We start from the raw sequence: 72,089 nt of genomic DNA, 5'->3' as shown, positions 1-72,089 counted from the left end.
CATTTTCATGGAGCATTACGCCATTGAAAAATTCAAACATACGCATGTAAGCATAAAACATTCTCAGTATCCCAAGTGATAAGCCAGAAGTTGTTTCCAGTACTCATACTGAAGATTATTCATGACTTACCTTTGTTATCCCCAGCAAGTGTCATTGGCCCATGCGCCGCCTCTATTATCGTTCCCTATTTCTGCAGATGCTAACAGGCATGAAGTTTCCGGTATTCAGACCGAAGTGACGTTCAGGCCAGTTTTCCGATGTTCAGATCGAAGAAGTTTCCGACATTCAGGTCGATGCAACTTGTGGCGTTCAGGCCAGTTTTCCGATGTTCAGATCGAAGAAGTTTCCGACGTTCAGGTCGATGCAACTTGTGGCGTTCAGGCCAGTTTTCCGATGTTCAGATCGAAGAAGTTTCCGACGTTCAGGTCGATGCAACTTGTGGCGTTCAGGCCAGTTTTCCGATGTTCAGATCGAAGAAGTTCCCGACGTTCAGGTCGATGCAACTTGTGGCGTTCAGGCCAGTTTTCCGATGTTCAGATCGAAGAAGTTTCCAACATTCAGGTCGATGCAACTTATGGCATTCAGGCCAGTTTTCCGATGTTCAGATCGAAGAAGTTTCCGACATTCAGGTCGATGCAACTTGTGGCGTTCATGCCAGTTTTCCGATGTTCAGATCGAAGAAGTTTCCGACGTTCAGGTCGACGCAACTTGTGGCATTCAGGCCAGCCTCTCGGTGTTCAGACCGATATTAATAATCTCATATCTCCCGATGTTCAGATCGAAGTCATTTCCAGTATTCAGACTGATGAGCGGCATTCAGGCCATGGTTATTTCTGTGTTACCATTTATTTTGGTATCCATGTTTACATTCTTTTTCGGTATTCAGACTGACTCTCATCGTACCAAACGAATTCTTCTTTCAAGACCACCTCTTTGCCGATTCTGACAGGCATTGTTACTTCACTTCACTTCAGTTGCAAATTTTCGGCCTTTTATTGTATTCAATCCCTTGATACCTCGAAAGCACGAAAGCCGCTGCTATCTTCTTTCCAGGTCTCCAGTTGATTGAATAGGGGCAGCTGTAATACCCCAAAATTTACCCTTCATTTTTCCTGGAAGCATACGCTTTACACCTCGTGCATGCATTCATTTTTAGGTCATTTAGCATTTGCATTTCATCATGGCAATCAGAATCAGATCCAAGAAACTTTATTTAAAAAAAACGGAAAAAAAATATAAAAAAAAACGAAAAAAAATAAAAAATAAAAATAAATAAATAAAAAAAATTAATTAAATAAATAAATAAATAAAATATAATAGAAAAATCTTGGACTTGGACCTCTCTCAAAAGCCCACTAAGCTACCAAAAATCAGGTTATAAATTCAGAGTTTTAGTGAAACAAAATCCATTCTATTCCTATTACCCTGTCTGGGAAAAAGATAGTGAGAGAAGAACCCTGGGAAAAAGATAGTGAGAGAAGAGCTAACAGAGTTCAGAGCAACCTTCAGGCAACTCTGAAAGGTTCATTCTGACTCACACACTTTCAGCTCAAGCAAACCCTAACATTGGTTTGCAAATCCAGCCGTGCCATTTGATTTCAACCGATCTCTCCAATCAGGTTTGCCCTATATCCATCATCTTTATGCCTTTAATTTGAATGCTCTAAATGTATGAGGTATTATGGGTGAATTTGATACCCTTTTGATGCATGTGTTTGACAAGAGGTTTAGGCCTCCTACCCTTGGTTGCTTTTTGTGAGCTTTTTGGCATGACTCATGTGGTTACATTTTGATTTGGGGGCAACTCTTGGTTACCCTATTTTGTTTCTCTAACCTGTTTGTTGAGTTTTGTTTTGTGAGGGCTCATATGACTCTTGCAGAGATGGTTTGCCTGGTATTCCACTTTATTTGTGGGATACCCCTTGGAGGTTCATTCTGATTACCTGTACTGACCCACTTTCTTTGATGATGTTAGCTTGGAAGGATCTCAGGGTTTATCGTTCTTTTAATTGTTGTTACCTCGGATCTTCATCCGCGTGGTACTTTTATATTTTTCCCGCATTTTACTGCTTTCCTAGCTGGAAGACCTCGATAGGAGGCAATGTTTTTGTGTGATTATTTTTTTTTACAGGTTCCTTCGCCAAGGACTGCCTTTTTGCATGAGCATCCCAAACCCTAACCCTTCATTGATTTTTCTTCTCCTAAACACACATTTACTCCTTCTACTACAGGTGAGTAAGTCTCCAAAGGTCGAGCATCCTGTAGATTGCGTAGTAACGTCGTTCGTCCAAAACCCAATCCATAACCCCGTAGTTAGCCGAACTACGACTTGCTCTGATTCTCATTCCAGATGAGATACGTAGGCATAAGACGCGATGTCTTAGCGAGCACACATCCCCCCAACCCATAGGTTAGCCGAGCTACGAAGACTCTGATTCTCATATTCAAATGAGATACGTATGCAGTGGATGCGACATCCGCGCGAGTCATTTTCATTTAACCCCCTTTTTTAGTAAACAACACAAGATAAACTCACACCCTTTAGACAAGAACTACAAAAGTGGATCCCGTAGAGTACTACGGATGCGTAGGGGTGCTAATACCTTCCCTTCGCATAACCGACTCCCGAACCCAAGATTTGGTTGCGAGACCTTGTCTTTTCCTTTCCTCTTTTCAGGTTTACTTCGAGCGTTTCCTTTCCCTCCTTTGGGATAAATAATGCACGGTGGCGACTCTTCTGTCATTTTCTTTCGCCGGTTGTTTTTTTGCACACTGTATTTTTTCAGGTTGCGACAATTGGGAATGGGTGTCTGACTATCATATCATGCATCATCCATCATCAAATACTTCATGTGATCATGGGAATCATCCAATTAATCTACATGCCTACATGGTTGAAACTTCATCTGACTCAAGACCTTATTGAGGAATCCATACATGTGCATTCTATTTGGCCATTCCTAATCCATTGGTTCTAGGCCCATGGTGCTTTCAAATTCAGAGGTCCATTGTCATTGATTCATGGTTCATGGTTGCATTGGTTCTTGATCTTTTGGTCCATTATGCTTCATTATCCTAGTATGACGCATTGTGCATTGCAGGACATTAACCCTTGGTCCATCCCTTTGTTCTAGTCCATTTAGTCCTTGATTTATCATGCATGATTCAAATGTTCTCAAGGGACATGTGTCATACCCCAATTTTGTCCGGGCATATTTAAATTTTTGTAAAATCGATTTCATTTTTAATTTGCATCATATGCACAACATGACATGCATTCCATCATGAATAATAACTGAAATATTAGTCAGAATAAATTTATTGAAAATACAGACAAATCGGTTGAATCTTTTCTCAAGAACGTGCAAGAATCAACGGGTAAAAAATTTCAAATTTAAAATTGCAGACGCCAGTATTATTAACCTACGGTTCATGTAGTTTAAACTGGTGTGCCCGTTATATTTTTCAGCGACTGTTTCGGTTGCATTTTGACCCGCCTGAGCCTGTTAACCGGTGAAAATTTATTTCAAAATTAAAAGAAACATTGTATTTTTTCAATAAGTATATTTCGCACTGATCATTTTAATGCATCCGATTTAATTTTTCGAGCAAATTTTTGCCCGACTTTTATTCATTTTTAGTCGTTTTAATTTTATTCTTTCGCCAAAATATTCGGATTAAATAAATAGAATTGTCCATGTTTTATTTTTATCATACTCATTTTAGAAATTGGAATTTTTATTTGATTCAATTGATTTAAATTATTTTAATACGATTAAATCATATAAAAAGGGCATTATAGGCATTTTGATTTATTTAATAATGTGTGCTTCTTTGAATTAATCTTGATTGTTAGATCAAGATTAATCAATGATCCTCATTTTCTATCCATGTCAACTCTATCCAACTAATCAAAATTAATAAAAATAATTGAAGAAAATAAGTGTACTCCCTCCACTCATGCGCTAGCTGGCATGAAAATAAAAAAAAAAGTCTCTCATCTCTTTGCACAGAAAAAGAAAATCACCCACACACGTTTTCTTCACCTTTTACTCTCTCTCCAATGTGTCATTAAATCCTCAGTACCACACTCACGTTTTGGGGATTCTTCTAACACGTTACCTCACCTACACACGCCTACCATCTTCTTCTCTCTCTCCACTCACAAAAGAAAACCTCACTCTCACATACTCTCTCTGCTAAAAAATTGTAATAAAAAAGGAAAACGAAAAAGAAAGGATCCTTCTTCTTTCCCAGAAGGCCAACAACTCTCACCACCACAAATCACCGGCGAACCAACCACCAACAACCCCTTTCCGTTCACATCACAAACTCTCCGCTTCCACCTCCACAAAACCACCATCGCTCGCCTCCTCCGCTTTCGGCATCGTGTTCCGAACCCCCTACATCACCGCGCCGCCGCCGACAACGCTTCTCCACGCGAACCACATCGCCGTCCTTACTCCAACTCCCTTCAACCTCCGTCCGTCACCAACCTCCATCGCGAACCTCCAACAAATCGGTTTATCACAAAAAAAAATTCGGTCTTATCTTCCATCGCCTTCTCGTTTGTTTCACTCGTCAGTCGTTTTCCGATCTTTCTCCATTTGCAGCTACACGCCTCAATCTGTACATTGTTTTTGTTGAGGAGAGTATGTATTTCGATGAAGATGCAACTAGCTAGCTTTGGTTTGTTTTGGAAGTTCTGTTCTTGTTGCTGAAAAGTTTTTTCTAGATGAATGCAGTTTAGGTATTTTAAACTGAAATATTAATGTTCATAGCATTCCTTAATTTTGAACAAACATGATTAAATTTACAGCATTTGGTTATAGTTACATATGCATGTCGGTTGACATAACAAGTTTTATATAGAAATCTATATTGAATGAAAAATGTTTTAATGTTAATATTGGTCTGGTTATCAAGTTTTAATACTGGTAGAAATTTCACACCGGGGTGATATTATATTTTCCACAACATTGTGTAAATTGAATTCAAATGTTATTATGTTTTATTAATATATTGGATTTGGGTTGATACAATTTTGTAAATGTTGCTGAGACTGTTTCGATTAATTTCTTGGCGTTGCATAAGTTGGATTTAAAGTGAGTTTTTAATGTGTTGAAATCTTAAAGATAAAAATCATTTTCTTGTATCTTTCCAAGGTTCAGAGTTTAATTGGGTTATGTTCTTGTTTAGTAGCCTATGATTAATATTAAATATAATATTGTGCTTACATTATAATTAATTATTAGTATTATAATTATATTGATAATTGATTGCTAAAAGTTTGGAATTATATTGTTAATTGGTTGATTGAAACATTACAGTATATATAGATTTTGACCCGATTATGCCGTGACATTGTTGACTTTTGGCAATTCATTACGAACTTTGTAAATATAATTTGTTTCTATTACATTGGGTTAAATCGAGATTTCAATTTGTGGATTCGGGAATTTCATGCCGATATGCCACCAAAGATATAATACATCAATATGATATTTTCGCCGCGTTTCGGTCCCTACTTACAACACTTCGATTACGTTGTCGCTAGGTATAAATGGCTATGAGCACATTGTGGTTAATTTGCATCAATTATTATGTCTCAATTTTTGTCGCTTATTCCATTTTAATTTTAATTGAATTAATTAATTAATCGAGCTTTTTTTAACTTAGTTAATTTTAATAATTAATTCTAATTATCTTGAATATTTGATTTAAATCAAACAATTTTGGTAATTATTTTTGGTCATGTTGAATAAGTGATTTAATTGAATTTTAATTATTTAATTTTGTTAATAAAAAAAACGTGATTGATTTCCTTCACCTTTGTAGCAATAATCATTTCCAAACCAAAACTATTCAATAAATTCATAATCACTTTCGATTCTATTTCAAACCGTTTCATCATCAAATCACTAAACCATTAAAAAAAACGTATTTCTCGATTTAATATCGAGCCCATTTTCATACACCTTTGTAAGTCGATCACTTTTAAAGCATCGTCATCAACCTCACATAGCTTACTCTTGGGCTTTCTTACAATGAGACCTATTCGGTTATTAATTAATCGAGTAGATGGTTGATACACCAAAGTAATCCAATTTATTCGCAAACACATATTCAAATCTCAATCCAACATCGAGTATTTTTCATTCAAACTCGATTAAAGATACTTAATCACGGATTAAACAACACTTCATTTGAAAATGAAAAGGGGGATGGTTTTGAGTTTTCAACTCCTCTCCTCGATTTTTTGAATACGAGTTCTCTTACTCAGTTAGTCAAATAATTGTCATTTTTATCCGCTTAAACATAAACACAATCAAAACAAATTATTTTCATAATAAGCTAAATGAATAGGGAGATGACTTTGAGTTTTCAACTTCTCTCCCCAATTATTTGAATACGAGTTCTCTTACTAGGTCAGTCGAACAATTGTCATTTTTCCGCAAACATATAACTTAATCAAATCATTTTCATAACAAACTATACGAAAAGGGAGATGGTTTTGAGCTTTCGATTCCTCTCCTCAAATGCTTGGATATGAGTTGTCTTACTCAGCCATTCGAGCACTTGTCGTTTATTCTAAAAAACATCAACCATACATGAACCTATTTTCATAATCACTCGGATGAAAAAGAAAGTGGTCTAGAGTCTTCTACTCCCTCTTCCGATTATTAGGATACGAGTTGTCTTACTCGACTGTCCGAGTAATCGTCATCCATTTAAAACACCTTAACTATTATCAAACTCCTTTTACAATTAAGGATGAAAAGGGAGATGGTCTAGAGCCTTCGATTCCTCTCCTCGACTATTAGGATACGAGTTGTCTTACTCGACCATCCGAGTAATCATCATCCGACAAAATATCTCAACACATCAAACATATCTTTATCTCTCCCTCGTGCGATCGAAACCAGTCAAACAAGACATCAAACATATTAACTCAACTAGTCACCCCCCGTGTGACCAAAACCATTCTTTCAAAAAACACTGTTTAATCCGTTCTAATGCGTACAACAAACTAGTGCTTAAGCCTTCGCCGAGAGTAGACAAGCCAACGTTTAGCCTTTAGAACGCGATCTAAACAGCTGTTCGCTAAAAGACACCAACCCGTCGTAGTTCCCCGAACTACGAATACTCTGATTTCCTTATTACACCATAAGGATACGTAGACAGGAGATTGTTGTATCTTCACGAGCACACTAATAAAAAACCTCCCCTTTCCCTTTCTAGGGTTCTCATCCATTTCTATTTTTAGTATTTTATAACCCAAATATAACAAACAAACATAAATTAACACTCGAAACAAAAATTAGAACTAAAAGGTTCCCGTTGAGTACAACGGACGTGAGGGGTGCTAATACCTTCCCCTTGCGTAATCAACTCCCGAACCCGAATATGGTTGCGACAACCATTATTCTGTTTTTCAAAGGTTTTATCGATATTTTCTTATTCCTACATTGGGATAAATAAAGTTCGGTGGTGACTCTGTTCGAACATAATTTTTTCTGCGACCATCGCGAAGGATCGCATTTTTTCGAGGTGCGACAACATGGATTCATTTACTTCTAGTCACGAATCAAACTTGGTTTTTAGATGAAATTCATTCAAGGAATCAAATTGTTTTCATACAATCATGAAGCATTTCATCCTAATATTGGTCATTCATTCTTAAAATAGCATAAACAAGTCCATTACAAAATAAAAATAAAGAAATTTACATTTTTTACAAATGTTGACTTTTGGTCAACTATTGACTTTTTGGTCAACCGGTTGACCAAAGTCAACCATCACCTCTTTTCCTAAACCTAATATTAATTACATCACATCCTCATTTTAACATGATTTGATAAGCTTCCCTAATCACATTGGTTTCTTAAGCAAGAAAGTTCATCTTTTGCACTTCACTTTGCCATGCCTTGTTCATGCATATTGCCTTGCCAAACCAAGGTCTTATCTTAGCACAAACTAAATTTTGCATTCACCACAATAACCAAGATTAGCATACACATTCAATCCAACACAAACATGGCATATACAAACCAAGCATGCCCTAACAGTAACTAGCATGACCATCCATCATTCATATAACACATCATGGCAATGAAATTCCGCAGCTTAGGAAATTCATCATGGCAATGTAATGCAACAACTCTCTTCACAAACTATCACAGGAAGCCCATCAGGGCAATGTAACATCAGGTCATAGTAAGACATATTTCAAATAAGCATGAACACACAAACACGATGCAAAGCCAACAACAATTCAGTGACTAGACAATGCCATACATAAAAACCAAACAATTCATAGTTCATATTATAACATATAATTGTAACATATTTCATAACACAAGCAACTAGCATTTGTAAGCAAGCATTCCCCTCATCCAAGTCATAATGGAAGTTTGAACACCGAACCTGTCATTCACATAAAGCATACATAACAAAATTCCACATGAACATATCAGCAGGGCAAACCATTACATTGCAGACCACAAGCAAACATTCACCTTGCATCAACAACAGTCATCCTGCAGGTCAGGTCATGAGCGTAGCAAGCAGTACAAACCCTGTAACCATTTCATGCAAGCACAATACCAACATCCATAATCCTGCATCAATCTAACACAATAGTTGATAACTTGTAGGCTTAGAAACAACTCACCACAACTAACAACTAACATCACTAACAAATCGAGTTTTACCCAACAAATTGAATTAACTTGAGTCCCTAACAACAATTCAGTTACAACCACTGCACTAACAGAATTTCGAAATCTAACTAAAACTAGCATTACTGTGCATTCTTCCATCTAACAAAATCAAGTTTCACTAATTGAACTAACAACTCCATTTCACCAATTCAGTTAACATCTAACTGAATCATTTCAGTTACTAACAGTATTTCACAACCCTCACTAACCAACTTCATTTTTAACTATCTGTCATAACTAACTGAACTTGTAACTAACAGAACTTGGACATTTCAATCTACCTAACCTAATTGAATCATCAACTGCAAGCAACTAACCTGTAACAAACTTTTTAACAGAGTTATAACCCTCAACAAAACCTTTACTAGTGGATGCTAACAGAGCTTGATAGAGTGAGATTCCAAACTCTATATAAGCAGCAGACCAATCATTACTCATGAGAATTTTTCTCAATCCCAATCTTCACTCTCTCAATTCAATCTCTGAGTTCTCTCTGAGCTCCATCTCCGCCTGCAATTATCAGTAGCCAAAGGTTCTACGGAATTCTCCCTCAACCACACTTCACAAAACTCAATCTTCATCTTCTTCATTCACTGAAATCCTCACCCACACCAGAGCTCAAAAATCTCCATTTTTGTTAGAGTCTGATTGTTTGAAACTCTAAACAAACTGAGCCAAACCTCTTCCACACTTACCTCGAGCAAGCATCAATAACAATAACACAAAGCAGCGACAATTGTTCTATAAACTGAAGAAGAAGAAAGAAGAAAGGTAAAAGAAGAGGATTTCGGGCAAAGGAAAGGATTCAGAGATATTCCCCTGGAATCCATCCGTCATAAGCTTCAAAGTCTCAGGCACGAGCTTCTTCGCATTCTCCATCTTCGACATCACCTTCGAGCCTCCTCCATTCCACACCTTCAACCTTTCACTCTGCAATTCCACAAATCGAATCAGTTTGCAACGACAAGCAAGATTTGGAAGGAGAAAAAAAAGTTACGCACGTAAAGTTGAGGATTGGAAGAAAACTCACTGAGAGAGGAAGAAGACCACTGGACTTTTATTTTCCTCGCCGACGCCTGAAGAACCGCTAGAGTTGCTCCGACAGGTAAGCTTTTCTCTCTTCTTTTTTTATTCGCGTTACAATAATGTAGTTCAACCATCAGGGAGCAAAACCCCTAAGGTTTGGACTCCGGTTCATTCACCTCCAGCTTTTAATTTGGATTTACATTTTAGGGTTCTTGAGGGAGCTATGCGGTTAGTGAGATAGGGTTGGAATCTGGAAAAATCAATAGGATATTCATGCAGAGGAGACTGAGACGATTTCAGTGACATGTTTGATTTCTATTTATGGTGGCCACCACCAGCGGAAGCGATTTCCGACGCGGTGGTCCACGATGGTGGTGACATGAATAGTGATCTGAGCTGTTGAATGGACCTGGAGCATTTTGTTTCAATTTGAAATTAATCCACTTAATTCAATTGGCCACGTGAGGCTTGTTGAGTCCAATTTCCAATTCCCCAGATTTTGAATTCATTTTCGTGGGCTCAGATGGGCTATGAGTGAATGGGTTTGGCCATTGTTTGCTGCATATAATCCATGCTTATTCACCACACACCCCAATCCCTTGCTAAATGTTAGGCTAGCCATTGGATAAGCCCAAGCGCATTTTGGCTGATGGAGCCCCCTGTACAGGGGCCATATCCCCCTTTCCATTAGAGCCCATTTGCCTTTTTTTAAGTTAATCATTTTCTTGATTGTTATAGTTTAATTAGGATTAGATTAATTAGTGAATCTTGATTAGGCTAATTAGATTCTTTGGTTATAATTTCTTGATAATTAGAAATTTAGGGTGATTTAGAATTAATTAGGATATTAAGAATTTTAGAATTAATTGATTTTTTAGGTAGAATTAATTAGGAATTTTGGTTTTATTAGGTTATAATTTGATATAGTTAGATTTAATTAGTTTTAATTAGATTTTGATTTTTAGAACTAATTCCCTAATTGATCAATTTGTGCAAATTAACTTTAGTACCCTTAGGCTTTAGACCTTGATGCATGCCCCCTTAGATTAGGACTTGATTTAGATTAATTGATATTTTTAATCATTGTTCTTTCATGTGAGATTTGATAAATGATTAATTTGATCTTAGTATTGGCATAATCCCTTATCTTATGGTTTGCACATATCATTTGATTAACCTTTAAATTAGTGTGTACATAATTAACCATAATTCAATCCCTTTGATTAAATTTGATCAAAAGAAATTTTGATTAACTAAATCCTTTTTTGTGTGTATAATCCCTCAGTGTATTCAAGTGATCAAAATCCCCCTGGTCACATGATAAGACTATTTCCGTAATACTGTGGATCTCAAGGCCTCAAGTTTAGACTTTCATGCAAGACATCCCAGACAAATCAAGTAGTGGATTATGCAAGGCACATCAAAGGTGTTTATTCAAGAGTTTATCAATCATGATTCATGTTGTATGCCATGAGCCTTAAGTAACAAAGAACAATGAGAGTGGAGAATTCCTATCCTTGTCTAGGGTATCCTAAGGTACGAGACGAAAGACCTAGTTGCTCAAGGTATCTGCCTTTATTCATAGACTTTAATGCAATTCAAATCAAATGATTGATAAGGTTTGCATCATCATAAGGACCAGTAAGGATTCTTCTTCAAAAACTTGAAAGTTATGATGAGAATCATATTTCACGAAACTTAAGTAATAAAGAATGATGAGAGTGGAGAATTCCTATCCTTCTCTAGGGTATGAACCAGATGCTCAAGGTATTAGCCTTTGTTCATAGACTTTAGTGTGGTTTATATCAAGTGCCTGCCAAGTCTTCTTCATTTTCCATTATCATACATTGTTTCTATTGCCTCAGTCTCTTGCTGTCTTTGTTCCATTCGCCATGGGGCAAACTACCAAAGCTCTGACTTTCTCATCGCATAGTGAGAATACATAGGCACGTGAATTCAGATTCATTGCGAGCTCTCTTATTTATTAACCCTTTATCACTCAAATATCTCCGTCTCTCCATTTATAGTGGGCTGAACTATGAAAGCTCCGACTTTCTCATTGCACAGTGAGAATACGTAGGCACGAGGATTTAGATTCTCCGTAAGCTACCTTATTTATTTCTACCCTATTCATTTATTCTTAATTCTTCATCAATCAATACCATCTTTTTGAAACCAAATACTTTATCCCTTTGGGTTCCATAACCAATGCCTTCCTTTGAACCAAGAGATGTTTGCTTTGGAATCAAACACTTAATTCTCTTTGTTTCTAGTTATGGCAATAGAGTGAGTATGCCTAGTTTCTTCCACATCTTAGTTTGTTCCTCTTTTACTCTTTGGTTTATAGTTTACTCCTTCATGGATCCAATATAACATTCTTCTTTGGTTTCAAATTATTTGTTCCCTACAGTGATATACTATTCCTGGTACCAATCATTATTCTCATTTGGGTCCCATACCTACCCTTTTAGTACATTCGTCCATCTTGTGAACCAAAAGATATTTTCCTTGATGCCAAACACTTAATTTCTTATTTTTTGTTATGATAATAGAGTGGGTATGCCTAGTTTCCTCCACATCTTAGTCTGTACCTCCTTTACTCTTTGGTTCAAAGTCAGTTTGCCTCTATGGTTTCCCATGCTACCATTATGTTAGTAAAACTTATACTCTTAATCTTTTTCAATATCTCTCTCTTTGTTTTTGTGGTTCCAAGAACCACGAATGCTATCACTTTGTCATTGCACGATGAGAATACATAGGCACGAGGATGCGAATCCCTGGCAAGCACAATCCTAATTATTTCTTCTGCCTTAGGGCACCATCCATACCTTTCATGATCCATATCATCTACCTTCAATCATAACCATTCACCTTAGTGACATACTGCCTTTCTATGGAACAAAATACCACTTTTCATTGGAATTCCATATAAACCATTTTAGGACACTTATCCACCTTTCCGCGAAGAAATGTTTGCTTTGGAACCAAAAACTTAACTCCTTGTTTACAGTCATGACAACACAATGGGTATGCTTAGTTTCCTCTACATCTTAGTCGTGCCACCTTTACTCATAGGCTTCAAATACCATTTCTCTTATGGATTCCAATATACCCCCACCTTTGGTTCCAAACCATACTACTTCAGTCACTTTTACCAAATCCTTCATTTCTTTGATCATGGTTGTAACAACCAAATTTTAGTAATTATTTCTTATATTATTATTATTATATTATATTTTATTTATTTAGAGTATTAATTAATTAATTGGTTGTTAGGTAGTATAATAATCGATTATATTAATTAATTTGGTGTGTTAATTAATTATTTAGTTGATATGAGATATAATGAATAATTGAATTAATTAACATGGGGTGCATATTGTGTTAGTTTAATTTAATTGAACTAATTAGAGATATTTAAATATTAGGTCTTATTGGGCCTATTGATTAAATTAGAGGTATCACTCTTTAAGCCCAAATATAATACTAGTATATAAGAGGTGAGGAGAGTGAGGAGTAGGATTATTTTGATCATTTGACGGCAATAGAGAAAGAGAAGAGGAAAAGTAAGGAGAAGAGGGGAAGAACAAGAGAGAAGCTAGGGTTTCCAGAAAATTGAAGAGGTAAGGGGGAGAATCCTTATTATTATGGGTTAGTATGATTGGGTCAATGGGTAGAAATAGGTTTGCGTGAAATCCCTAAATTTCATGGTTTTGGAATTGTTAGGTTTTGATGAGTATTCTTGATTTATGGGGATTTGATTGTGTTAAAACTGCAAATTAACGTTATATACTTAGAGTATTGTATGAGTTATAATTTTATGAAATTTTTGGCTTTTACAGAATCGAAATCGGAGGTCCGAAAGTCCTCCAACGATGAAAAAAGCAGAAAATTATGCATTCTGGTTTGTGTTAACCGGTTACCCACCGAGCGTTAACCGGTTACTTGCTTAAAAATATGCGCGGGAAGTTGATTCTGTTTTATGTTAACCGGTTACCCACCGTGCGTTAACCGGTTACTTGCTTAAAAATCTGCGCAGGAAGTTGATTCTGTTTTGTGTTAACCGATTACCCACCCAGCGTTAACCGGTTACTTGGTTAAAAATCTGCGCAGGAAGTTGATTTTGTTTTACGTTAACCGGTTACCCACCGAATGTTAACGGGTTACTTGCTTAAAAATCTGCACATGAGATTGATTCTGTTTTATGTTAACCGGTTACCCTCCGAGCGTTAACCAGTTACCACTGTTGAAAAATGAAAAATTAAGATTTTAAAAGTTGTATTCATTTTGAAATGCAATCTAATTGTGCATATTTGATAATTAGCTTATATTTGTGAATGATATATTGTTATGAATGTGTATATCTACCATTGGTGGATAATTCATAGAGTTGAATTATGGTGATATGTGGAATGTTAAGATGGTAGAGATGATCTTAATTGCATATGTGTTGGTATTTGTACATCCATTCATGGCATGGTCGGCTTCATGGTGGAAGCGGTGAAACTGTGGGTTCACATGGTATTAGACGTTGATCCTTGAATGGAAATAGGCGTAGCAGACGTTGATCCTTAATTGGAAATAGACGTAGTGGCTTGGATTCTAGATATTGAATCGGAAAGCGGTGAAACTGTGGGTTCACATAGACGTTGATACTTAATTGGAAATAGGCGTAGCAGACGTTGATCCTTAATTGGAAATAGACGTAGTGGCTTGGATTCTAGATATTGAATCAGAAAGCGGTGAAACGTTGGGTTCACATTACGGTACTACATGTATAGAGTCACATGTCTTGCATTGAGTCACATTAGAGTTATGTGATAATTGAGTGTATGCATTATTGTGATTGTGATGTGTGTATGAGATATGGTAATTGAATTTGATGATGTTTGGATACATAACTTGGCAAAGTATGTGATTATGTGATAATTGTAGTTATGTGTATTTTTGGGAATATATTATTGGATTTTAATATCGTGGTTCTTGCGTTTTGATGGATGTTTGAAACATGTGAAATAAATATTGGTTAGTATTATTTACATGGTTATACGAAGTGTGATGAATTCCTTTAATTGTTGATTTAATCATTGTGCCTTATTATACTTCTTCATAATGATTTGAATTCTCACCCTTCTGTTGGAATGATGCTTTACATGGCATCGTGCAGATACTCCAGAGTAGTATTGCTGAAGTAAGTGGACGGTAGCTCGCTCGAGACTAGCCGGAGAGTTTCCGTATTTTAGTTTGAAGACTAGGTAATGAGTCAATGCTATGGTCATGTAACCCTTGGTAGATTAGTAGTATTGAACTCATATCTGATTTGGATAAGTATTATGTTATTACTGGTGAACATGCTTATTTGCAATTGCTGTTTGAGAGGTCATAGTGCCAATTATTCTGGTTATGGTTTTATTTTATCTTGAGGAGATTATTGAGAGATGATCATGGTATGGGACATGGATCATTTTATGAAATACATGAGTATTCATTATTTTCCGCTGCGAACGCATATTCTTGAATATTCATGATAATTGAAATGTGTTATTTTAAATGACCAGGTGTATTGTATATTGATGATGAATGATGTTGGTTTTTGAAAGCTTTTAGTTTTTGAAAACGTCAATGTGACGCCCTTTTGTTTATATGCGTGCTTATTTACTCTGATTATATGTTAAGTATTTTGGGGTAGAAAAAGGGGTGTTACATTAGTGGTATCAGAGCAGGTTGGTCCGTCCGGCCAGGTTGTTTAATTATGTTTGTTCCCTAGTATGCGACATGTGTGTGAGAACACTGTCGATGCTTATTTTATTTTCCATTGGCAGGTTGGGAATGAAACAAGTGGGGGAGAAGCGTCTGCTTATCTTGGATGTTCCAATTGTATCGAGCTTGGACATTATGTTGTTACATGCAAGAGTGCAGTGTTGGCCAGTTAACCTATTTTGAGAATGTTGTGTTTTTCATGAACCCGAAGAGAGGTCGGATTCGAGGATGGTGTTGGTTAGAATTTAATCGGGTGTATATCAACTGTTTTGAGAAGACGGTTATTTTTCCTGAGGTTGGTGCGAAGGAAGATTGATTTGTGTCTGCTAAGCAAGTTGATGAATCGGTGCAAGGTGGTGCCGAGTTATTTATGTTGTTGGCAACTTTGGATATTCGTGAGAAGAGGACGATCGAAGAATTGCCAATAGTTTGTGAGTTTGCAGAGGTATTTCTGGAAGATATAAGTGATTTACCGCCGAAACGTGAGGTTGAGTTTTCGATTGATTTAGTTCCTGGAACTAGTCATGTATCGATGGCTCCCTATAGAATGACTGCTTCTGAGTTGAAAGAGTTGAAGAGTAAACTTGAAGACTTGCTTGAGAAGAGGTTTATTCGTCCTAGTGTGTCGCCGTGGGGTGAACCTGTTGTGTTGGTCAAGAAGAAAGAAGGTTCTATTAGATTATGTGTTGATTATAGACAACTGAATAATTGACGATTAAGAACAAGTATCGACTTCCGAGGATTGACGATCTGATGGATCAGCTGGTTGGAGCTTGTGTGTTTAGCAAGATTGATTTGAGGTCTGGGTATCATCAGATTCGTGTAAAGCTGAGGATATTCAAAAGACTGCTTTTCGGACAAGGTACGGTTGTAACACCCCAATAAAATAAAATAATTATTTAAATTAAGTTAATAGTATATTATTAATTTAATCAAATAATTGGGTTATTTTATTATTGGATTATTATTATTATTATTTTGGAATAATAATTACTGGAATATATATAAGTTGGAATTTAGAAAATCCCATTTTTGGTAAAAAGATTATTTTCACGTGAAAAGGAAAAAGAGGCAGAAAAGGAAAAAGGGCAAAAAGCCAGAGAACGAAGGTTGAAGGAAGGAAAAGCTTGGAGCTCAGAGATTGCCGGATTTACTCAGGTAAGGGGGGTTTATCACCGATTAATGGGTATTATGGGATAATATGTGATGGGTAGTGAGAAACCATTGATTTGCCTCTGATTGAATGATGTATGATGAATTGTGAACTTTTGGGATGAACGAAATTGGGATTAAAATGGAAGAAATTCGTAGGAATTAGAGGTAGAAAGGTTAGCAATTTGTGAAATCGAAAGTGTATGATTCGTGTTAGATGAGATGAATGAATTGTATGAAAATTGGACTGTAGAAGGTTGGAATTGGATAGATCTCGTAGCAGAGAAAGCCATAGCAGATCTGGGATTTCTGGGTTCTGGTCATACGCGTATGGCACTAGGCAATACGCGTATGAGATGGCTGGTACGCGAATGGATGAGGCCTTACGCGTATGGGTGAGAAAGATGATGTTTTGAACGTGAAATTGTCTCTGTTGGTACGCGTAGGAGAATGTGGTACGCGTAGCATACGCGTATGGGCTTGGGCAATACGCGTATGGACTTGGTCAGGAATGGGCAATACGCGTATGGGTATAGGCAATACGCGTATGGGCAGACTTGTGGTTTTCCTGAACTGTTGTTGTGCAGTTTTTGGTTGTTTAGGCTGAGTGATGTAACTTAGCTGATGTATGACGTAGTAGGGATCATTTCCCGTTGTTTTGAGCAGTATAGGTATTAGTAGAGTGTGCTAATACTGTGTTTAATTATTTGATATGATATGATGTGTTGATACATGTGTTGATGATGTATGATGAAATGCATAATGCTGTGAATGTATATATTATGCATGTATTTGTGAATGGACTGTTGTATGGCTTAGAGTGTGAGCATGTGTCCATTGTGGATTGTTGTTGATGTTGCATTGCTAGATGATTAGCGTGCATAGCATAGCCTGTGGGGCTGTAGCTAATTCCCATAGTGAGGAATTAGTGAGTAAATCATTGTGGATTGGTTGTTGATGTTGGCATGCTAGGTGATTAGTGTGCATAGTCTAGCCTTTGGGGCTGTAGCTAATTCCCATAGTGAGGAATTAGTGAGTGAGTCACTAGGTCTCAAATGAGTGGGACTAGTGAGCTTAGTAGCCGTATCTGGAGGGATCGGTGAGCTTGAACTATATGTTCAAGAATAGTCGGTACCGCATGTGTGGAGTCTCATTGCATAAATTATGTATGGCGTATAATATGAATGGATGTATTCCAATATTATACGTGTGTTTGTGTTGGTGTTGAGTATTATGTTGAGTTGACGTGCTGTTACTGAATATATGTTTGGATTAGGGTGATGAAATGTGTTAAAATTACTTAGCATTACATAGTGTTTTATAATGCTTATTATATTGATTGAGGAACTCACCCTTACAACTGTTTTTCAGGTAACGAGCAGTGATTGAGTAGGAGCTAGTACTTGGAGTCTAGAGTAGTTCTTTAGTGGGTCATGCTCTGATAGATGTAACATCGGGACGGGATGTTTGACTTGTTTTCATTGATGATTGTTGAATAAGCTTACATGTTTTGTATTGATGTTGGATTCTATTCCGCTGCGAATTATGCAAATGTTTTATTTGATTAAATAAATGAGCATGACAGGATATTTTGATGATTGTTATGAAATGATTGTGTGGCACCCTTCGGGGCATAATTACTCTGATTGATATTTTTATTATTTTAATTAAATATTTGGGGTATTAAGAAGGGTGTTACATTAGTGGTATCAGAGCATAGTCGGTCGAGTCGAGTCGTAATTATTCTGTTTCCCCTGTACGGGATAGGTGTTGTGTAACCCTGTCAGTACTTATTGTTTTAGTTGTTTGGATTAACTCAGAATAGAGATGGCTGGAAGAGGTAGAGATGATGCTGCGATTGCTGAGGCTCTGGGTATGCTAGCTGGAGTACTTGGAGGAAATCCGAATGTTGTGGGAATGGGAGCTGCTCGTCAACTGAGTGAGTTCCAGAAGAACAATCCTCCAATGTTCAAGGGAGCATACGATCCAGATGGCGCTCAGAAGTGGTTGAAGGAGATAGAGAGAATCTTCCGAGTGACTGAGTGTGCCGATAACCAGAAGGTCAGGTTCGGTACGCATATGCTGTCAGAGGAAGCAGATGATTGGTGGGTTGCTACCCGCACCGAGTTGGAATCTGCTGGGAATGCTGAGATCACTTGGGCTGTGTTCAGAGAGAGATTCCTGAGGAAGTATTTTCCAGAGGATGTTAGAGGAAAGAAAGAGATAGAGTTCTTAGAATTGAAGCAGGGTAACAGGTCTGTTACTGAGTATGCTGCTAAGTTCACAGAGCTGTCGAAGTATTACACTCCCTATAATGAGGCTGCTGGAGAATTTTCGAAATGTGTGAAGTTTGAAAACGGGTTGCGTCCCGAGATCAAACAGGCTATTGGATATCAGCGGATCAGAGTGTTTTCTGACTTGGTTGACTGTTGCAGGATTTTTGAACAGGATTCCAAAGCCAGAGCAGAGAGCTATCAACAGAGAGTTGATAGGAAAGGCAAGAGTCAGAATGATCGTGGAAAACCGTATGCAGCTGGCAAAGGTTTTCAGAAGCAGAGTGGGATGAAGAGTGTAACACCCTTCTACCCAAACGACATATTTATATATAATATCAGAGTACAACATGTAGAAGAGTTTACATTTCATACAACATATCATCTATCGCATCACAACATAAAACATATTATTTAATTTATTAAATCTTCACAGCGGACAACAACATAATTATTATCATAATGTGCCAACATGATCTCAACAAAACATCTCAACAAATCATTCATCACAAACAACGTAAATAACAATAATATAGCTATCGGATCCCATAATCCCCGGTGTCACATGACCAGAGCATTTGACTCGACTCTGTAGAATGACCCTACACTTATTCTTCGAACCTCAACAATAGCTACTCCTCTTTATCTGCACATTGCTCATCATAGATGAACATAAACACATGCAGAAGGGGTGAGAATTTCATTATTAAACAATAATATAACGACAGAATATAATATAAATATATTGCACACATGTCAACACAGTTCATCATCAATCATCATCATTATAATCACAACTCATGAACATCAACAAAACAACACATCAATTGCAATGCACACACCCATGCATGACTCAACACGACTCGGTATACCCATTTTGTGACCACTGCAGGATCACCACTCCCAGATTCATCACCATAGAATCCGAGTTCCCCGTAAGGAACCAAGCCTCTCAACAAGCCCGGAGTCAACAACATCATTGGAACTCAGTCCGTTCATCACTAGGCATCGGCCTTTCATGAATGCATGCACATCAAACATGCATCATAATCATCATAGCAACAACAACATCATATAGTCATGTTATCATCATCATTAATAACATGATATACAACTCAACAAAACAACAACAACATTTCATCGATTTCACATCATTACATAACACATTTATTATTAAACATGTAAATTCAACATGTAATCATCATAAACACCTCATACACCATCATATAATCACTATTAATTGTTATAATACAATTACAGCGACCTACTAAGAGTCTCGCAACTCAACGTACTCAAAACTCATTAACATCAGATTCTGGATTTATCAGTTCGCGCCGCCAACATAGGTTCGCGTCGCGAATAATCAATTTTGCTTCAGTTCGCGCCGCGAACGAAGGATCGCGTCGCGAACAGTGAATTACAGAACTCCTCTGAATCCTGCTCAGTTCGCGCCGCGAACAGAGCTTCGCGCCGCGAACGCGCGCGAACAGAACTCCCCTGCTACGAAAACCAGCGCAGCTTTGCCTCTTTGCTCGCTATAACTCACACCACACGGCTAACAATCCAAAATCAACATTCAACAATTATATATACACTACATACTTCGATTACAATACATATAACGTCACAAAACTCACAGATCGGACAATTTCCCTCAAAAACCCCAACTTTCCCAATCTCCCTAAAATTTCCAAAATCTATCAACGATCCAACAAATATCCTGAAATTGCTCGCATATTAACGTTTAATAAGATTCAGACCCCTTACCTCTTTGGATTGAAGGAAACTCTGAGCACTCTTTGGCCTTTTCCTCTTCCTTCCCTTTCTCTTCTGCAGTTCTTTCTCTTTTTCTGACTCTGAAGCAAAACACGTGAAAACCAACTGAGTTCTCCTTTTGGCCTCTTATATCCAATTCCACCTTTACCCTTCCACTCTTCATATTCCATTTATTTTATTTATTTAATTATTATTAAAATAAATAACATCTATAATAATAATAATAATTCCCAAAATTTTAACTTTATTTAATTAAATCAATAACATAATATTAACTTAATTAAATAATTCTCTTATTTTAAATCGGGGTGTTACAACTCTCCCCCACTTTAGAAGTTTTCGTCCTCGAAAACATACCTCAAGTAAATAGAGCCGGATACGACTCCTTCATTTGATCTTCACGCTCCCAAGTCAAGCTCTCACCAGCTGGACCTCCCCAAACAACTTTCACTAGAGCAATCTTCTTACCTCTCAGGGTCTTCTCTTCTCGGTCATCTATCCGAATTGGCAACACCTCAACGGTCGAATTATCCCTCACCTGGATATCATCCAACTGAACAACATGCGAAGGATCCGCAATATATTTTCTCAACTGAGATACATGAAACACATCATGCAGATTAGAAAGCGACGACGGTAAAGCTATCCGATACGCCACTTCCCCAACCCTCTTCAAAATCTGATACGGACCCACAAACCTCGGAGTAAGCTTTTTAGACTTTAAAGCTCTACCCACACCTGTCGTCGGAGTAACTCTCAAGAACACATGATCTCCCTCTTGGAACTCAAGTGCCTTTCTTCTATTATCATGATAACTCTTCTGACGACTCTGAGAAATCTTCATTTTCTCCTGAATCATCTTAATCCTTTCAGTCGTCTGCTGCACAATCTCAGGTCCGAGTACAACACTCTCACCTGATTCATACCAACACAATGGAGTTCTACACCTCCTACCATACAATGCTTCATATGGAGCCATACCGATACTAGCATGAAAACTATTATTATAAGTAAACTCCACCAACGGCAAATAACTATCCCAAGAACCACTCTGCTCCAACACACAAGCTCTCAACAAATCCTCCAAGGATTGGATAGTTCTTTCAGTCTGACCGTCAGTCTGAGGATGATAAGCTGAACTCAACCTCAACTTAGTCCCCAACGCTTTCTGCAAACTTTCCCAAAATCTAGAAGTAAATCTGGGATCTCTATCAGACACAATACTGGATGGAATACCATGCAGCCTCACTATCTCCTCAATATACAACTCTGCCAACTTCTCTAAAGAGTGATTAATCTTCATCGGCAAGAAATGCGCCGACTTAGTCAATCGATCCACAATCACCCAAATAGAATCATTACCTTTCACCGTCCTCGGCAGTCCCGTCACAAAATCCATGGAAATGCTATCCCACTTCCATTCAGGAATCTTCAAAGGTTGCATCATACCTGTCGGTTTCTGATGTTCAATCTTTGACTTCTGACAAGTCAAACAGGCATACACAAACTTAGCAACATCTCTTTTCATACCAGCCCACCAAAACAATTTCTTCAAATCTTGATACATTTTAGTTGCACCTGGATGGATACTCAATCCACTCCTATGGCCCTCTTCAAGAATACTCTTTTTCAATTCCGACACCTCAGGAACACAAACTCTACCTTTAAATCGCAGGATGCCATTCTCATCGATCTCAAAATTACCACCGTTACCCTGGTTAACCATAGTAATATGATCAACTAGAGCGACATCAACTTGCTGACCATTCCGAATATCTTCCAGAATTCCACTAGTCAACTTCAGCATACCCAACTTTACGCTATCAGCGGAAACTTCACAACCCAAACTCATATCACGGAACTGTTCAATTAACTCAAGCTCCCGAACCATCATCATAGACATATGTAGAGACTTTCTACTCAGTGCATCTGCAACTACATTAGCCTTACCGGGATGTTAACTCAATTCAAAGTCAAAATCCTTCAGTAATTCTAACCACCTTCTCTGCCTCATATTTAACTCTTTCTGATCAAACAGATACTTCAGACTCTTGTGATCACTGAACACTTCGAATCTGGAACCATACAAATAATGCCTCCACATTTTCAACACAAATACAACAGCTGCAAGTTCTAGGTCATGCGTAGGATAATTCCTCTCATGAACTTTCAACTGTCTAGAAGCATAAGCTACAACTTTACCATTCTGCATCAAAACACCACCAAGACCCATCAAAGAAGCATCACAATAAACAACGAAGGACTCACCAGGATTAGGCAAGATCAACACTGGAGCACTGGTCAACCGCCTCTTCAACTCAACAAAACTCGCTTCACAAGCTGCATCCCACACATACACTTGACCCTTCTTAGTCAACTGCGTCAACGGCAATGCCAACTTAGAGAAGCCCTCAATAAATCTGCGATAATAACCAGCTAACCCCAGAAAACTGCGTATCTCGGTAGCAGACTTCGGAGTCTCCCACTGTAATACAGCAACAACTTTAGCAGGATCGACCGAAATCCCACCGCTCGAAATCACATGGCCAAGGAAACTCACTTCCTTCAACCAGAACTCACATTTAGATAACTTTGCATATAATTTCTTTTCTCTTAACACCTGCAAAACAATTCTCAGATGTCCTGCATGCTCTTCTTCCGTCTTAGAATATATCAATATATCATCTATGAACACCACAACAAAATTATCAAGGTACGGATGAAATATACGATTCATATATTCCATAAACACACCTGGAGCATTAGACACACCGAACGGCATCACAGTGTATTCATAATGACCATACCTCGTACGGAAAGCAGTCTTCGCAATATCATCTGACTTCACTCGGATCTGATGATAACCTGACCGCAAATCAATCTTACTGAAAACATGGGCTCCAACCAACTGATCCATCAAATCATCAATCCTCGGCAATGGATACCGATTCTTGATAGTCACCTTATTCAACTGCCGATAATCGACACACAGCCTCATCGTACCTTCTTTCTTCTTCACTAACAATACTGGTGCACCCCAAGGAGAAACACTCGGACGCACAAACTTCTTCTCAAGCAATTCTTCAAGTTGCTTCTTCAATTCAACTAATTCAGTTGCCGACATTCTATAAGGAGACATCGACACTGGACTCGTACCTGGTACTAAGTCAATGGCAAATTCAACTTCACGTTCTGGCGGTAATTCACTTACATCCCCCGGAAACACATCCTGAAATTCACAGACAACAGGCAAATCTACACTCACTACTTTCTTATCCGCTTGCAGAGACGCAAATAAAGCGAATACCTGAGCTTCATCTTTCACAAAATCCCCCACCTGCCTAGCAGATAGAAATCTTGCCTCATCATTCTCACCAACTTCAGAAAACCGCACCGTCTTCCTATAGCAGTTGATAAACACGCCATAGAATTCTAGCCAATTCATTCCCAGAATAATATCAATTTGGTGCAAGGGTAAGCACACCAAATCAACCACGAACTCTCTCTCAAAGATCGTCAAATGACACCCTCGACAGACAACAGAAGTCTGCACAGAACCATTAGCAGGAGTATCTATCACCATACTTCCGCCTAGGGACGACATAATCACACCAATCCTGGTCGCACACTCATACGAAATAAACGAATGCGTAGCACCAGTGTCAACAATAGCAAGCAATTCAACATTATTAATCAAGCAAGTACCTTTAATCAGATTATCTCCTTTAGGAGCTTCAGTCCCACTCAGAGCAAACACCCTACCAGTAGTATGAGCTGCAGTAGCCGCCTTCTTCGGTTTCGAGCACTGCAAACTGATATGGCCTTTCTCGCCACAATTAAAACATGTCGGACCAGCATCCTTACATTCCGTAACTCTATGACCAGCCTGACCGCATCGGAAACATCTCAGCACTTTCTTGGTACAGCTATCAGCACGGTGGCCTGGCTCGCCACACTTGAAACATTTACCAGCTATAGAAGATCCTCCCCCACTTGGCTTCTTCGCATCTACCACTTTCTGCTTACCTTTACCATTCGGAGATGCATAAGGACTACCACGATCCTTATTCTTCTTCTCACTAAGATTCTTGTAGTGAGCAGTCCTAGCCTTGCTATCTTCATCAAATATCCTGCACTTGTTAACCAGCGTAGGAAACCTACGAATCTCCTGGTAACCAATGCCTTGTTTGATCTCGGGACGCAACCCGTTCTCAAACTTGACACACTTGGATTCCTCAGCATCAGCATTATTATAATGAGGACAATACTGCACCAGCTCCTCAAACTTCGAAGCGTAATCAGCAACAGACATGTTACCTTGCTTCAGTCCTAGAAATTCCATCTCCTTCTTACATCGCACATCAGCAGGAAAATATTTCTCCAGAAAGGCCGTCTTGAACCTTACCCAGGTCATCTCCGTACCTGGTACTTCAATTCTCTGGCGAGTGTTATCCCACCAGTTTTCAGCCTCTTCAGATAACATATGCGTACCAAACTGCACCTTCTGTGCTTCGGTACACGTCATCACTCGGAAAATCTTCTCAATTTCCTTCAGCCAAATCTGAGCACCATCTGGATCATAGCGTCCTTTGAATGTAGGAGGGTTATTCTTCAGAAACCTTCCCAAATTCCTAAACTCGTCGACCGGCGGATTCTGCTGCGCCTGCATAGCCTGCGCCATAGCAGTCAAAGCCTCAGCAATCGCACGGTCATTCTCTCCAGCCATACTCTGCACAACACAACTACAACCGTTAAATATCGACAGTGTCATCTACACTAATCGACCAACAGGGAAACATCACATTATGACTCGACTGGACTGACCATGCTCTGATACCACTAATGTAACACCCTTCTACCCAAACGACATATTTATATATAATATCAGAGTACAACATGTAGAAGAGTTTACATTTCATACAACATATCATCTATCGCATCACAACATAAAACATATTATTTAATTTATTAAATCTTCACAGCGGACAACAACATAATTATTATCATAATGTGCCAACATGATCTCAACAAAACATCTCAACAAATCATTCATCACAAACAACGTAAATAACAATAATATAGCTATCGGATCCCATAATCCCCGGTGTCACATGACCAGAGCATTTGACTCGACTCTGTAGAATGACCCTACACTTATTCTTCGAACCTCAACAATAGCTACTCCTCTTTATCTGCACATTGCTCATCATAGATGAACATAAACACATGCAGAAGGGGTGAGAATTTCATTATTAAACAATAATATAACGACAGAATATAATATAAATATATTGCACACATGTCAACACAGTTCATCATCAATCATCATCATTATAATCACAACTCATGAACATCAACAAAACAACACATCAATTGCAATGCACACACCCATGCATGACTCAACACGACTCGGTATACCCATTTTGTGACCACTGCAGGATCACCACTCCCAGATTCATCACCATAGAATCCGAGTTCCCCGTAAGGAACCAAGCCTCTCAACAAGCCCGGAGTCAACAACATCATTGGAACTCAGTCCGTTCATCACTAGGCATCGGCCTTTCATGAATGCATGCACATCAAACATGCATCATAATCATCATAGCAACAACAACATCATATAGTCATGTTATCATCATCATTAATAACATGATATACAACTCAATAAAACAACAACAACATTTCATCGATTTCACATCATTACATAACACATTTATTATTAAACATGTAAATTCAACATGTAATCATCATAAACACCTCATACACCATCATATAATCACTATTAATTGTTATAATACAATTACAGCGACCTACTAAGAGTCTCGCAACTCAACGTACTCAAAACTCATTAACATCAGATTCTGGATTTATCAGTTCGCGCCGCCAACATAGGTTCGCGTCGCGAATAATCAATTTTGCTTCAGTTCGCGCCGCGAACGAAGGATCGCGTCGCGAACAGTGAATTACAGAACTCCTCTGAATCCTGCTCAGTTCGCGCCGCGAACTGAGCTTCGTGCCGCGAACGCGCGCGAACAGAACTCCCCTGCTACGAAAACCAGCGCAGCTTTGCCTCTTTGCTCGCTATAACTCACACCACACGGCTAACAATCCAAAATCAACATTCAACAGTTATATATACACTACATACTTCGATTACAATACATATAACGTCACAAAACTCACAGATCGGACAATTTCCCTCAAAAACCCCAACTTTCCCAATCTCCCTAAAATTTCCAAAATCTATCAACGATCCAACAAATATCCTGAAATTGCTCGCATATTAACGTTTAATAAGATTCAGACCCCTTACCTCTTTGGATTGAAGGAAACTCTGAGCACTCTTTGGCCTTTTCCTCTTCCTTCCCTTTCTCTTCTGCAGTTCTTTCTCTTTTTCTGACTCTGAAGCAAAACACGTGAAAACCAACTGAGTTCTCCTTTTGGCCTCTTATATCCAATTCCACCTTTACCCTTCCACTCTTCATATTCCATTTATTTTATTTATTTAATTATTATTAAAATAAATAACATCTATAATAATAATAATAATTCCCAAAATTTTAACTTTATTTAATTAAATCAATAACATAATATTAACTTAATTAAATAATTCTCTTATTTTAAATCGGGGTGTTACAAAGAGGCCTAGTGGGGGAGACTCTAGTGCCCCTGCTAAGTGTTATAGATGTGGTCGGGCTGGACATCGTGTCCATGAGTGTACCAGTGCTGAGATGAAGTGTTTCAAGTGTGGAAAAGGTGGTCATTTGGCTGCAGAGTGTCGGTTGAAGACTGTAACTTGTTTCAACTGTGGAGAGTTGGGTCATATCAGTCCACAGTGTCCTAAGCCGAAGAGAGAGAATCAGTCAGGAGGCAAGGTCTTTGCTTTATCGGGTTCTGAGACTTCTGCAGATGATCGTTTGATCCGAGGTACGTGTTATATTAATGGCTTTCCTCTTGTAGCTATTATTGACACCGGTGCTACTCATTCCTTTATATCTTTGGATTGTGCTGTGAAACTTAAGTTAGAAATATCTGAGATGCATGGTAGTATGGTGATTGATACTCCTGCAAAGGGTTCAGTGACTACTACTTCAGTTTGTTTGAGTTGTCCTTTGAGTATTTTTGGTAGAGACTTTGGAATGGACCTTGTGTGTCTTCCACTAGTACAGGTTGAGGTTATCCTGGGTATGAACTGGTTGGTGTTTAACCGAGTCTATATCAACTGTTTTGATAAGACTGTGATTTTTCCTGAGATTGAGGAAGGAAAGAGTTTATTTCTATCAGCAAGGCAGGTGAATGAGGAAGTAGCAGATGGGGCAGAGTTGTTCATGCTGTTAGCGACTTTGGAGGCTAAAGATAAACTAGTGATTGGCGATCTAGCCGTGGTGTGTGATTTTCCTGATGTGTTTCCTGAAGAAGTGAATGAATTGCCGCCAGAACGTGAAGTTGAGTTCTCGATTGATTTGGTACCTGGTACTAGACCGATATCGATGGCTCCGTACCGTATGTCTGCTGTTGAGTTAGCTGAATTGAAGGGTCAGTTGGAAGATCTGTTGGATAAGAAATTTATTCGTCCTAGTGTGTCACCGTGGGGTGCACCAGTGTTGTTGGTTAAGAAGAAAGAAGGTACTATGAGGTTGTGTGTGGACTACAGGCAACTGAATAAAGTGACGATCAAGAATCGGTATCCTTTGCCGAGGATCGATGATTTGATGGACCAGTTGGTTGGTGCGAGTGTGTTCAGCAAAATAGATTTGAGGTCGGGATATCATCAGATACGTGTGAAAGCTGAGGATATTCAGAAGACTGCTTTCAGAACAAGGTATGGACATTATGAGTATTCTGTGATGCCTTTTGGTGTGACTAATGCGCCTGGAGTATTTATGGAGTATATGAATAGGATTTTCCATCCGTATCTCGATCAGTTTGTTGTGGTGTTTATTGATGACATTTTGGTGTATTCGAAATCTGAAGAAGAGCATGCTGAGCATTTGAGAGTGGTTTTAGAAGTTCTACGAGAAAAGAAGTTATTTGCTAAACTGTCTAAGTGTGAATTTTGGTTAGAAGAGGTTAGTTTTCTTGGTCATGTGATTTCAAGAGGTGGTGTTGCTGTTGATCCTTCTAAGATAGAAGCGGTATCTAAGTGGGAAGCTCCGAAGTCAGTTTCTGAGATAAGGAGTTTTCTTGGTTTGGCTGGTTATTATAGGAAGTTCATTGAGGGATTTTCCAAGTTGGCGTTACCGTTGACGATGTTGACTAGAAAGGGGCAAGCGTTTGTTTGGGACTCAAAATGTGAAGAGGGTTTCCAAGAGTTAAAGAGAAGGTTGACTACTGCTCCTATTCTGATATTACCGAGTTCGTCGGAACCATTTGAGGTTTACTGTGATGCTTCATTGTTGGGTTTAGGTGGTGTGTTGATGCAGAATAAGCAGGTTATAGCTTATGCTTCGAGACAACTGAGGGTTCATGAGAGGAACTATTCGACACATGATTTAGAGTTGGCAGCTGTGGTATTTGTTCTGAAATTATGGAGGCATTACTTGTATGGGTCAAGATTTGAGGTTTTCAGTGACCATAAAAGTTTAAAGTATTTGTTTGATCAGAAAGAGCTGAATATGAGACAGAGGAGATGGTTAGAATTTCTGAAGGATTATGACTTTGGTTTGAATTACCATCCGGGTAAAGCAAACGTAGTGGCTGATGCGTTGAGTCGGAAATCATTGCATATGTCTATGTTAATGGTTAAGGAATTGGATTTGATTGAGCAGTTTAGAGACTTGAGTTTGGTGTGTGAGAGTACTCACCATAGTGTTAAATTGGGAATGTTGAAGTTAACGAGTGGTATTCTGGATGAGATTAGAGAGGGTCAGAAATCCGATGTGTTTTTGGTCGATAAGTTGACTTTAGTGAATCAAGGTCAAGGTGGTGAATTCAGAGTTGATGAGAATGGTGTTTTGAGATTTGGTAATCGGGTGTGTATTCCGGATGTTATCGAACTTAAGAAGAGTATCCTGGAGGAAGGACATCGTAGTGGCTTGAGTATTCATCCTGGAGCTACGAAGATGTATCATGATTTGAAAAAGTTATTTTGGTGGCCGGGAATGAAAAGAGAAATTGCGAGTTTTATTTATTCCTGTTTGACTTGTCAGAAGTCAAAGATTGAGCATCAGAAGCCGTCTGGGCTAATGCAACCGTTGGCTATTCCGGAGTGGAAATGGGACAGTATCAGTATGGATTTTGTTTCTGGTTTACCGAGGACAATTAAGAATTTTGAAGCTATTTGGGTGATTGTTGACAGATTGACAAAGTCGGCTCATTTCATTCCGATCAGAATGGATTATCCGTTAGAGAGATTAGCTGAGTTGTATATTGAGAAGGTTGTAAGTTTGCATGGTATTCCGTCGAGTATTGTTTCGGACAGAGATCCTAGATTTACATCGAAGTTTTGGGAAGGTTTGCAGAGGGCTTTGGGAACTAAGCTGAGATTGAGTTCTGCATATCATCCGCAGACTGATGGTCAGACTGAGAGGACGATTCAGTCATTAGAGGATCTTTTGAGGGCTGGTGTTTTGGAAAAAGGAGGTGCTTGGGATTGTTATTTGCCTTTGATTGAGTTTACCTACAACAATAGTTTTCATTCGAGCATTGGTATGGCACCGCTTGAAGCTTTGTATGGTAGGAGATGTCGGACGCCTTTATGTTGGTATGAGTCCGGTGAGAGTGTTGTGGTTGGACCGGAGATTGTTCAACAGACTACGGAAAAGATTAAGATGATTCAGGAGAAGATGAGAATTGCTCAGAGTCGTCAGAAGAGTTATCATGACAAGAGGAGGAAGTCACTTGAATTTCAAGAGGGGGATCATGTGTTTCTTCGTGTTACTCCGATAACTGGGGTTGGTCGAGCTTTGAAGTCAAAGAAGTTGACACCTCGATTTATTGGTCCTTATCAGATTTTGGAGAGGATAGGGGAAGTAGCCTATCGTATCGCTTTACCGCCGTCACTTGCGAATTTGCATGAGGTTTTTCATGTGTCTTAGTTGAGGAGGTACATTCATGATCCGTCGCATGTGGTCCAAGTAGATGATGTCCAGGTGAGAGATAACCTGACTGTTGAAACATCACCTATGAGGATCGAGGATCGAGAGTTGAAGCAGTTGCGGGGTAAAGAGATTGCCTTGGTGAAGGTAGCTTGGGGAGGACCGGCAGGTGGCAATGTGACTTGGGAACTGGAGAGTAAGATGGAGGAGTCTTACCCAGAGTTGTTCGCTTGAGGTATGTTTTCGAGGACGAAAACTCTTTTAGTGGGGGAGAGTTGTAACACCCCAATAAAATAAAATAATTATTTAAATTAAGTTAATAGTATATTATTAATTTAATCAAATAATTGGGTTATTTTATTATTGGATTATTATTATTATTATTTTGGAATAATAATTACTGGAATATATATAAGTTGGAATTTAGAAAATCCCATTTTTGGTAAAAAGATTATTTTCACGTGAAAAGGAAAAAGAGGCAGAAAAGGGAAAAGGGCAAAAAGCCAGAGAACGAAGGTTGAAGGAAGGAAAAGCTTGGAGCTCAGAGATTGCCGGATTTACTCAGGTAAGGGGGGTTTATCACCGATTAATGGGTATTATGGGATAATATGTGATGGGTAGTGAGAAACCATTGATTTGCCTCTGATTGAATGATGTATGATGAATTGTGAACTTTTGGGATGAACGAAATTGGGATTAAAATGGAAGAAATTCGTAGGAATTAGAGGTAGAAAGGTTAGCAATTTGTGAAATCGAAAGTGTATGATTCGTGTTAGATGAGATGAATGAATTGTATGAAAATTGGACTGTAGAAGGTTGGAATTGGATAGATCTCGTAGCAGAGAAAGCCATAGCAGATCTGGGAATTCTGGGTTCTGGTCATACGCGTATGGCACTAGGCAATACGCGTATGAGATGGCTGGTACGCGTATGGATGAGGCCTTACGCGTATGGGTGAGAAAGATGATGTTTTGAACGTGAAATTGTCTCTGTTGGTACGCGTAGGAGAATGTGGTACGCGTAGCATACGCGTATGGGCTTGGGCAATACGCGTATGGACTTGGTCAGGAATGGGCAATACGCGTATGGGTATAGGCAATACGCGTATGGGCAGACTTGTGGTTTTCCTGAACTGTTGTTGTGCAGTTTTTGGTTGTTTAGGCTGAGTGATGTAACTTAGCTGATGTATGACGTAGTAGGGATCATTTCCCGTTGTTTTGAGCAGTATAGGTATTAGTAGAGTGTGCTAATACTGTGTTTAATTATTTGATATGATATGATGTGTTGATACATGTGTTGATGATGTATGATGAAATGCATAATGCTGTGAATGTATATATTATGCATGTATTTGTGAATGGACTGTTGTATGGCTTAGAGTGTGAGCATGTGTCCATTGTGGATTGTTGTTGATGTTACATTGCTAGATGATTAGCGTGCATAGCATAGCCTGTGGGGCTGTAGCTAATTCCCATAGTGAGGAATTAGTGAGTAAATCATTGTGGATTGGTTGTTGATGTTGGCATGCTAGGTGATTAGTGTGCATAGTCTAGCCTTTGGGGCTGTAGCTAATTCCCATAGTGAGGAATTAGTGAGTGAGTCACTAGGTCTCAAATGAGTGGGACTAGTGAGCTTAGTAGCCGTATCTGGAGGGATCGGTGAGCTTGAACTATATGTTCAAGAATAGTCGGTACCGCATGTGTGGAGTCTCATTGCATAAATTATGTATGGCGTATAATATGAATGGATGTATTCCAATATTATACGTGTGTTTGTGTTGGTGTTGAGTATTATGTTGAGTTGACGTGCTGTTACTGAATATATGTTTGGATTAGGGTGATGAAATGTGTTAAAATTACTTAGCATTACATAGTGTTTTATAATGCTTATTATATTGATTGAGGAACTCACCCTTACAACTGTTTTTCAGGTAACGAGCAGTGATTGAGTAGGAGCTAGTACTTGGAGTCTAGAGTAGTTCTTTAGTGGGTCATGCTCTGATAGATGTAACATCGGGACGGGATGTTTGACTTGTTTTCATTGATGATTGTTGAATAAGCTTACATGTTTTGTATTGATGTTGGATTCTATTCCGCTGCGAATTATGCAAATGTTTTATTTGATTAAATAAATGAGCATGACAGGATATTTTGATGATTGTTATGAAATGATTGTGTGGCACCCTTCGGGGCATAATTACTCTGATTGATATTTTTATTATTTTAATTAAATATTTGGGGTATTAAGAAGGGTGTTACAACGGTCACTACGAGTACTCCGTGATGCCTTTTGGTGTGACTAATGCACCTGGTGTATTTATGGAGTATATGAATATAATTTTTCATGATTATCTGGATAAGTTTGTTATTGTGTTCATCGATGATATATTGATTTATTCCAAGAGTAAAGAGGATCATGCCGAGCATTTGAAGGTTGTGTTATCGGTGTTGAAAGAGAGGAAGTTGTTTGCTAAACTCTCCAAATGTGAGTTTTGGTTGAGTGAAGTAAGTTTTCTTGGACATTTGATTTCGAGTGGTGGTATTTCTGTGGATCCTACGAAGATTGAAGTTGTATCTCAGTGGGAAGCTCCTAAGTCTGTTGCTGAGATTATAAGTTTCCTTGGTTTGGGTGGTTATTATAGGAAGTTCATTGAAGGATTTTCTAAGTTGTCGTTACCATTGACGCATTTGACTAGGAAAGGTCAAGCTTTCATTTGGACTTCGCAGTGTGAAGCGAATTTTCAAGAGCTTAAGAGAAGATTGACTACGGCTCCTATTTTGATTTTACCGGATCCGTTAGAAACTTTCGTTGTGTATTGTGATGCTTCTTTGTTGGGTTTGGGAGGTGTTCTGATGCAAAATGGGCAAGTGGCAGCTTATGCTTCAAGGCAACTTAAAGTTCACGAGAGGAATTATCCGACACATGATTTAGAGTTGGCCGCCGTTGTGTTTGTGTTGAAGCTTTGGAGACATTATTTGTTTGGATCGAGATTTGATGTGTTTAGTGATCACAAGAGTTTAAAGTACTTGTTCGATCAGAAAGAATTGAATATGAGGCAAAGGAGATGGTTGAAATTCTTGAAAGATTATGATTTTGGTTTGAATTATCATCCTGGAAAGGCGAATGTTGTAGTCGATGCATTGAGTAGGAAGTCATTGTACATGTCTCTGTTGATGATTCGAGATTTTGAACTGTTGGAGCAATTCAGAGATTTGAGTTTGGTTTGTGAAGCGACGTCTTCGTGTGTTAAGCTTGGTATGTTGAAGCTTACGTGTGACATTCTTGACGAGATTAGAGAAGGTCAGAAGTCAGATTTGAAATTAGTCGATGTTATGACATTGATTAATCAAGGCAAAGGTGGTGACTTTCGGATTGATGAGAATGGTATCATGAGGTGTCGTGATCGAGTTTGTGTTCCGGATGTTGCGGATTTGAGAAAGAGGATTCTTGAGGAAGGGCATAGAAATGGTTTGAGTATTCATCCTGGTGCTACTAAAATGTATCAAGACTTGAGAAAGATGTTTTGGTGGCAAGGTATGAAGAAGGATGTAGCGGAATTTGTGTATTCATGTTTGACTTGTCAAAAGTCAAAGATTGAACATCAAAAGCCGTCTGGTTTGATGCAACCGTTATCTATTCCCGAGTGGAAGTGGGATAGTATCTATATGGATTTTGTTTCGGGCTTGCCGAGAACATTGAGTAATTGTGAGGCGATTTGGGTCGTTGTGGACAGGTTGACGAAATATGCTCATTTTATTCCGATGAGGATGGATTATTCGATGGAAAGACTTGCTAAGTTGTACATCGAAAGGATTGTGTGTTTGCATGGTATTCCGTCGAGCATTGTTTCGGATAGAGATCCGAGGTTCACTTCGAGATTTTGGGAAGGTTTGCAAGGTGCTTTGGGTACGAAGTTGCGTTTGAGTTCGGCATATCATCCGCAAACTGATGGTCAAACGGAGAGGACTATTCAGTCACTTGAAGATCTTTTGAGGTCTTGTGTTTTACAACAAGGAGGAAATTAGGATAGTTTCTTGCCTTTGATCAAGTTTACGTATAACAACAGTTTCCATTCGAGTATTGGAATGGCACCTTTTGAGGCTCTTTATGGTAGAAGGTGTAGAACTCCTTTGTGTTGGTACGAATCGGGAGAGAGTGTTGTGGTTGGACCCGAGTTGACTCAAGAGACTACGGATAAGATTAAGATGATTCAGGAGAAGATGAAGGCTTCTCAGAGTCGTCAAAAGAGTTATCATGATAAGAGGAGGAAAGCTCTTGAGTTTGAGAAAGATGAGCATGTGTTTCTTCGAGTTACGCCAATAACGGGTGTTGGTAGAGCTTTGAAGTCGCATAAGTTGACGCTGCGTTTCATTGGTCCTTATCAGATTTTCGAGAGGGTAGGTGAAGTGGCATATCGAATTGCATTACCACCGTCACTTTCTAATCTTCATGATATGTTCCATGTGTCTCAATTGAGGAGGTACATTGCGGATCCATCGCATGTTGTTCCATTAGATGATGTTCAAGTGCGGGATAATATGACGCTTGATACATCACCTATGTGAATTGAAGATCGAGAAGTGAAGAAGCTTTGTGGTAAGGAGATTGCTTTGGTGAAAGTGATATGGGGCAGAGCCGCCGATGGCAATATTACTTGGGAACTCGAGGATAAGATGAAGGAATCGTATCCGGAGTTATTCGTTGAGGTATTTTCGAGGCCGAAAATCTTTTAAGTGGGGGAGAGTTGTAACAACCCAATTTTAGTAATTATTTCTTATATTATTATTATTATATTATATTTTATTTATTTAGAGTGTTAATTAATTAATTGGTTGTTAGGTAGTATAATAATCGATTATATTAATTAATTTGGTGTGTTAATTAATTATTTAGTTGATATGAGATATAATGAATAATTGAATTAATTAACTTGGGGTGCATATTGTGTTAGTTTAATTTAATTGAACTAATTAGAGATATTTAAATATTAGGTCTTATTGGGCCTATTGATTAAATTAGAGGTATCATTCTTTAAGCCCAAATATAATACTAGTATATAAGAGGTGAGAAGAGTGAGGAGTAGGATTATTTTGATCATTTGACGGCAATAGAGAAAGAGAAGAGGAAAAGTAAGGAGAAGAGGGGAAGAACAAGAGAGAAGCTAGGGTTTCCAGAAAATTGAAGAGGTAAGGGGGAAAATCCTTATTATTATGGGTTAGTATGATTGGGTCAATGGGTAGAAATAGGTTTGTGTGAAATCCCTAAATTTCATGGTTTTGGAATTGTTAGGTTTTGATGAGTATTCTTGATTTGTGGTTATTTTTTTGTGTTAAAACTACAAATTAACGTTATATACTTAGAGTATTGTATGAGTTATAATTTTTTGAACGTTTGGCTTTTTACGGAATCGAAATCGGAGGTCCGAAAGTCCTCCAACGATGAAAAACGCAGAAAATTCTGCATTCTGTTTTGTGTTAACCGGTTACCCACCGAGCGTTAACCGGTTACTTTCTTAAAAATCTGCGCAGGAAGTTGATTCTGTTTTATGTTAACCGGTTACCCACCGAGCGTTAACCGGTTACTTGCTTAAAAATCTGCGCAGGAAGTTGATTCTATTTTGTGTTAACCGGTTACTTGCTTAAAAATCTACGCAGGAAGTTGATTCTGTTTTACGTTAACCGGTTACCCACCGAACATTAACCGGTTACTTGCTTAAAAATCTGCACAGGAGATTGATTCTGTTTTATGTTAACCGGTTACCCTCCGAGCGTTAACCGGTTACCACTGTTGGAAAATGAAAAATTGAGATTTTAAAAGTTGTATTCATTTTGAAATGCAATCTAATTGTGCGTATTTGATAATTAGCTTATATTTGTGAATGATATATTGTTATGAATGTGTATATGTACCATTGGTGGATAATTCATAGAGTTGAATTATGGTGATATGTGGAATGTTAAGATGGTAGAGATGATCTTAATTGCATATGTGTTGGTATTTGTACATTCATTCATGGCATGGTCGACTTCATGGTGGAAGCGGTGAAACTGTGGGTTCACATGGTATTAGACGTTGATCCTTGAATGGAAATAGGCGTAGCAGACATTGATCCTTAATTGGAAATAGACGTAGTGGCTTGGATTCTAGATATTGAATCGGAAAGCGGTGAAACTGTGGGTTCACATAGACGTTGATCCTTAATTGGAAATAGGCGTAGCAGACGTTGATCCTTAATTGGAAATAGACGTAGTGACTTGGATTCTAGATATTGAATCGGAAAGCGGTGAAACGTTGGGTTCACATTGCGGTACCACATGCATAGAGTCACATGTCTTGCATTGAGTCACATTGGAGTTATGTGATAATTGAGTGTATGCATTATTGTGATTGTGATGTGTGTATGAGATATGGTAATTGAATTTGATGATGTTTGGATACATAACTTGGCAAAGTATGTGATTATGTGATAATTATAGTTATGTTAATTTTTGGGAATATAGTATTGGATTTTAATATCGTGCTCCTTGCGTTTTGATGGATGTTTGAAACATGTGAAATAAATATTGGTTAATATTATTTACATGGTTATACGAAGTGTGATGAATTCCTTTAATTGTTGATTTAATCATTGTGCCTTATTATACTTCTTCATAATGATTTGAATTCTCACCCTTCTGTTGGAATGATGCTTTACATGGCATCGTGCAAATACTCTAGAGTAGTATTGCTGAAGTAAGTGGACGGTAGCTCGCTCGAGACTAGCCGGAGAGTTTTCGTATTTTAGTTTGAAGACTAGGTAATGAGTCAATGCTCTGATCATGTAACCCTGGGTAGATTAGTAGTATTGAACTCATATCTGATTTGGATAAGTATTATGTTATTACTGGTGAACATGCTTATTTGTAATTGATGTTTGAGAGGCCATAGTGCCAATTATTCTGGTTATGGTTTTATTTTATCTTGAGGAGATTATTGAGAGATGATCATGGTATGGGACATGGATCATTTTATGAAATACATGAGTATTCATTATTTTCCGCTGTGAACGCATATTCTTTAATATTCATGATAATTGAAATGTGTTATTTTAAATGACCAGGTGTATTGTATATTGATGATGAATGATGTTGGTTTTTGAAAGCTTTTAGTTTTTGAAAACGTCGATGTGGCGGCCTTTTGTTTATATGCGTGCTTATTTACTCTGATTATATGTTAAGTATTTTGGGGTAGAAAAAAGGGTGTTACATTGGTTACTTTTGTCTATTCCTCCATTCATCTCCATGATGCATTCATAATCTTCTACCTTCATTTACTCTGTGTGATATAATCTATCTTTGAGCCAAATACGCTATCTCTTTGAGGTCCATCTCGTGTCTGCTTGTGAACCAAGAAATGTTCGCTTTCTAACCAAATCCCTAATTCCTTGTTTTTTGGTTATGACAATACAGTGGGTATGCCTAGTTTCCTCCACGTCTTAGTTAGTGCCATCTTTACTCTTGGGTTCATATTTCATTCCTTTTTGGAGTCAAATAACATAATTCTTTGGTTCAAACCATATCTTTATCGCAACTTCTTTTCATCTCCCACCATTAGTTATATGAACTACGGAGCTCTAAATTCCTTATTGCACTATAAGGATACGTAGGCATGAGGGCCCCAATCCTCACTGAGCATTCTATCTATTCTTTTCTTTTCCCTCATTCTTTCGTGAGTAACCTTAAATATAACACCCATTAAAACAAAGAAAAATCAAAATAGTCCCCGTTGAGTACAACAGATGTGAGGGGTTCTAATACCTTCCCCTTGCCTAACCGACTTCCTTACCCAGTTATCTCTTTCCCCCGGGTTTTATCGATTTTTTCCCTTTCCTTCAGGAATAAATAAAGTTCGATGAAGACAATGTTGTATGTTTGATCGTGCGATGCGTTCGAGTATATTTCCGCTAGCTTCAATTGGCGACTATGTTGGGGATGTTTGCTTGCAATTGGGGTTCTTTTCTTGAGTATCCCCAGTTTCAGCTAGCGACTCTGCTAGGGATATTTTGCTCTTTGGGATACTCCCTAGTCGCTAAAAGGAGTCGAGCCTACTTTTGATTACTTTCTTAGCTTTCTTAGGGTGTTTATGTTTACACTTTATTCACTTTATTATTATATTCATATTGATTATGATGGATATTTGTTATACTCTCTGTTGGGTTGGGGTTACGCTACATGAGAGAAGCTCTACACCCGAGCTGAGTACATACACAAGATAAACTCGTGGATAATCGTGTACACCTGCATTTTGCGTGTTGGGTTGTCACGAGAACCACACCCAAATTAGATTCACTTGAAAGTACTTTTGTCTTACGAGAATTCGCTACGACAGGGTATTTTTATTTTGAGTCGATGACTTTATGAGACCTCTTAGGGACCACCTTTGGAGCATAGTACCTACCTGTGAGGGGGATATGTGTTTTTCAGCAGGAAACCATATACTCTACATACCTTATTCTCATGGTTACGCCGAACCTTTGATCCTACATCAGGAAGTATATGCATATTATCCAGTTTATGATGTGTTGTTAGCATACATTATTGCATTGCTGTAGATATGTCGGAATGTCGAACTTGAACTATTATGCCATCAATGCTTTGAATCTATGGATGTTGCATAATCATTTTCATTTCATCACTAACATATGCATCCATTCATTTGCATCACATACATGTCAGCCAAAAAACTCACCTTGTCCATTCCTCCGTCAGAAAGACAACGATTCGCCGACACCAATCATCGAAGAATCATGGAAAAGGGTAAGAGCATTGTGTGCATGAGGAGTTTAGGTCATAATAGAGACATAGATGACATGGTCTTAGGGATATTCATGGATAACATAACAACAGACTTCCCAAATCGGGTTGCAATTGATGAACGACTCGAGAATACTCCGAAGAGGGATAACATACAGATTGCAAGTGTAGGCATTCTTCCAATTCTTCCTCAAGAATAGTATCTCCTACCACATCAAAGGACCGCTCAAAGCAATCAGAAATTGAAGCATGGACAAATTAGGAAAGGAAGTTACGATCAAGAAGAGAGACGTGCTTGCCATGATCCAGTTCCTATGTCTTATGCACATCTGCTGCCTATACTGATTAATGCTGGGGAAATTATGCCTAAACAGATTGGGCTTGTCATACTTCGCAGTATTAGATTGTTCAATCATGTGTCATTTGTAATCTTTTCTTGTTTGTTAATTATTGTTCATTGTAAAACCTGTTTGTTTTCGAATGATAATAATAATGAAATAAATGTGCATGTTTTGACTAAATCCATTCGTGTTCACTCTTATTTTGTTTATCAGTATCAAACTATTCTTCAAGCAAAATCAAAAGAGAATGATGCAATAAAAATGTGCAAGATTGTTATTTGTATGCTTTTGAATAAAACTGTGCTGATGATGTAAGACAATGTTTAAATCCCTAAACACCAGAGATATAAGGAAGATAATCCCTAGTCAAACATTTGGGCCTTGAAGTAGGAATTTCTTTCTATACATAAAACCCTCAATTTTAACCAGGGGCAGGGTAGTCTTCAGTTAGTTTGACCTTGCGTTTAAAATTCAGAAGGAGAATATCCCATCAAGTGATCAATCATATCATATCCCTCTCAAGAGGATCGAATCACAAATTTAGAATGGTTATCCCTTACCAATAAAAGGAGTGAGACTATCACAAACCTTGCAACAAATCAAGAAGACAAATATCACAGGATTTGCTCTAAAATAAAAACTGATAAATGGAAAATTGAAAGCAAAAGAAAAGCCCGCTAAGTCAAGAGCTTGAAAGCAAGATTGGCTTAGGAAAAAGTTAGGGCATCCTGAAGGGTTGCAGACCCAAAGGATCAGTCCAGGAAAAAAAAAGGGAAAGCAAAACAAAAGAACAGAGGAAGAATAACAAAGTCCACAGCAAGAGAAAATCTGTGTGGCTGCAATCAAAAGTAGAAAGTGAGGGAATATCTCTCCAAACTTTCATAGGTTCCATAACCATCATCGATAATATTTAAAATCCTTTTCTGAAAGATGAACACTTGTTTCAAGCTAACTAGACGTAGGACTTAAGAACACCACAGAGACTGAGTGGGTTATAATAGATTTTGAGCCTTATATCCTTTCTTTCTAAAACTATGAACCAAACCATGTTACAACCCTCAAAAGACCTAATTGAAGCAGGATTTATTTCGAAAGCATATTATGGTAAGATCACTCCTAAAGATTTTCTTGTCATTTGTATTGATACTGATATGAAATTCTAACTAGTGGATTATTCACTATATGTCATAATCTTAGTGAACATAATTGAGTTTCAAAACTTGCATGAGCATGACATTACAATTATAATTTTCAAAATGAGCATTTTACTTGCGAACAGGCACTTGACATCAAGAATGTTCACAATGGGAAGATTGAACATTTCTTCTAATATCCTATTGCTTAGATCTCTTCAAGATTAAGTCAATATAGGGAAACCACGTCGAGATTCAACAAATCTCTCTGAATTAGCCAGACATAGGCAAGTTACTTCAAGGCCCATATTGGGGCAAGCCACACCAAGAACACGGGAAGTCAATCACTCCCAGGAATGGTGAATCAAGAGGATACAGTTTCAAGACACTGGGGAAATCCAGTTTGAGATCTTCAGATATTGAGACTACTCCATAACTTGTGACTAAGGCAATATACAAAAGCAGGTTACGAAGGTACAAGCTCTCTCCATGCTTCAGATCAAGTCCAGAGATGCGACAACAACTAAAGTAGGTGTCGAAGAATTGTGTCTATATGACCTTATCCTAGCCCAAAATTCCCACCGCCCACAACATGAGCATATGGTGTAACCATCGCGCAAATCATTATCATGCATAAATCACGTCGTTTCACTCAGGCATATCATCCATATAGGATAGCAAGAAGCCTTGCAAACGAGAAAAGCCAAAAATCAAGTTCTTTTTGGCACGACCAAAGCCCAATCATTGCTTGGCAAATCACAAAACTCCCGTTACATTACATCCATTCTCAACGGGCAAATTTTTCGGATACTTTGGTCTTTAATCCACTTCTACCTCAGATGCCTGAAAGGCTTGCGCAATTCGCGCATTGAGGTCCAAGATGATTAAATATGGGCAACTGTCATACCCAAAAAATTTCTCTCCCTTTTTTATTTTTTCATCTGACTTTTGGTTTGAGACCCACCTACACACTTTCACACCAACTACATGTGTATTATGCATTCATATTGACATTTACAAACATACATCCTAGATTCAAAGCTCCATGGCTTTCAAGGCTAGGGTTTATGTATGGATAAAACCTTAAAGGTGTGTCTTGGCTATTCATCTGATCACATGAGAAGTGAAACCCTAATGTGCCTGATCTTTGAGATGTGGATTAAAGAATACTTCATCATAGTGCTCCTCGGGGAATTTAAACCCTAGTTTCTCAATGATATGGTTATGGGACCTTGTGGGTGTTATTTGGGCCTTGTCTTGGCTATAAAAACCCTAATGAAGGGCTCATGCATCAAAGATTGGCATATGAAGCATCTAGGTTCATTCAAAGGCCTTTTATGAGGGGTATGCCCCATTAAAACCCTAATCAAGAAGAGTGTGGCCCTAATGTGCCTTGTGGCTTGCATATTCACCTTGTGTTTGTTTGAAACCCTAATTCGTAGGGAAGGGATGTATGATTATCATATCATGCATCATCCATCATCAAATACTTCATGTGATCATGGGAATCATTCAGTTAATCTACATGCCTACATGGTTGAGACTTCATCTAACTCAAGGCCTTGTTAAGGCATCCATACATGTGCATTCCATTTGGCCACTCCTAATCCATTGGTTCTAGGCCCATGATGCTTTCAAATTTAGAGGTTCATGGTCATTGATTCATGGTTCATGGTTGCATTGGTTCTTGATCTTTTGGTCCATTAAGCTTCATTGTACTAGTATGACTCACTGTGCATTATAGGACATTAAGCCTTGGTCCATCCCTTTGTTATAGTCCATTTAATCCTTGATTTATCATGCATGATTCAAACGTTCTCAAGGGGCATGGATTCATTTACTTCTAGTCATGGATCAAACTTGGTTTTTAGATGAAATTCATTCAAGGAATCAAATTGTTTACATACAATCATGGAGCATTTCATCCTAATATTGGTCATTCATTCTTAAAATAGCATAAACATGTACATTACAAAATAAAAATAAATAAATTTACATTTTTTGGTCAACTGTTGACTTCTTGGTCAACCATCATCTCTTTTCCTAAACTTAATACTAACTACATCACATCCTCATTTTTACATGATTTCATAAGCTTCCTTAATCACATTGGTTTCTTAAGCAAGAACGTCTATCTTTTGCACTTTACTTTGCCATGCCTTATTCATGCATATTGCCTTGTCAAACCAAGGTCTTATCTTGGCACAAACCAAATTCTGCGTTCACCATAAAAACCAAGAGTATCATATGTAACACCCCGATAAAAATAAGATAATTATTTAAAATAAGTTAATAATATATTTATTAATTTAATTAAATAATTGGATTATTATTATTGGAATTATTATTATTGGAATATAATGTTGGAATCAGTAAAAAGAGTCCCATTTGGCAAAAAGAGGTTTTCACGTGAATACAGAAAAACGACTGAAAAGTGGAAAAAGGGCAAAGATCAAGAGAACAAGGGTTGAAGAGAGGAAGAGCTCGAAGCTAAAGGATTGCCGGATTAACTCAGGTAAGGGGGGTTTATCGTCGTTTAATGGGTATTATGGGTTAACATGTAATGGGTAGTGATAAACCATTGATTTGACTCTAATTAGATGATGAATGTTGAAATTGTGAAATTTTGGATGAATGAGATACGAATATGATTGAGGAAATTCGTAGGAATTAGAGGTAATAAGGTTAGAATTTGTGAGATTGAATGTGTATGATCTGTGTTAGACAATATGAATGAACGTTGTGTAAAAATTGGAATGTGGAAGGTTGGATCTGAGAATCTCGTAGCAGAGAAAACCATAGCAGATCTGGAATTCTGGTTTCTGGTCATACGCGTATGGCACTAGGCAATACGCGCATGAGATGGTCTGGTACGCGTATGGCACTAGGCAATACGCGTATGGATGAAGAAGGTGATGATTTTAACGTAGTTTTGTCTCTGTTGGTACGCGTATGAGGATGTGGTACGCGTAGCATACGCGTATGAGGCAGGCAATACGCGTATGGGATTGGCTGAGAAATGGGCCATACGCGTATGGGACTAGGCAATACGTGTATGGGCAGAATTGTGATTTTTCTGTGCTGTTGTTGTGCAGTTTTTGGTTGTTCAGCTGAGTAATGTAATTTTAGCTGATGTATGATATAGTAGGGATCGTTTCCCGTTGTTTTGAGCAGTGTAGGTATTAGTAGAGTGTGCTAATACTGTGATTATTAATTGGCATGACATGATATGATTTTTGTGATAACATGCTGATGATGTATGATGGTATGCATAATACTGTGAATGTATCTGTTCTGTATGCAATTGTGAATGGACTGTTTATGGCTTAGAGTGTGAGCATATGTCTATTTTGAATTGTTGTTGATGTTTGCATGCTAGGTGATTTAGCATGTATATTATGGCCTTTATGGTGGTAGCTAATTCCCATGGTGAGGAATTAGTGAGTGAGTTGTTGTGGATTGTTGTTGATGTTTGCATGCTAGGTGATTAGCGTGCATATCATAGCCCTTGGGTGGTAGCTAATTCCCATGGTGAGGAATTAGTGAGTGAGTCACTAAGTCTCAAATGAGTGGGACTAGTGAGCTTGGTAGCCGTATCTGGATTTGATCGGTGAGGTTGAACTATATGTTCACGAATAGTCGGTACCGCATGCATGGAGTCTCATTGCATAATGTATGTATGGCGTATAATATGAATGGATGTATTCCAATATTATACGTGTGTTTTATGTTGAGTTGAGTATGATGATGATTATGAGTTGATGTTACTGTTGTTGAATGTGTGATATGATTAGGGTGATGAAATGTGTTAATTTACTTAGCATTACATGATATTTTATAATGCTTATTATATCGATTGAGGAACTCACCCTTACAACTATGTTTCAGGTAACAAGCAGTGATTGAGTAGAAGCTAGTCCTTGGAGTCTAGTGTAGTTCCTTAGTGGGTCATGCTCTGGTAGATGTAACATCGGGACGGGATGTTTTACTTGTTTTTCATTGATGATTGTTGAACAAGTTTACATGTAATGTGTTACATGTTTTGCATTGTTGTTAGATTTTATCCGCTGCGAATTATGCAAATGTTTTATTTTGATTAAATAAATGAGCATGACAGGATAGTTTGGTGAATGGTGTGAAGTGTCAAGTGTGACACCCTTAATTGCATATCTACTCTGATTTATGTTTTGTTGATTTAATTAAATATTGGGGTATTTTAGAAGGGTGTTACATCATACACATTCCATCTAACACAAACATGGCATATACAAACTAAGCATGCCATAATAGTAACTAGAATGACCATCCATCATCCATACAACACATCATTGCAATGAAATTTTGCAACTCAGGTTGGTCATCATGGCAATGTAATGCAACAACTCTCTTTATAAACTATCACAGGAAGGCCATCAATGAAATGTAACAGCAGGTCATAGTAAGCCATAGTTCAAATAAGCATGAACACACAAACACGATGCAAAGCCAACAACAATTTAATGATATGATAGTGTCGTACATAAAAACCAAACAATTCATAGTTCATATTATAACACATGATTGCAACACATTTCACAACACAAGCAACTAGCATTTGTAAGCAAGCATTCCCCTCATCCAAATCATAATGGTAGTTTGAACATCAAACCTGTCATTCTGATAAAGCATACATAGCAGTAATCCACATGAGCGTATCAGTAGAGCAAACCATTACATTGCAGACCACGAGCAAACATTCACCTTGCATCAACAACAGTCATCCTGCAGGTCAGGGCATGAGTGTAGCAAGTAGTACAAGCATTGTAACCACTTCCTGCAAGCATAATACCAACATACATAATCATGCATCAATCCAACACAATAGTTGATAACCTGCAGGGATAACAACAACTCACCACAACTAACAACTAACATCACTAACAAATTGAGTTTTACCCATCAGATTGAATTAACTTGAGTCACTAACAACAATTCAGTTACAGCCACTGTACTAACAAAATTTCGAAATCTAACTAAGACTAGCATTACTGAGCATTCTTCCATCTAACAAAATCAAGTTTCACTAATTGAACTAACAACTCTGTTTCACCAATTCAGATAACATCTAACTGAATCATTTCAATTACTAACAAAATCTCACAACCCTCACTAACCAACTTCATTTTTAACTAACTGTCATAACTAACTGAACTTGTAACTAATAGAACTTGGACTTTTCAATCTAAATAACCTAACTAAATCACCAACTACTAGCAACTAACATTTAACAAATTTTCTAGTGGAGTTATAACCCTCAACAAAATGTTCACAAGGGGATGCTAGCTGAGCGTAACAGAGTGATATTCCAAACTCTATATAAGCAGCAAACCAATCATTGCTCAGGAGAATTTTTCTCAATCCTAATCTTCACTCTCTCAATTCAATCTCCGAGTTCTCTCTGAGCTCCATCTCCGCATGCAATTATCATTAGCCAAAGGTTCTGTGGAATTCTCCCTCAACCACACTTCACAAAACTCAATCTTCATATTTTTCATTCACTAAAATCCTCACCCACACCAGAGATCAAAAATCTCCATTTTTGTTAGTGTTTCATTATTTGAAACTCTAACCAAACTGAGCTAAACCTCTTCCACACTTACCTCACGCAAGCATCAATAACAACAACACAAAGCAACGATCATTTTTCTACAGACTAAAGAAGAAGAAAGAAGAAAGGTAGAAGAAGAGGATTTCGAGCAAAGGAAAGGATCAAGAGATATTCACCCAGAATTCGTCCGTCATCAGCTTCAAAGTCTCATGCCCGAGCTTCTACTCATTCTCCATCTTCGACATCACCTTCGAGCCTCCTCCATTCCACACCTTCAACCTTTCGCTCTACAATTCCACAAATTGAATCAGTTCGCAGTGGCAAGCATGATTTGGAAGGAGAAGAAAAAGTTACACACATAAAGTTGAGGACTGGAAGAAGACTCACCGAGAGAGGAAGAAGACTACTGGACTTTTTTTTCCTCGCTGACGCATGAAGAACCGCCAGAGTTTCTCCGACATGTAAGCTTTTTGCTCTTCTTCTTTGATTCACGTTACAATAATGTAGTTCAACCATCAGGGTGCCAAACCCCTAAAGTTTGGACTCCGGTTCATTCACCTCTAGTTTTTAATTTGGATTTACATTTTAGGATTCTTGAGGGAGCTATGCGGTTAGTGAGCTAGGGTTAGAATCTAGAAAAATCAATAGGATATTCATGTAGAGGAAACTGAGACAGTTTTAGCAATGTGTTTGATTTCTATTTCTGGTGGTTACCACCGCCAGAAGCGATTTTTGGCATGGTGGTCCATGGTGATATGAATAGTGATCTGAGCTGTTGAATGGACCTGGCTCATTTTATTTCAATTTTAAACTTAATCCACTCAATTAAATTGGCCATGTGACGCTTGTTGAGTCCAATTTCCAATTCCCCACATGTTTAATTCATTTGCGTGGGCTCTGATGAGCCCTAAGTGAATGGGCTTGGCCATTGTTTGCTGTATATAACCCATGCTTATTCACCACACCCCCGAGTCCATTTCTAAATGTTGGGCTAGCCATTGGATAAGCCCAAGCGCATTTTGGCTGAGGGAGCACCCTATATAGGGGCAATATCTCCCTTTCTATTAGAGCCCACTTGCCTCTTTGTTTTAGTTAATCATTTTCTTGATTGTTATAATTTAATTAGAATTAGATTAATTAGTGAATCTTTATTAGGCCAATTAGATTTTTTTGGTTAGAATTTCTTGATAATTAGAAATTTAGGGTGATTTAGAATTAATTAGGATATTAAGAATTTTAGAATTAATTGATTTTTTAGGTAGAATTAATTATGAGTTTTGGTTTTATTAGGTTATAATTAGATATAGTTATGTTTAATTAGTTTTACTTAGATTTTGATTTTTAGAACTAATTCCCTAATTGATCAATTTGTGCAAATTGACTTTAGTACCCTTAGGATTTAGAACTGGTTGCATGCTCCCTTAGATTAGGGCTTAATTTAGATTAATTGATCTTTTTAATCATTGTTCTTTCATGTGATATTTGATATATGATTAATTTGATCTTAGTATTGGTATGATCCCTTAGCTTAGGGTTTGTACATATATCAAAGGGTTTTCATCAAAATATTATCCCCAGGGTTTCACCAAGAAGGTTCAACAAAGGTTATTATCAAGGGCTTCTATCAGACTATTATTAAAGGGGTTTCCCCATATTTTCATCAAGGGATTCCACCAGATTCTCATCAAAGGGGTTCTACCAGAATTTTATCGAAGTGGGTTTCATCCAGAGTAATCAAGGTATCACTAAAGTCCAACCCGATTCCAACAACATGATTCGATGATCATAGGAATCATGTGCAAGTTTCACACGGAGAGGTTGAAACTGATCAAAAGGGATTAATCCAAGGGTTCCATCAGGGATTTGTCAAAGGATTTCATTAGGATCTCATCGTCATGAGTACCATCAGAAGTTGTATCAGGGGTTTCACCAGGAATTTCGCCAGGGATATTGTTAAGAGTTCTATCAGGGGTTCTACCAAGGTTTTATCAAACAACGATCGGAGGATCGTCAGAGTCCTACGTAATATCAATAACATGATCGGGTGATCATAGGAATTGTATGCAAATTTCACTCGGATGGACTGAAATTAATCACCATGGTATTATTGGGGTTCCGTCAAAGGTTGGTCTTGATCCCATTAAAGCATCAAAGATTGTTCAATCATTGCGTATTCCCAGAATCTACTGACTACGTGGTCAAAATTAGGGTCTCTCTCTATATTTAATCATCTTCCACCAAGAGAAGATGAAGGCTCAACTTCATCATCCTCTTAGTTTGAAGTTGATTAAATAGGGGCAGCTGTCGTACCCCAAATTTTAACCACCTTTTCATTTTTATTTTCACCCGACACTAACACATTCAGAGCATATCAGTCATCTGGTCAAATGACCTAAAAAGTCAAAGGGATACCATTTTGACTTTTTAGTCCCTCTTAGGAGTTGATTTTAGTTTAGGGTTATTATTTAGATTTTTTGAAAATAAAAAACATAACTTGTAGGACCATGCTAAAAAGGGTATTACTATTAAATTTTAGGAAAGTTAGTAGGGTTATTAATCAAGATAATATGTCTTATTTAAAAAAAATCAACTAATTAGGGATAGTATTTACTTAATAAAAATATAAATTGATAAATTTATAGAGATTTTAATATTATTAATATAATTAACTTTTATTAACATATTAGTATCATGGTTCCCTTATATTTCAATTAAATAGATAGGCTTGTTTGGTAGAAGAGTATGTGAAAGGTGTTATAATGGAGTGGTCTTGAGTTCAAGTCCTACCTTTCCCATTTTTTTATCATTATTTAATTTTTTTCTCTCCTATTTATTTCCTACTTTTACTTCTATTTTTATGTGGAAAATATCAAACAAATTGTATTTTTTTATTAATTTTCGTATTTTTAATTAGGAATTAAAAAAAAAAAAAATTTCAGTTTTTCGTTTTTAATTAAAAAATGGTCAAAATATCATAAAATAAAAAGATTTGAAAATATTTTGTTCCCATTTTATTTTAGGATAGCAATCCAATGTCGTAAATTAGTAATTTAATTTTTAATATAAAAAAAATATGTAATATATTTAGAGAATTTATCCCTTTTTATATTATTTCATTTTTAGGATAATATTTTTATTTTTTAGAAAAGAATTAACATGAGTAAATAAATAAAGCAAAAAAAAATTAAAAAAAATTAAGTTTATTGCCTAATTTTCGTTTCTCATTTTAATCAAGTTTTAAATTTTATTTTTTTACTTTTATATATTTTAATTTAAGAAACTCAGAAAAATCATTAATTTTATTGATTTTATTTTAAATATTTTTTGCATATCATTAAAGACAAATATAACATTTTAGGAAATATCTATTTCTATTAATTAAAATAATTAAAATTCAAATCAAATAAAATATACTTTTAAACTTTTGATTATTTTAATTAACTGTTTGAATCGAAATTAAATAAATTTATTTATGAGCTCTTGATTATTTTTGTTGATTATAATTACCTGCTCTTTCTAAAAAAAATTCTAACTTAATTACTTATACTATAAATAGTCTCCTCTAGTGTACTAACAGGAGACAACTAACCCTTACTAACAGATACCTATATCACATTACACGATAAAACAACCATTTAACAAAATTATAAGCTTCAATCTCAAACCATAACATCACACTCAACCTCAGCAACATCCCCGCTGAAGACGAACACGGCCACACCTCCCCTCAGCCTCCGCTCTCCTTCCGCAGTCACCGCGGTTTGTTCCGGATCCGTCATATTTTTGTAAGATTCGCTTTTCCTTTATATTGAATCTAATTGTTCGATTATGAATGATTGTGTATTGTTCTGCTTTGATATTTGTTTGTTAGCATGAATTTATTATAAATTGGAGTGAACTTTTTTCTCTCTGTTTCATAAGCACAGAGGAAGATTAATGAATTGGGAGAGAGGGATGTAGAGGGACGACCCCCTTTTCCATCACATGCATATTTGAGGAAATATTTATTTCTATTAATTTTGCATTATTTAATATTGGTAATTGGCCACGTGTCGATAGATGATCGGTTGAGGGATCCAATTTGAGAACAAGAGAAAATGAGATGTAGTATAAATCAATTGAAGAGCAGGATATGTTTTTTTTTTTACTTACTGAAGGTGCACTTGGATTTCACTTACTGAAGGTGCATTTGGATTCCACTCTTAAGTTACATTTTAATTGGTGTTTGATTCATGATTCTTAAAAAAAATATGAAAATGTTTTAGTCTATAAAAAAAAGGACAAAATATGTTTAATTAAGTATAATTTAAATTAGTAATTAATTAGCATAATTGGGAATAATTGGGTTAATTTGAAATTAATTAGTTCAAAAATTAGGATATCTCCTTTTAAATAATAAGGAATAAAAAAATAGGTCTAATAATGGGATATTATTTAATTAGGTAATTAGGGTTAATTTATGGAATAAAGTTAGGGATAATTTCTAGAGTCTTAAGAGATGTAAATTGGGGATAAAATTGGGATAGGGGATATATCTTATTATATTTTATTTAATTTTCTTAATTAAATTAAATTATATTTTTAAATCAAATGGGATAAAATATGGGATAAAACTCTAAGGTTTTTTTAAGGGTTAAATCGGGGATAAAATCAGTATAAAAAAATTATGTCTAATGAAATATGGAATAAAAAATGTGGGATAATTTTGGGATAGAAATTTGGAATACAAAGTAAGGGATAGTTTTGGGATAGAAGTTCGGGAATAAAAAATTTGGGATAATTATGGGATAGAAATTTGGGATAAAAAAAAAACTAGGGATAATATGGTATAAGGTTACGGGATAAAACCTTAGGATTTCAAGGGATAAAAAACGACGGATAAAAACAGGGGATAAAACACAAGAGATAAAAAGAAGGGACAAAAACAAGGGATACATCAAGGACAAATATATATATATATATATATATATATATATATATATATATATATATATATATATAGTATCACGATATACATATAATATGGGTTTACTTTCTTAAATAAAAATACTTAGATTTTTTTTATCAATCAAAATGGGTATGTTATATAAATATATAATATTTATTTTTAATCAATAATGGGGATAATCATGGAATAAATATCTGGCAAAATTATAGGGTTTAAGGGATAAAAAAATTAGGGATAAGGGATATAATCCTTGGGTTTATATAATTATCTTTTAATTTATTTCTTAAATAAATTAATAATTGTATTTTTGCAAATGATCAATTTGGATAAAATCAATCTAAACTCGCATCAAACTATAAGTCCTTTGCCTTAGTGCATTGAGGCATTTTTCAAAATCAATTACTTCTCCGCCCCCGATGCGTGAGAACTTTCAAGGGATAACAATAATCAATTAACCAACATTTTTTAAGACGACACATATCATTTGATTAATCTTTAGATTAGTGTGTACATAATTAACCATAATTCAATCCCTTTGATTAAAGTTGATCAAAAGAAATTTTGATTAACTAAATCCTTTGATTTATGTATAATCCCTCAGTCTATTAAAGTGATCAAAAGCCCCTTGATTACTTGATAGGACTCTTTTCGTAATGCTATGGATCTCAAAGCCTCGTGTTCAGACTTTCATGCAAGACATCCTAGACAAGTCAAGTAGTGGATTATGCAAGGCAAATCAAAGGTGTTTCTTCAGGAGTTTATCAATAATGATTCAAGTTGTATGCCATGAGCCTTAAGTAACAAAGAATTATGAGAGTGGAGAACTCCTATCCTTGTCTAGGGTATCCTTGGGTATGAAACAAAAGACCCAGTTGCTCAAGGTATTTGCCTCTGTTCATAGACTTTAATGCAATTTAAATCGAATGATTGATAAGGTCTACATCATCACATGGAGAAGCAAGGATTCTTCTTCAAAACTTGAAATTTATAATGAGAATCACATGCCACGAGCCTTAAGTAACAAATAATGATGAGAGTGAAGAATTCCTATCCTTGTCTAGGGTATCCTTGGGTACGGCAAGAATGTCCCAGTTACTCAAGGTATTCGCCTCTGCTCATTGACTTTAGTGTGGTCCATATCAAATGACTGCCAAGTCTTCTTCATCTTCCATTATCATACATTGTTTCTCTTACCTCAATCTCTTGTTGTCTTTGTTCCGTTCGCCTTGGGCCGAACTACGAAATCTCTGACTTTCTCATTGCACGGTGAGAATACGTAGGCACGAGGATTCATATTCTCTATGAGCTATCTTGTTTATTAACTCTTCATCACTCAAATATCTCCGTATCTCTGTTTGTAGTGGGCTGAACTACGAAGCTCTGACTTTCTCATTGCAGAGTGAGAATACGTAGGTACGAGGATTCAGATTCTCTGCGAGCTACCTTATTTATTTCTACCCTATTCATTGATTCTTAATTCTTCATCAATAAATAACATCTTTTTGAAACCAAGCACTTTATCCTTTAGATTCCATAGCCAATGCCTTCCTTTCAACCAAGAGATGTTTGCTTTGGAATCAAACACTTAATTGCCTTTGTTTCTAGTAATGATAATAGAGTGGCTATGCCTAGTTTCCTCCACATCTTCGTCTGTACCTCTTTTACTCTTTGGTTCAGAGTTTACTCCTTCATGGATCCAATATAATGTTCTTCTTTGGTTTCAAAGTGTTTGTTCCCTATAGTGATATACTATTCCTGGTACCAATAATTATTCTCCTTTGGGTCCCATACCCACCCTTTTAGGACATTTGTCCATCTTGTGAACCAATAGATGTTTACCTTGATGCCAAACATTTAATTCCTTGTTTTTGGTTATGACAATAGAGTGAGTATACCTAGTTTTCTTCACATATTAGCCGGTACCTATTTTACTCTTTGGTTCAAAGTCAGTTTGCCTTTATGGTTTCCCATGCTACCATTCTGTTAGTATAAGTTATTCTCTTAATCTCTTTCAATATCTCTCTCTTTGTTTTTGTGGTTCCACGAACTACGAATGCTCTGACTTTCTCATTGCTCGATGAGAATACATAGGCACGGGGATTTGAATCCTTGGCAAGCACAATCCTAATTATTCCTTTTGCCTTAGGGCACCATCCATACCTTTCATGATCCATATCATCTACCTTCAATCATAAACATTCACCTCAGTGACACACTACCTTTCTTTGGAACTAAATACCACTTTACATTGGAATTCCATATACGCCCTTTTAGGACACTTGTCCACCTTTGTGCCAAGAGATGTTTGTTTTGGAACCAAACACTTAATTCCTTGTTTTCGGTCATGACAATAAAGTGGGTGTGCCTAGTTTCCTCTACATCTTAGTCGTGCCACCTTTACTCTTAGGCTTCAAATGCCATTTCTCTTATGGATTCCAATATACCCCTACCTTTGATTCCAAACCATACTACTTCAATCACTCTTACCAAATCCTTCATTTCTTTGATCTTGGTTCCCTTTCTCTATTCCTTCATTCATCTCCATGATGCATTTATAACCTTCTACCTTCATTCACTCCGTGTGATATAATCTATCTTTGAGGCAAATACACTATCTCTTTGAGCTTCATCTTATGTTTTCTTGTGAATCAAGAGATGTTTTCTTTGGAACCAAACACCTAATTCCTTGGTTTTTGGTTATGACATATATTGGGTATGCCTAGTTTCCTCCACGTCTTAGTCAGTGTCAGTTTTACTCTTGGGTTCAGATTTCATCCCTTTTTGGAGTCAAACAACATAATCATTTGGTTCAGACCAAATCTTTATCACAACTTCTTTTCATCTCCCACCATTAGTTCTATGAACTACGAAGCTCTGAATTCCTTATTGCACTATAAGGATACGTAGGCATGAGGGCCCCAATCCTCACCGAGCACTCTATTTATTCTTTTCGTTTTCACCTATTCTTTCGTGAGTAACCTTAGATATAACACCCATTCAAACAAAGAACAACCATAATGATTCCCGTTGAGGACAATGGATGTGAGGGGTGCTAATACCTCCCCCCTTGCATAACCAACTTTCTTACCCAGTTATCTCTTTCCCCTGGGTTTTATTGATGTTTTCCCTTTCCTTCGGGAATAAATAAAGCTCGATGGTGACTCTGTTGTATGTTCGAGCGTGTGATGTGTTTGGGTATATTTCTAATAGCTTCATTATGAGGAAACAAAAGGATATATTATTTCTATTTACAAACACTAAATTGTTACCTTCACTACTACGTAAAGACCATTTTATCATGGTTAAAACCCCAAATTTATGCAACAAACTCGTCTTGTTTGAAGGGTTACCTTTGTTGCATCAAATCTTAGCAAATGGATACCTTACAGGCTTGTCTTCATAATAGTTTATGTTTCAAAATCTATGTATGTATTATTGTTTATGTTTCAATAGCTTGTTTCATAATGTTTGAACTTTCTGAAGCTAAAGTGTGCTCTGAAAACTTGTGTGAAAGACCCAGGATGAGATCCATTCAAAATTAGCACAAGTTTGCAGCTCTCACTTCAGCTTCATCCTCCTTTCATTGTGGATGCCATTATGGGACATGTACATTTCTGAATATTTCTTTGAGCTGATATGTTGTTGTTGTTATTAATAAAAGTAGTATGTTGTATGTAGTTTATGCTATGTGTTGATGATTTTATTGTTTTTAATAAGATTTGTTTGTTGTATCTTGTATGTTGTTTAAGGTTTGTTGTTGATAAATGTTGTCGTTAATGTTTATTTAAAAGATACGTACATTATATCTTATGTGGTTTAAGTGTGTTTCCAACCCCTTACCGAATATGTAACTTTTCAGATTGCATTAGAAAATTATAATATGACAGATAAATTTATATTAGAAAACAAGTAACACGTTCAATTCTAAACCAGAATTATTCAGCCCGTTATCCACATTTCTCTCTTTAACTATTAGAACTTGATTTAATGTTTCTAGTGTAGTTACATGTCACTACTTCATTTAGAGGGTGCATATATATCTGGATATTTTGTTGCTTGTCTTATGCTTTCATGTTTCATTTACTTTTGATTTGTTTAGTCTCCTTCATGATTGCACTTCTCAGAATCAAGTTTGAAAAAATTCATTTTTAGCATGCATAAAGCTTTGGTTAGATTTGAACTTAATTATGATGTTTTTTGATCAATTTCATGAGTAAGTGGATGAAAATATTTTACACTTTTTACTTGAGTACGACTCAAATTAAAATCTTAAAGTGCCTTTAAAATCATGAAAATTTGAGATTTTACATGTTTGATTCGAATCATGGAATTTGAGATTTACTTGAGTACAACTCAAATTAAAATCTTAAAGTGGCTTTTGTGCTTTTTATCAAATTGGAGAGAGGAAAAACTAGGTCATTTTATTTGACCACTCGATCCAAATCATTTTTCTGATGTCCACTTCTATTTGATTTGATTCAAATCAAAATTTGAACATGATTCGAATCACTCACTTTTTCAATAATTTTATGTCAGGGTTGTGGCATTTGATCCAAATCAATTTTTGTACATGATTCGAATCACGTGGCTCATGATTCGAATGACTATTTTCTGATTTGAATCAACTGACAGTTTTTCTAAATTCTGTTTTCCTTTTATTCCACTTCACTTGCTCATTTGATTCAAATCATAGAATGCTCTTGATTAGAATTTAAACGACTTTTTCAACCATTTTTATGCTTAATCTGAAGCACATATAAAACTTTTTGTCATCACTTCTCACCTAACATCTATCATTATGATCATAATTTTCAGTGTTATTTTAGTGAAAAATCAATTTCCTCTCTTTTGAGTGTTCAAAGTCTTGCAAAGAAATTCTTGCAATCTTCAACTTCTTTTGTTTAAGACCTTGATAACAAAAGATTGGTAATTGATTGAAGGAGATGCATCCTTGAAACTAGTCATTCTTGGAGTTCTTGTTGAGTTTTTCAGATTGTTAGCAAGATTGAGGTGATTATCAACGAGTGGTGACAAATTCAATTGAACAGAAGTAGGTTCTTATCTCTAGAAATGCCTTAGTAGTGATTGTATGGAAGGCTACGAGTAAGGCAAAGTTCTTCTCAGATCTTTGGAAATTTTCACCGCTCAAGAATTTGGTAGGATCAAGGGGTTGATTGCTACACACGAAGGCTTGGAACATAATTGGTGATATTGGAAGATTCAAGAAACATAATGTAGCGGTAAATTCATGATCATCAAGCTATGGATAAGCTAGACATTAATTAAACAAGAGTCGCCGCCGCGCTTTTTATTGTTTCCAAGGGAAAAGGGAAAAGTACGAACAAAACCCAAGAATAAGAAGTTTTCAAATCAAAACTAATAAAATGCCAGAGATTACAGGTAAGGGGGTTGGTTACACAGAGGGAAGGTGTTATCACCCAAAGTGTCATAGGTACTCCTAGGGAGCCCTTTTTAGGGTGCATATGTGTTTTTGTACAAATGATGTTTGCAAACAAATAGAATGGAGGGATGAGAAAAGAATTCATTTATTATATTTTTGTGTTTGACAAGACCTTCGGACTTGTGCCTACGTACCAACATAAAAATGAGGGATCAAAATCTCGTAGTTCGTGGTATCAATTTCAAAGTGAGTGCATTGCTTTTAACAAAAATTTAAGTTTGAAAGGCACAAAGGCCTAAAAATGGTTTGAATGAGTGTTAGTTCTTTTTGGCTTTTGAAATTTTAAGTCAAGTATAGTTAAGTTCATTACAACTTTGATTAAGAAAATGAGTTTGAAAATGCAATGGCATAAGGCCAAAGTTTCTAGTTTGCAAAAATGGTCAAAGTTTAGAAATCAACAAACACAAGCAAAGAAGATTTTAAAAGGAGGGAGAGATTTTGAAATTAAAGACATCTTCCAAAGGAAGGAAAAAAGGCCAAGTTTCCACACAATACCATGAAAGAGGGGAGACTTACAATCTCACTAACTAGAATGATATACCTTTTGTGTTAAAATTTAGCGCTATGTTAAGCAATCATAATTGGACTTATGCAGAAGTCACAACTATTTGAGGTCGGGCAATAGAATTTTGGTGTTAATGCATGTTAGAGATATAGTATGATGAACTATGCTCATGAAACATACCACACACAAAAAGAATATGCAAAGTGGGAGGCCTAATCTCATCCATACTTATGTTGATTTTGCAATCAACTAGCCTTAGGATATTAAGATATCATAGGTCCATGACATGAATGCATAAAGGGGAATGAGATGAAGAGGGAGGGGGAATGAATCAAACACAAATTGGACAAAGGAAGACTTTTACCAAGTTAAGATCATTCATTCATTTTGGGAGATGGAATGTACATTCCATCAATCCCCTAAATCCAATGATCTTAAACTCACAAAGTCAATTAAAATGACTCTACACAATTAATTTGGCAATTAATCAATTAAAAATAATACATTAAATTAAATATGGTTGATCAATTTCCTAAAACCTCATCAAAACACCAAAGAAATGGCCATGAGATTTATCACAGGTCAAACAAGGTCAAAGGACCTTGGAGAAAATTTTTCAGAATTTTTGGAAACTTAAAATTATTTTTAAACAATTAAAAATATTCACAAAATCAATTAAATAATGAAAAATATTAATAATGATCCAAAAAATAATTTTAATTCAGAAAATGATAGAGGAATTTTTTTTTTTGGTGACGCTTTCATATTTTTTTTGGATCAGTATTAAAATTAATATGAATTAATGAAAAACAAAGGAATAAAAATAAAAATCAGATAATTAAAAAAATGTGGACCACTTGATCTCCCTCATTAATTAAGGTGGCAGATCAAGTGGTGGAGAGCGCGCGTTCCATGGTGTGCGCTAGTCAACATTCCACACGTTTGGTAATCACAATGAGCGCTTCAGATTAAAACGTTTTAAGTCAATCTGAACACTTCAAGCTCATCGCCGGAGCCAAAGACCGATTATCTTCTCCGATGACCCTGGCCGGACTGGTTCATCCATCACCATATCATAAATGAAAAAGGAGGACATGATCTTAAAGAAAAAATGGCGTAGATGACGAATATCACCTCAATTTAACCTAACTCCAAATATATAGAGAGATATGTGGAGTTGAATTTTGCGGTGTGTCAACTGAGTTGCTTCGATTTGACCTCAAAGCAACTCAATCTTCTTGCCTAAATTGGTAGGACTTCAGACAACCAAGGACCCAATAGAATTGAGAGAGAATCGAAGAGAAGAAAAATCTGGAAAAATACCTTCAATGTTGTGCAGAAATGGATCTCTCTTGCTTCAGTTCTTGCTTGATCTTGCATATGGAGCTTGTGGGAGTGGATTAAGAGTGATGCAAAGCTTTGGATCCTGGAGTTTTTGAATATCCAAACAGTTAGATTCAAACTCAAGTTTCAACTGAAATTTATCAGGTTTTCCTTTGAATGGTGAGGGTTTCAATGGTTGGAGGCAAAGCTGGCGCACGAGGTCTTCAAACTGAAGCATTGGACCTCTATTTATAGCAAAAGATGAGTGTTATTTGCACACTTGAAAGTACTTCCAAAATTGGCAATGCAATGTACATGCTTGCATGGGCGTGTACAAGCCCATGAAGCAACTCTACTAGGTCCACAATCAACTGAAATGAGGTCTGAATGAAGCTTGGATTTCAAGGCAAATATATTTGAATGTTTGAAGCATGATTCTTGCCAACTGATACAACCTTGTTTAAGCCATGCACATACCCCTCAAACTTTGTTCAAAATGAATTAATTAGACTCTTTGGAAAGATTAGATCAAGAGGAATAACTCTTATGTTTAACACTTTTCCATTTGGAACTTGTATCATGATGAATTTTGAGGTGGAAGTTTGGAAATTTCAACATGTCAAAATATTTTCAAATGTTCAATTATTCCATCTTTCCTAAATTTTTATGTGAGCTCCAAATTAGAAACGTGTCTTCATCAAAGTTGTAGCTCTTTCAAAAACCCTCAAAATGGTTACAAATTGGACATCATTTGGATTTCAGATGAGTGAGTTATGCATTTTTCAAGTTGAGGAAAACCACTTGTTCATTGGTATCGGTCCAAAATGACCTATAATGTATCCTCATATCACATGCTCATAAAAGTTGAATTAGTTCTTACTTAAAACATAAAAGTTGTAGTAGACACCTCGAATTTGATTGTGAAACTTGTAAATTTTTCATCTCATAAAAATTGAGCAAGTTATGGCCTTGGGAAGTTGACTTTCAAATTAGGGTTTAAACAAAATGACCTATTATGTTTTAACATAGAAAATAACTTTCCAAACAAAATTAGCTCTAGACTTCAACATGAAAGTTGTTTGGAATGTCATTTAGAGTAATGTTTCTATTGGAATCGTTCTCATTTGATAAATATTGTAGGAGATAAGGTCTAGGGGGACTTAGTTTTGATCAGATAAATTCATCTGGCCAACCACCATCAACCAACTTGCTAACTTGCAATTCTCTTGACTTTTTAGGCTCATGGTAGATCATATATGCATAATATTATGAAATTTGAAGTGCCGCTTGAGAAATTTGATCAATTGGCGAAGAAGCTTATTGAAGAAGTTACTCAAGATACCCAGATGAACTAGGATTTCCAAGGTAAACCAACTCAAACTCTTGAAGAAATATTGATCAAAATAACATGTAGAGATCATGGGGACTGATATATAATTCCTAGAGGCATTATGGATCATTCCTTGGTTGTGCTCTTAGCAATGAGAGTCTTAAACCCTAGATGTGAACTTGATAGATCAATAGTGATCATGCCCTACCTACAAAAGAGTTAGGCAAATACAAAGACATATTTTTGGTATTTTGGTTAGTGAAATGATAAATACAAGTATGATACAATCACATGGTACTTGGTGATCTCTCCCAAAACAAACCCAATGAAAGAGGGGTAAGGAGGACGTGAAGGTATAATCCCAATGCTAATGCATATGATGAGATTGCATGAGGGATCTTAGGGTCAAAATTGGGGTCTTACAGCTGCCCCTATTTAAGGACATTCTAATTGAGGAGGTGAAGGTTAAAATCTTTGTATCGACTCAGTATAATGGGCTTAAATAAAAACATATAGAAATAAATTTTGGTCCCTAAGAGACCTCATGATGCATATGATATGGATGTAAAAGCAAATCTTTGTGGGGAAATATTGCCACAAAGGAAAAAAGTCAGAGAGACCGAAGGTCCGCAGGAGCATGATGCATTCCATAAGGAAAAACTCATTGGGGAGACAGAGACTCTGAAGGGATAAAAGAAGTTGTGCGTAGGCGAGGCTATGACTTAAAAACTGCTGGGAGACTAGAGGAATTCCATGAAAATGGAAAGACTCAGCCGGAGAAACAAAATACGCCTACAGGGGAAATAGGTAGATCAGAATAAAACTGAAATACTCGAATCATGCAGGAAAAACGATTTCACCAAGGAAATACGCACTCAACTCATTTGGGGAAGAAATAAACTTCAACACAGGAAGAGCAAAAATCTATTATCCACTACCTGTTACTGGGTAAGGAGATAATAAAATTTGATCATAGAGGACACCCGTTACCGATTAGGGTAAACATATCAAGGATGACTCACTGAGGGCCGCCAGGAAGTGCATTCATTACCAGTTACTGGGTAAGAATAGACTTGTTAGGGGAAAACTGCAAAAATAGGATTTACAACTACCGGTTACTAGGCAGAAGACCAAAGATGAGAATATCCGTCACCGGTTAAAGTGATCATATCAAGGATAGACTCAAAGGAAATAGAATCCGTCATCGGTTAAGATGAACATATCAAGGATAATCTTACCTGGGAATTGTTAAGGAGGATACCCGTCATCGGTTAGGATGAACATATCAAGGATAAACCACCTGAACAAAAAGTAGGAATTCCATCTATCGAATGCTGGATAGAATACCACAAAGAGGATATCCGTCACCGGTTAAAGTGAACATATCAAGGATAAATTCTGCAAAGGGAGAAAAGCAGGATTTACAACTACCGATTACTGGGCAGAAGACCGCAAAGAGAAGGAAACCCGTCATTGGTTAGGATGAACATATCAAGGATTAACTCTCTGGGGAACAAGTAGGGATTACAACTACCTTTTTTGTGTAGAATACCAAAGATGAGAATATCCGTCATCGGTTAGGATGAACATATCAAGGATAGACTCAAAATAGGGGAAGAAAATATCTTTCACCGATTAGGATGAACATATTAAAGATATACTTCCTGGGGGAACATGAAAATGAATCCGCTGGGAGGAAAAAGGTTACTTTTGTCGGGTATTAGGAAAGAAGTAGCAAACTGCAACCTAAGAAGAACATTACCAGTTACTGGGTAATAAACTCTTAGGGGACCTGAAGCATCGATCTAAGTAAGATCTAGAAAGAAAACAGTCAATCAAGACTCAACCTAATGAGGATATAACTAAAGGGGAGTAGTTCCATCCAAATAATCAAATGGGGAGGAAGTTGAAACAAATCATTATCCACGAGGAAATAACTTAATGGGGAAAAGAGAAAGGTTAAAGTCTTTCTGCTTAAGGGTCTAACACTCTACAATTGAAGGAGGACAGACACCAAACTTGTATGGGGATAAAGTACCACCATAACAGAGAATTAAAATCACAAGAATGAATCAACAAGTGTGATGATGAAATAATTAAATTATATGAGTGTATATGTATATGTGTATGTATATATGATCATTATGCTGATAACACGATCACGAAGGATACAAAGATGTCACAGATTTGGATCATCGATACAATTCTCGGCCAATCCACAAAAGAGGGAAACAACTGCTGGAGAAAAGTGAAATCAATATCCCGAGGGCTCAACCCTAGCCGGGGAAACAAAAGAGATTTGCTAAGGAAAACCATTATCAAGTCTGCGGGGAATTTTAGGTCAACACCATATCAAATGGGAGACAATCATGCAGGGGATAAACACAAATAACTGCTCAAAAACCAGGAGGAAACTCTGACTGGGAGCGAATCTGATGGCGACTGGTGAGGAAACCAAAGTCCTACCAGAACCATGCAAACTGCTGCAAAGAACCGTTCTTACTCTGCTGGAGACCAAATATAAACTCGGCTTGGGAATACATACTAAACTCTGCAGGGGATTAATCAACTAACTCAGATGAGGTGACGGAGAAAAAATAACCGTCTGGAGAAAACAACAAACACCGAGTGCTGAACAACGCTGTCGGGGATGAAAGAGAAATTGCGCCTACTTCTTGGGGAGAACCAATAATGCTCCACACTTAGGGCTTACTTCTTTCGAACCATTGTTGATATTCCTCTTAAATGAAATCGATTGCTTAAAATTCATGCTTTTATATGTTTAATAAAAATGATTTTGATTTAAAAAATTTAATTTCAAAAGTGATCATAATAAAATTTAAATCTATTCGGCTGAATTAAACAAGAGTAGAAACAATTGGATAAAAGTTCAACTTTATTTAATAGAATGGTAGTTTGTAAATGACAAGACTCCATAGATCTTTACAAAGTTGAAAATGGTAATTTACATGGAAAAGGGTTACATCGAATACAATGATCACTAATCCCTCTACCAACTCTTGATATCCACTGTGCTCTTGGCTGCTACTGGGGATCAGAATCCAACCGTTGTGCTCAAGAACGTCTTCAAAACTGAAGATCAGCAAGATGCATTTACTTGCCAGAATCCCTAATTTTTGCATAAATTGCCCCAAAGTGGGGTACTCAATTTATCGGGATAATTCTTTCTGTTTTATGTCTCTAATTTTTGCCTGGACCACCCTTTCAGGTTTTCAATCCACCGAGATGCTCATTTTTGCCTAAGCCTCCCTTTCTGGTTTTCAACTTAGGGAGCTGTTCTTTTCTTTTTAGGCGAAGTATTTCTTGACTGCATCTGCATTCACAGAACGGGTGAACTCTTCACCATCCATAGTTGCAAGAATCAAAGCGCCACCTAAAAAGGCTCTCTTAACAACATATGGGACTTCATAATTAGGAGTCCATTTTCCCCTAGAATCTGGTTTGAAAGATAGAATCTTCTTGAGCACAAGGTCACCTTCTCTGAACACATGAGGTCTAACCTTCTTGTCAAAAGCTTTCTTCATCCTCTGCTGATATAACTAACCATGACACATGATAGTCAATCTCTTCTCTTCAATCAAATTCAGCTGGTCATATCTGGTCTGACACCATTCAGCTTCAGTCAACTTGGCTTCCATCAAGAGACACAGTGATGGGATCTTAACCTCTACTGGGAGCACAACTTCCATACCATATACAAGAGAGAAAGGGGTTGCCCCTGTTGAAATGCGGATGGATGTACGATACCCGTTCGAAGCAAATGGGAGCATCTCATGCCAATCCTTATACGTTACAACCTTCTTCTGAATAATCTTCTTAATGTTCTTGTTTGCAGCTTCAACATCCCCATTCATCTTGGATCTGTAGGGAGAAGAATTATGATGTGCAATCTTGAAGTCTTTGCAAAGAGCTTCCACCATATTATTATTCAAGTTTGATCCATTATCAGTAATGATCTTACTTGGCACACCATAACGGCATATGATCTGATTCTTGATAAACCTTACAACAACTTGCTTGGTTACATTCGCATACAATGCCGCTTCAACCCATTTTGTGAAGTAGTCAATAGCCACCAAAATGAAACGATGTCCATTCAATGCTTTGGGCTCAATCATGCCAATCATATCGATTCCCCACGTGGAGAAGGGCCATGGGGAGGAAATTACGTTCAATAGTGTGGGAGGAACATGGATCTTATCTGCATAAATTTGACACTTGTGGCATTTCTTCACAAACTTGCAACAGTCAGATTCCATTGTCAGTCAATAGTAACCTGCTCGCAACATCTTCTTTGCCATTGCATGTCCATTGGAATGAGTACCAAAGGAACCTTCATGGACTTCAGTCATCAATAATTATGCTTCGTGTCTATCCATGCATCTGAGCATAACCATATCGAAATTTCTCTTATATAACACATCACCATTCAGGTAGAAATTGCCGGCTAATCTTCTCAAATTCTTCTTATCTTTCAACGATGCCCTAGACGGGTAAATCTGACTTTGGAGGAAACACTTGATATCATAATACCACGACTTTTCGTCTTTGATCTCTTCAATAGAAAACACATGAGTTGGCCTATCAAGACGCATCACAGTCAAATTGGGAACCTCATTCCAATATTTCACCATAATCATGGAAGCCATTGTTGCAAGAGCATTTGCCATCCGGTTTTCATCTCGAGGGATATGATGAAATTCAACCTTTGTAAAGAAAGTTAAAATCCTCCCCGCATAATCTCTATATGGTATCAAACCGGGTTGATTCATCTCCCATTCACCATTGATTTGATTTACAACCAAAGTTGAATCTCCATAGACATCCAAATACTTGATTCTGAGATCAATGGCCTCTTCAAGCCCCATAATGCAAGCTTCATATTCTGCCATATTGTTTGTACACTTGAAGGTCAACCTAGCTGTAAATGGAAACTGTGTGCCTTGAGGGGTAATAATCACCGCCCCAATGCCATTACCATATTGATTAACATCTCCATCAAATACCATGCCCCAACGGGAACCAGGTTATGGCCCTTCTTCAAGCAATGGTTCATCACAGTCCTTCATTTTCAAGTACAAGATCTATTCATCGGGAAAATCATACTGCACTGACTGGTAATCTTCAATCGGTTGGTGAGCCAAATGGTCAGCCAAGACACTACCTTTGATCGCTTTCTGAGATCGGTATTCAATATCATATTCTGATAACAACATCTGCCAACGGGCAATCCTCCTAGTTAAAGAAGTCTTCTCAAATATATACTTGATTAGATCCATTTTGGATATTAACCAAGTGGTATGATTAAACATGTATTGACGCAGATGCTTAGCAACCCAAGCCAATGCGCAACAAGTCTTCTCTAGCATAGAATACCGAGTCTCGCAGTCGGTGAACTTCTTACTAAGGTAGTAAGTTGCAAATTCTTTCTTTCCAGTCTCATCTTGCTGACCCATAACACAACCCATACTCTCTTCAAGCACAGTCAAATACATGATCAATGGTCTTCCTTCAACAGGTGGAGACAAAATCGGAGGTTCAAGCAGATATTCTTTGATACTATCAAAAGCTTTCTAGCAGTCTTCGGTCCAATCACAAGACTGATCTTTCTGAAGAAGCTTGAATATAGGCGCACATGTGGCAGTCATGTGTGAAATGAATCTTGAGATATAATTCAAGCGGCCCAGAAAACCCCTGAGTTTATAATTCAAGCAGGCATCTCTTGTATTGCTTTGACCTTGGTAGGATCAACTTCAATACCTTTCTCGCTGATAATAAAGCCGAACAACTTACCAGAACGAACACCAAAAGTACACTTATTGGGATTCAAGCGGAGTTTATACTTCCTCAAACGCTGGAATAGCTTCAACAAATGCTCAACATGTTCCTCTTCATCAATTGATTTAGCAATCATATCATCGACATAAACGTCAATCTCTTTATGCATCATATCATGAAAAAGAGTAGTCATTGCTCTCTGGTATGTTGCACCAACATTCTTTAAACCGAAAGGCACCACTCTATAATAGAATGTTCCCCAAGGTGTAATGAATATGGTCTTCTCCATATCTCCGGGTGCCATCTTGATATGAATATATCCAGAAAATCCGTCCATAAACGAAAAGACTTTGAATTTAGTTGTATTGTCTACCAACATATAAATGTGTGGCAGATGGAAATCATCTTTCGGACTGGCTTTATTCAAATCTCGGTAATCAACACACATACGGACTTTTCCATCCTTCTTCGGAACAGGCACAATATTGGCCACCCATTGCAGATACTCAGCAATTACAAGGAAACTGACATCAATATGCTTTTGCACTTCTTCTTTGATCTTCACTACCATATCAAGATGAGTTCTTCTCAACTTCTGCTTGACTGACGGGCATTCTGGCTTCAACGACAATCTATGCTCCACTATCTCAGAATCCAAACCAGGAATGTCTTGATACGACCAAGCAAACACATCTGAATATTTTCGGAGAAGATCAATCAACCCCTTCTTCACTTCAGGACACAATCGAGTCCCAATCTTGACTTCCTACACATCATCTTCGGAACCCAAGTTGACTAGCTCAATCTTCTCTTTGAACGGCTGAATGGATTTTCCTTCATCCTCAAGAAGACGAGACAATTCATCACTCACTTCCTCATCACTTTCCTCCTCATCCTCAAACACAGGGAATTCAAAATTTGGAGAAGGAGAAGGATCATTGTATTCAATGGGGTTAGAAACCAACCTGCATAATAATTTGATATTTTGATTTTAGAGAAGTGAATTTGTGACCAAATATCATGCAGATGGACAATTATATTGTTTATTCATGTTTTTTGTGATTACCATTTTCAGAATAAAGCAAAAAGTAAAAACAAAACATCATAGATGTGGATGAATAGAATTATATTTTATTAATGATCAAATTGAAAATGCACAAACAATGTTCGCTTCTCCCTTAGGCATAGGAGAAGGATTTTCAAAAACAAATAAAAGCAATTACTTAGATCGATGCATAATAACAGGAATATCAACAGCAGTCCAATTGTTGCAAGCTTTTCCATGCGTCACAAAATAGGTGCAGTCTTCCTCTTCGTCATCCTCTAGCACAACAGCTAAGTGTTGTTCATTTCCATGAATGAACCCTCCGCTACGGAAGCTGAGTTGCGTACCTTCAGATCTGACAGCTGACGAACCTTGTTGGAAACCCAAACCGGTTATGTTCTTGTTATCGAAGACCTCTACCATCTTCCCCCACTGATCAACATTTCCATATTTAACAATCTTCCTTGCATGTTTGAATGAGGACACAGGTGGCCCAACTCTCTTTTCAACAGTAATAGATAAGGCTTGGAACGGAGTTCCAACCTCATCCTCATCTTCAACGTAAGAGAAAGATGACAGGTGGCTGACTAACAGTGCTTCTCCCCGCCAACGATAACTAGCTTTCCATTCTTAACAAACTTGAGCTTCTGATGCAACATGGAGGTAACAACTCCCGTCTCGTGAATCCATGGCCTTCCCAACAAACAGCTAAAGGCCGGGTGGATATCCATTACTTGAAAAGTAATCTGGAAGTCACTCGGACCTATCTTCACCGGAAGGTCCACTTCGCCAATCACAGTTTTGCATGAACCGTCAAAAGCTTTGACGATCATGCCACTATATCTCGTAGGCGCTCCTTGATACGACAACATGGACAATGTTGACTTTGGAAGCACATTCAATGAAGATCCGGTGTCAACTAGCATATTTGACAAAGCGTCATCTTCGCAATTCATGGAGATATGCAAAGCCAAGTTATGATTCCTACCCTCCTCGGGGAGTTCTTCATCGTAGAAACTTAGATTATTACAGGAAGTGATGTTAGCCACAATATGATCAAACTGATTCTCCGTAACATCGTGTTCCACATAGGCTTGCTCAATAACTTTCTGCAGTGCTTCTTTGTGCGCTTCAGAACTCATCAACAGAGACAGTACTGAGATCTTCGAGGGGTTTGGAGCAGCTGCTCCACCACATTGAACTCACTCTTCTTAATCAGCTTGAGTACCTCATCGTCGTCATTAGGCTTTAAGCCGCTGGATTCACCAGACTAACACCTTGGAGCACTAACCGGTTCTACAACAGGCACATCCACCCTCTTAACGATAGTCAAATATTCTACATTCTTTGGGAACACCGACCCAAACACACGACCACTGTGGGTCACCTTAGTAACATCAGCAATGCTTACGACATAACTGGTCGTCGGCAAAGGAACCTCTTGACCATCTTTCACCATAGTTGCATTATATTGATAAGGAACAACTTTATCGGATGCGTACAGGACTGAACCTGCCAACCATATAACCAACGGCGATACCGATCTCTTGCTGACACTGTTACTGCTGCTACTGTCATACTGAATAACCACTCTCTTAGGATTCTTAAAAACCGGTACTATAACATTGACATCGTCATCTATGTGACAGGATTGAACGATCTGGATCAAGCCTTCATCCATCAACCATTGGATGTCTCTCTTCACAATCATACAGCCTCTAGGGTTGACACTGTAGATAACACAACCATCATGGTCATGCTCACAATCACTAACCAAGCATATGTCCTTGTGCGTCCTCACCAAGGAACTCCTAATGAAGCATACATCGAATACCTTGAACTCCCATGGACAACCATCTACCATATTAACAGATGAATTTCCATGGGTAGGCAGTGGGTTAGCTTTAACATTCGGCGCACAGTCCTCAAAGGACACCATTCCACTCTTAACCAGCTTCTGAACTTCATACTTGAGGGGGGTAACAGTTCTCTATATCATTCCCGGGAGCTCCTTGATGGAAAGCACAACAGAGTTATGGTTTGTACCACCAGGGAAGTGGTTCGGGGATTTGTGGAGGACTTCTTGGTTGTAATAGGTTCTTGAGAACCAAAGAGGGATATAGTTCTGCGTATGTCATCAGAATTGGGTCGAAAGAGACCTTTTTCCTCTCAAAAGTTTGTTGCTGATGATTGTTGATATTGTTGTTGTTGTAGGTGCTTGTTTATTGATGTCGTTGTCGTTGTTGACATTGTTGTTGTTGAATTGGTGTTCATTGATTTGCTAAAAATACAGGAATGACTGAAGATAATTGATGATGATGTTGACGAGGTGGTTGATTTCTTCTAATCTGAGGCCTCCTTTGCCTCTCACTGGAAACTGCATTAGCTTCATTGTCCTTTTTCTTACTGAAACTGTTGCCATACCTCTTGATGGATGACACCTCCCCTCTAGACAACCGTCCTTCTTGGACACCTACTTCTAGCCTCATCCCCATGTTTACCATTTCGGTAAAGTCACTGGGGGAACTGGCAATCATCCGCTCATAAAAAAATGAGTTCAGGGTCTTCAGAAAAATCTTAGTCATCTCCTTTTCCTCTAAAGGAGGGGTGATCTGAGCAGCAAGTTCTCTCCATCTCTGCGCATACTCCTGGAATGTCTCCTTGTCCTTCTGAGACAATGATCTCAACTAATCTCTATCGGGAGCCATATCAACATTGTATTTATACTGCTTTACAAATGCTTTGCCCAAATTGTTGAATGTGCGGATGCTCGCACTATCCAACCCCATGTACCACCTCAGAGCGGCACCTGTCAGTCTGTCTTGAAAATAATGGATCAACAACTAATCATTATCCGTTTGAGTAGACATCTTTCAGACATACATCACCAAATGACTTAGTGGAAAGGTATTCCCTTTGTATTTTTCAAATTCAGGCACTTTGAATTTCACCGGAATCTTCAGATTTGGGACCAAACACAGTTCTGCAACACTCTTCCCAAAAAAGTCTTTACCCCTCAAAGTTTTCAACTCCTTACGCAGCTCAAGGAATTGATCCTTCATCTCATCCATCTTCTCATACACATCTGGGCCATCAGACGGATAGAAATGATAGATGGTGTCTTCTACACGAGGCAGGGTATGCATAACAGGCGGCGACACAAACATGATTGGGCTAGATGCCAGCATAGAAGCAAACGTAGGCGCAAAGCCTTCAGGCAAAAAATTCGACGGCATTCGCCATTGGAATCCGGTAGGCATGTGAGGTGCAAAATGAGCAACAGTTGCAGGAATAGTAGAGGTAGCCACCTCTGAGATGACAGTCCTCTAAGGAGGGGGAGTTGCGGGTGTTGGAGAAGACTGACTCTAAGCGGCTAACACTGACTCCATCATGGCAATCAGGCGGGCGATCTCCTTTTTCAAGTCTATATTCTCTTGCTCAAGATGTTCCATGATTCTGGAGTGATTGGCGCGAGTATTATATCGATGAGTCAGCTTGGCTGAAGCACAAAAGAAACACCAATGAGACATCTGGCGAAAGAGAAACCTGCTTATGCAAATGATGCATGAAATGCAATGCTTGATTATTTTTATTTTCAAGGAACTTACCATATTATTTGAATATATATATATATATATATATATATATATATATATATATATATATATATATATATATAACAATAATAGCAACAATTTGATATGACCATAAAAATCTCTTTTATTTATATAGTTGGAAGGATTACACTAACTACAATTTCAGAAACCAAATGAAAAATACAAGAGAAAAGGAGACTAGTCATCCTAAGGATCCCTAACAACAATGTCAGAAGATCATGTTGTAGGAGTGTACTTCCTTCGAATGTGTTGGATCTCGGTCTTAAAAGAAGCCTTCATCTGAGTCTTCTCGAGGACAAGCTGATCAACAATCCTCTTCCAAGCAACGGAAGGCTGAGGCATACTAGAGGAAGATGAAACCAACGACTCTCTCTGTCTCTTTGTCACTCGGTCTTCAAGTAGCTCAATGAGTGCATCTTTGTCCTCAGACTCAAGGTGCAACTCTTCATGCTTTCAGCTCAAAGCATGGAATCGCTCTTCCCACATATCCTTCTCTTGTTTCATCTTGGTGAGCGCGTCTTCCAACTCCTCTACATCCTGGTTAGGGGGAGTTAAAGGCTCAACCACAACCATAAACATAGGTCTTTCATAAGGATAAGGCATCTTCAACTCTAAAGCTCTTTTCTTCACCCAAAGAGTGTAAGCTTCCAAAGCTACACAATTGCACGGACCAAGCTAGGATCTTCCTTTCCTATTCACATTATGCCAAACATGCACAATCTTCTGCTTCGAATGTTGGGGATATTTACCCTCTTGATAAAAAAGACCTTCTAACAAGGTGTTATTAGGTTTGTCTCTCAAGGGGAACCCAAGTTGACGATGAGCCAAAGCAGGGTTATAGTTAATTCCTCCTTGTGTACCAATGAGAGGCACATTAGAGAATTCACCATAACAATCAATAATCTCCTAACTGCTCAAAGAAGGATCATACCAAACTATATCATCATTAGTGAGAGACATAAGTCTCTGAGACCACCATAGACATTGTTTGTTCTCCACAAAAGCAGGTGTATGAGGCAAGTGTGAAATAAACCACTTGTAGAGAAGAGGAATACAACAGACAATCGTTCCACCACCTTTAGAATTCCTTAGATGCAAAGAGAAGTACATATCACCTAACAGAGTAGGCACAAGATTCCCAATCAAGAAAATTCTAATGGCATTAACTCCAACAAAATCGTCGATGTCAGGGAACAAAGCTAGTCCATAGATGAGCAACACAAAGATAGCTTCAAAAGCATCCACACTACCGGCTTGAGCAAAGGAAGTAGCTTCCTTGATGAGGAAATAAGAAGGAAACCCAAATAATCCTCCTTTCTTCATCCAATGAGCCTCTATCTCAGACTTCTTCAAGTGAAGAGCTTTAGCTAATAGATGAGATATGGGAATCTCTTCCAATCCACTAAAAGGAACTTTGTTAGAAACATGTATCCCCAAGAGATGGGCATACTCCTCCAACG

General features: G+C 37.5%; 1 protein-coding gene across 1 annotated transcript; it reads right to left on the bottom strand.

Annotated features, from left to right (window-relative positions):
- Positions 1 to 22,253: 22,253 nt before the first annotated feature.
- On the bottom strand, positions 22,254 to 47,380 carry LOC127128588 (uncharacterized). The gene is made up of 4 exons (XM_051057949.1): positions 46,989 to 47,380; positions 46,778 to 46,888; positions 45,663 to 45,827; positions 22,254 to 25,903 (listed from the first exon to the last, which is right to left on the bottom strand). Exon 4 carries the CDS (start codon positions 25,480 to 25,482, stop codon positions 22,669 to 22,671), a length of 2,814 nt encoding a protein of 937 aa, XP_050913906.1. The 5' UTR covers positions 25,483 to 25,903; positions 45,663 to 45,827; positions 46,778 to 46,888; positions 46,989 to 47,380; the 3' UTR covers positions 22,254 to 22,668.
- Between the last annotated feature and the right edge of the window lie 24,709 nt (positions 47,381 to 72,089).

The sequence above is a fragment of the Lathyrus oleraceus genome, chromosome 1 (genome assembly GCF_024323335.1).
Source record: "Lathyrus oleraceus cultivar Zhongwan6 chromosome 1, CAAS_Psat_ZW6_1.0, whole genome shotgun sequence".
In the NCBI taxonomy this organism is placed as follows: domain Eukaryota; kingdom Viridiplantae; phylum Streptophyta; class Magnoliopsida; order Fabales; family Fabaceae; genus Lathyrus; species Lathyrus oleraceus.
This window is presented reverse-complemented; position numbering and strand designations above follow the sequence as displayed.

What these genes read in the sequence shown, in the direction of transcription:
- LOC127128588 (XM_051057949.1), bottom strand. Translation starts at nt 25,482, where the DNA reads ATGACACTGTCGATATTTAACGGTTGTAGTTGTGTTGTGCAGAGTATG.